The 61,895-nt window shown below is 34.3% G+C and overlaps 3 long non-coding RNA genes across 4 annotated transcripts; 2 read left to right on the forward strand and 1 right to left on the reverse strand.

Annotated features, from left to right (window-relative positions):
- The first annotated feature begins 27,561 nt into the window (after positions 1-27,561).
- On the forward strand, positions 27,562-30,229 carry LOC138140468 (uncharacterized). 2 transcript variants are annotated; one of them, XR_011162506.1, is made up of 3 exons: positions 27,636-27,745; positions 27,907-29,234; positions 29,286-30,229. It is a non-coding gene; the product is annotated as an uncharacterized lncRNA (long non-coding RNA). The 2 variants fall into 2 exon arrangements; XR_011162508.1 differs by lacking the exon at positions 29,286-30,229 and having other exon boundaries at positions 27,562-27,745; positions 27,907-28,303.
- A 60-nt stretch (positions 30,230-30,289) lies between these two features.
- On the forward strand, positions 30,290-36,537 carry LOC138140476 (uncharacterized). Its single transcript, XR_011162510.1, has 7 exons — positions 30,290-34,460; positions 34,698-34,882; positions 34,932-35,446; positions 35,495-35,594; positions 35,640-35,747; positions 35,798-35,953; positions 36,009-36,537. It is a non-coding gene; the product is annotated as an uncharacterized lncRNA (long non-coding RNA).
- A 22,908-nt stretch (positions 36,538-59,445) lies between these two features.
- Positions 59,446-60,627, reverse strand: LOC138141278 (uncharacterized). The gene is made up of 5 exons (XR_011163060.1): positions 60,272-60,627; positions 60,125-60,224; positions 59,972-60,079; positions 59,766-59,921; positions 59,446-59,707 (listed from the first exon to the last, which is right to left on the reverse strand). It is a non-coding gene; the product is annotated as an uncharacterized lncRNA (long non-coding RNA).
- Between the last annotated feature and the right edge of the window lie 1,268 nt (positions 60,628-61,895).

Below are 61,895 nucleotides of genomic sequence, written 5' to 3' on the forward strand. Positions count from 1 at the left end.
ATAAAATAATGATTGACTTTGAGACCACTACAGAGACTTACAAATATAAGAAAATTATTGTTTTACCACACTGTTATCCTCAGTAAGCAGATTCTTCAGGGTCAAGACCTAAGAAGATTTTCTCTTAAGACGCGGATTAGTTCTGCTGCAACAAACTTTGCAAAGTATCTGAATTGTTCAAAATATCATTATTTTTAGGAGTGTGCTGTGTGTTAACACAGCTGTAAAGTCCACTTTTATGAACGAGAATGAATGTGAAATTTTGTTATACGCGAATAGCAAAGTAGCCATCAGCAGTGGAGTTGATATAAAACAGGAAATTGTTGTAAATCCATTGTTTTAATTAGATTGGAAATTCTGGAATTTTTACTGGCCCATGTTGGATTCAAAGTTTACAAGTCTGTCGAAATATTGTCGAACAATCAAAATGTGAGCAAATTTCGAAAATGCTAAAAATTGAGCAGAAAGTACAAAAAAATACAAAATCTGTTGAAAATCAAAAGAGCCGTCCAAATATTCTTGAACAAATCCAGAAAAAGATCCATATTATAAACAAATGTTGAACAGGTGAAGAAATTCCTTTGACTCTTGTCTAGCAGGATTCTTCCCAGGTTGATCCACATTACTGTCCTAATCTAGTACTATTGAAAAACCATGAAATGAAGAAAATACAAAATAAATTTCTGGTGCATACTCGACAGTATTTTATTACCACTTTGACCACCATATTCACTCATCGTCATCGTCGGCGTGAAATTAAAATACTCACTGCCCTCATGTATGTATGCTTCCCACTTATATAAATTATAAATTATTAGTGCTTTCTACACTTGATTTTCTACCCAACAACATTACATGTCTCTGCAATGAATATATTTTTATAGTTTACAGTTTAGAGCTTTTCAAACTGGAAAGCTCTCGTCTAAAAATGTTTTCTCACTGTTTCAATTTTTTTTTGAGATCTTGTTTTGTCATCCCCAAGGGTAATTTCTGATTTGTCACATTATCAGCGGGACATTTTATTAACACCAGACATTTCAATGAATAATCTGCTACAATGGAAGTCGGCTTTTCTTGTTTCATTACATCAGCGAGAATTGTGTGTTTTTTTTTTATTAAATCGCTCACGTAATGGGCAACAACGTTATGAGATACTGAATGGCTTCATCATTTCCCGATCAATTCTTGCTTACGGAATATCTCGTGTCTTGCATAAAACCGCAAGCTTTTAGTAGTTATAATGTAGCAGTTAAGTGGCTCTCCTCACTTGAGAGCTTTTCTCTCCAATAATGATAAATTCTCCCCGATTCTCTTTTTACGCCCTCCTCGTCTCTACATACATAATAATTTTGTAAACCGTTAAACAAAATGTTTTTAAAGCGTATTATTGCGGCGTCTTCGTTAAGAAATAGATTGCAGAGGCGGCATATTCTTCGCCACTTTTCTTATTCCTCCCGTCTTCCCTTTTCTCTTTTATCGATTTCGCGATGACAACAGTCCCTACTTTAAACGAGACTGAACACTACAATGAGGTTCTTGTATTCAATTTACTTAAAATTCTGCTTCGCAGAGGATGTTAGTTCGTCGACGAAAAATTCCCCGTCGATATGATTCCGCCGGATCCGCTTCGTTTCATCGGAAACTTCGACTCTCTGATTTATTATAAAATAAAACAAAATTAAACCGCGCTTTGTTTAGCTCCCACGGCGAGCCTGATTTAATTTGCTTCAACCAAACCGGATCGAGTCGAAACTATCTCGTTTTCCGGATTATTAGTTGCAAAACCAATAAAGCAACAAAAATCCACCAATAAATGTCCCAGATTCGGGGTGCAGTCGTACGCAAGAAAATAAAGCGACTCCGTACGACCGCCCCAGACCGCCACCCCCATCAAATTTCGCCATAATGCGGCTTTATTTGCTTATTTTATTGCACGCGGGGGCCATGATCGCGGCACAGGTGTCGCTTTTTGCTCCCCGATCACTCGAATTTTCTCGGGCGGCGGAAGTCCTCTGAAGGGACATTTCCGGCTTATCTCCTAGATGCCGCAGACGCCGTCCTGTTTATAGATTTGGAAGGGGCCGCTCTAATCCGCATTAGTCCTTTCTAGGACTAGGAGTAGTTTCCCGCGCTTTTTCCACTACTCCTCCTAATGCAAAACGGCGTTATCGACGCGGCGTTCTGCATTATTCACGGTGCGCTGCCCGGGATGTGAGGGAATATTTTATTGGCGGATGTTCATTTTTCTGTTTTATGTCCTGTTCATTCGTTTGTGATGCTAAATATTGTAAACGGATTACGAGGAGCTGCGTTTAACTAAAAGCAACGCTGAGAACCTCCATCTGGAGGCGGGCGATACGCGAATGGATTTTTCTTAACGAGATTAACATAATAAATTGGGGGGATTTTTCGGGTGGACTACCCGCCCGAGGCCTCGTCGTTTTTCATGGACGTCACAAAATCGTATTTGTTCGGTTGGTGTTACTGATTGCAAACAAATTTCTTTTTTTCCGGGGAGGCTGGAAGCGCTGACCCGGCGCCTCCACCATTTCTGCAAATATGTTTTATTTCATTTACAATTACTTTGTTACATAATATGTATGTATATGGTGACAGATCAATTATCGGTTTTGTCGGTTTCGTCGCTAATTTAATAAGCAGATCAACAGAATGCGCCATGGTCAGCGTTCGAAAAAGTGCGTCCGAAAAAGAGTTACTTTTCGTCCGCTTGTGAGTACGTAAAATTACCGATTAAGGGTGCCTAAGAATAAAATTATTACGAAAAATTGTATTCATTCGTAAATCTTCAGAATTTGAATCGGGAAGTAGTAATTTTTTGCTGTTACCATGTTGAAGTGCGAAGAGTTTTTCTTGAATCTCGCTTTTTGAGGAGAAAATAGTTAAGAAAAATCACTACAGACATGACTGTTAGAGATACAAGGTCAGCTGTTGAAGACCTGGTAAAATGATTTGCATAAATCTCTCACTTTCCCTCTTTGGTTTAAATATTTAATTAAACTCAAACTGGGCCACGCTGAACTAACAGAAATTGTATTGCAAATAGTAAATTTCTAGTTTTATTGTCAAACTGATAACAAATACTATAAAAAAATGTTAATACGTATTAATAAAATTATCCATTTGAATTATCTTTTGCTTTGTGGTTCGTGTGGTCGCCTAAAAAATTTAGCCAAACAGTGCCTTTTGTCCTCGCCTGTTCAGCTTCGGCTGCGCCTCGGCCAGAAAACTCGGACAAAAAAGATGCACTTTTTGGGCGTTGATACACAAGTAACTATTTTTACGTAGACGATGGTGTTGCAAAAATTATGTATGCCACTGTATTCTGCTTTTACACGTGTAGTTACAACACTCACTACACTCATGTATGTAAAATTCCCACTTTTACTTCGATAGAAAGTAGGCACTTCTTCTCTACCTTTAAAAAATCTGGAGTTCTGACCCTTTGGAGGGAAAGTTATCAAAATAATTTTGAAGATTTATCAAAGAATCTCTTACAACATTGTAAAAAAAATGATCAAAGTGGACATAATTTTGACGTTTTCGACTTGGTGGGAAAATAAGCAAAAAATTTTTTTTCGTCATTCATTCTTTGATTCAATCACATTCAATTTCGTATTTTCCTAGATCTTTTGGTAATAAATACAATAACATTTCTTCGAGATTATCTTGGAAAATAATTTAATCAGAACTAGGGAGGAATAAAATAAATAAAACACAACTTTGATAACGGCAAGTGTGCTTACTCTGGTGCCCTTACCTTCAGTGTAATTTGGATTTTAGTAATTTTTTCTTTTAGAAAATTAGAAGAAGAGAAGAAAAAAGAGATGTGTATTGTACCTCCGAGCTAGCAGACCGAGAATTGTCTCCAATAATTATTATTATTTTACACGTAAACAAATTTATGTTTCATAATTTATCTCCCAAATTCCTTTGTATTTTTTGCACCTCTTGACCTTTGACTGTTTTTGTGAACTCCTTTCCTGAAATTGGTGAGGTAATTTTTATTAAATATATTTCCAGTAAAACCTCAAGAGACACCATGTTTTGCAGCTAACAGATTTTCCTTTCAGTTGTCTATAAGTCTTTAAAGCTGAAGGTTTCTCTGTTTTTCAAGGTTTATCGATGTAATTTCACAGAATGATTACAGGATAATAATTAAAACTAGTTCACCTGTTAATAAAAAAATTTTATTTCATTTTATTTAATTACAGAAAGGACAACGTATTGTTTTCTCTAGTAAAGCAAATTCTTATGAATCTGTTCATTTTTTGGTCAGTGGAGCAACATAAATTGTTGCGTTTTCTCTATCCAAACACATATAAAATACTTCAAATACCAATTTGTTATCTATGTGATTAAAAGCAGTTGAAATATTTAAAGAAGATAAAGATTACAGCTCAGAAACTGCAATGTTCTGGCACAGCTTTTTTATAAATTTTTTATTTGTATCTTTTTATATAATAAATCTCCACAGCCTTACGCTTTCTCTACACAAACTAGGTTACTTCAACATTCTTTACTGAAACAGCAAATAAATTATATTTATCACAAATTGCACATATTTATATCACTCTTCGTTCTAGCAAGATTATTAGTCTGACGTAAAAATACAGAATAAATGATATTAATTAATATCTCTTTGATACAATTTGATTTGTTGACAGTTTGCAACTTTAGTCGATTGATTCTTTTTGTGTTCAGAATTCTGTTTTGAAATTTATTGCAATGTTATCGTGAAAAATATTAATAAATACAATAATTTTTTATACATACTGCGTGCTTAGATTTCCACGATAACATGATGTATAAAGTTCAGAATTCTTGTTGTCGTTTAATTTGCCAAGTTAGAAAGTTCGATCATCTCTCATACATTTTTCAAACTGGCTGAACATGCAACCATATTGTCTTGTTGTCATAACTACCGTTTGGAAAGTTGTTAAGTCTTCTAGTGAGTTCCTTTGTATGATTCTTACATCAATCAAATAAATTTATGTGAAAGAAATCATTGGAAATAGATATTTACTAATATCGATGTTTTAAAAAAATACTATCCCGGCGCCTCCACCATTTGTGCTAAATTTTTAAAAATAGAAAGCTCTGACACAAGCGCGCGCCCAACCGAATTATGCAGTTTCCTGCAAATGCATAATTTACAATAATCCAGTTATTGTGTACATGTTTACGAACACTTCCACCACCCCGATCGAAAACACTCCAGAAATAAATCCCGCTACATTTCCAGCTTAACAACATAAGCTTGCGAATATTCGCAGAAGAAGCTCGAAAAAAAACCTACTCACCGAAAGTTCTCGTGGCGAATAATGTTGTGGGACGCGATCACCTCGTAAGTTTCAAAAAATATCCACACACATGCAACCACTTCTGGCACACTCGGCACACAACCACTCGGATGATATGTACGGGGTAGTCACAATGGGGGCGAATCTGGATTGTCGCTGGAGTGCTGTGGGGTCGAAGCGCGGCACGCAGCTTGCACGACAGCCCTCAACACAGTGAGGGTGCGAAGAACGGCGTGCGATTTCGCCCTCGTGTGCGCAAGAGTTGCGAGGATGGCCGCGGCGCGATCAGCCTCCAGTCGAACTTTAAAATCGAAATGATTTGATATGCATTGGTTCGGGGTTGCGGGCGGAGGGATTTAATTTGATAATGTGGCGAAATTATTTATTCGGCGGTGAATGAGTGATAATGAAGAGATGACGCGGAAGGATTTGGCAGAAAGTGGGTGGAAGTGATACGTGCAGTCGGAGATGTGTTCCAGATGCTTGATGGAAATAATTGGAAGGATTGATTCCTAACGAAATATCATTTTTATGGATGTATTAACAATTTCATTTTTAACAAATATATAATTTATCAATTTATTTGTTATACTGTAGAATCAACAACAAAAGCTCACTGAGCTATAAAATATTATAATTATACAATCTGTCCTAGAACTGCCTCCCCATAGAAAACAGACTGCAAGACGACTAAAATAAATTTTCCTATAGCTCACATGACCGAATTATAAAGTTTTCAATTTCACCAATCCCAGAAGCTCGACCTCAAATACTCCCTTTTTTCTCTGAGCTGACAGTTCTGGGACAGCCTGTATATTAATATTGTTACAATTTCATTACAAAGGATTGCTCATAAAGTATGTATGTGAATAAATTATGAACTTTGCGATAATTACACTTTTGCCTTGCAGCATATTGTATGAACCTTTAAAGGGAAGCTTTCTTACTTTCAGTGTGCTGCTCAAGTTTCACGAGTAGTATCATCGATAATTAATCATATTACCAGTTTTATTATTGCTGGGATATCCTCTTACTGCCCTATTTCACCTAATAAAAGTCGTTGAAAAAGGATCAAAAGGTTTTTAAGTGTGGATTGCAAAGCCAGTTATAGTTGAAAAAAGTAAAAAATGGACAAAATGCGTTTATAGAAAGCTTGCTTTTCAAATGTACCTTTCAGTAACAATTTAGGGGATATACAACTGATGGTTAGCATAATCGATGTGTTTCAGTTATGTCACAACAGAAGCTATCCAACAAATTGCTTTTGTGATCTGCAATTGTAAACATATCTGTTGAACAATGCTTGAACGTCACAATTTACTCACCGAAGATCCAATCAATAATAAACTGATATTGATTCCATCAAAGTGCATTTTAAATACATTTGGTGCATTCGCCAGGAATATAAGTATATTCGCTGTTGACTGTTTATTTTTAGCATTTAACAAGTGAAATAATCCGCCATTGGAAAATACTACGCTATGTGTAGAATGTTCTTGGATGTTCATTCATTCTTTCATCCCATATAGCATTGCTTCATTAATTTTTCGTGCACAATAACTTTCGCAAAAAAGCAGCGACTAGAATGTCTTTGTGGAAAAGATTTGATTTAGGAAGAATTACATTGGTTCATTAATTCAAGCATTCATTCAGTCGTTCACTCAGTAAATTATTTCGCACAAAAAAGCTTTAGCAAAAAACACCAATCGGGATGTTTTTCTGTGTGTCTGTCTAAGCGCATTCATTTATTCACTCATTCTTTTATTATGACATATGCGTAGTAGAGATTTTTTGCCATCGATGGGTTTCACAAAAAAGTGGATCCAACCACAGCTAAAACCGTATTGACCACAAAAAAACAATTTAAATATAATACTTTTTTATGACCTGGAAGCATTGTGGTCAAGCGTATTGTATCATGCGTTCAAATGAAAACCTGAGTAGACGTTGAAAAAATAAACCGTTTGGAACAGTGTAAACGTATTACGTTGGTAATAGCACGCTGGCGGGCGTCCGGCATCTCTAGCGAGCTCCTGTTAACAATTAAAACATTTGAAATTTGACATAAATTTTACAGAAATGCCACCACAACTCATGCCACACAAAAGTCTCTAGATTATTTCTTAATTAGATTTTTGAGTTTTTATCAAATTAATGCGACCAAAATAGAAAAAATAGTATATTACACTCGTGTTATAAGACGCACTGTGACACTCGTTCTGTTGGAGCACTCCTCATTGCGTTCGTCGTGCCCCAACCAACGATTCGTGTCACAATCAAGCGTCTTATAAAACTCGTACAATAATTTACTATTTTCAAGACTACCCAAACGAACGCGAAAAAAGTATTCAATATTCGACCTGGAATGCATCACTCGGGTAACGCCCCGTGCTTCAAACGTCGCACTCATACCTAAAAAGTGACCTGACACCGCTACTCATATGAAAATGACTATTCCATAGTCACATCATGTCTTTTACAGTTGCAGCTACCTAACTAGTTGTTATCAAAATTGAACGTAAAAAAAGTAGAATCTAGAATTGATTCATTATTTAGTTTTTTGTAAAGCAATACTACTTAATAAGATCCAATATAAAATGCTAACAGGAATATTAGGTCAAAATCGTTAAGTACATCTGTTTATTTCAACACAATTCATGCGACAGTAGTATATTTTTGTACTTTTTAATATTTTACCCTCGGCCTTGATCTTTTCTTTGTATTTTAGCGCCTCATCAAATAATGAAATCATTTCGTCGTGGCTTGTTTTAACATGCGAAAGGACTATTTAATAATAATGCATATATGCTGGCTCTAAAAGAATTATAATCTTAATGGGCATTAATTTGATCACAAAGAATTTGTGGGGATGAATAAATACTTTAAATTGTTTTCAATAGATGAACGAATCAATCAATTTCATATCCAGAATTCGGAGTAATATTTTACGCGGAAATAATTGCAAATTATTCACATTGCAACTAAAGTCAATACAATGGGTTAAAAATTGGAGTCTGAATAGCTTTGTCTCTGACGTGAAACAAAATATCGAACATTGGCTCTACTCACGAAGTCGCAGTTCGCTAGGATTACAACTTACAACTGAATTAAATACTTCAAAGGGTGCAACTCATGAAGTTGTGCGACTATGCACAAATTCAAATATCTACTCCTCAAAATACAGCACAAAATGGGACTTTCCTGACTGGTTAGTGTTACATAATAAATCGTTTAATTTCAATTACTCGTTGTAACTGAAATTAAGCTTGCAACTTCATGGTTTTTTTTCCAAAAATTTTTTGTCGCCGATTCGAACCAAATTCCTGTTAGTTATTGTATAGGATGAGTTGAATTCAGGTATAGCAAAAGTTCCAGCCATTGAACCCATTTTTTGCTGTGGGAGCCAAAAATATGGTTTTTTTGGTTTATTGCGAATTTCTCTAAAACGGAAAAATCCAGGTAAATTTTTTTCGGCGCAGAAGAAGCGCCTTGACAAGAGCAATCCAACGGTGCAAAATTCATTGCCATATGTGGCTTAATAAGGGAGCTATGGGCGTTTAAATGATTTTCCGAAGTGAAAATTAGATAGAAGGGGGGAGTACATGGTTTTTTTCCAAAAAATTTTTGTCGCCGATTCGAACCAAATTGCTGTCAGTCATTGTATAGGATGAGTTGAATTCAGGTATAGCAAAAGTTCCGGCCATTGAACCCATTTTTTGCTGTGGGAGCCAAAAATATGGATTTTTTGGTTTTTTGCGAATTTCTCTAAAACGGAAAAATCCAGGTAAATTTTTTTCGGCTCAGAAGAAGCGCCTTGACAAGAGCAATCCAACGGTGCAAAATTCATTGCCATATGTGGCTTAATAAGGGAGCTATGGGCGTTTAAATGATTTTCCGAAGTGAAAATTAGATAGAAGGGGGGAGTACATGGTTTTTTTCCAAAAATTTTTTGTCGCCGATTCGAACCAAATTGCTGTTAGTTATTGTATAGGATGAGTTGAATTCAGGTATAGCAAAAGTTAAAGCCATTGAACCCATTTTTTGCTGTGGGAGCCAAAAATATGGTTTTTTTGGTTTTTGCGAATTTCTCTAAAACGGAAAAATCCAGGTAAATTTTTTTCGGCGCAGAAGAAGCGCCTTGACAAGAGCAATCCAACGGTGCAAAATTCATTGCCATATGTGGCTTAATAAGGGAGCTATGGGCGTTTAAATGATTTTCCGAAGTGAAAATTAGATAGAAGGGGGGAGTACATGGTTTTTTTCCAAAAATTTTTTGTCGCCGATTCGAACCAAATTGCTGTCAGTCATTGTATAGGATGAGTTGAATTCAGGTATAGTAAAAGTTCCGGCCATTGAACCCATTTTTTGCTGTGGGAGCCAAAAATATGGATTTTTTCGTTTTTTGCGAATTTCTCTAAAACGGAAAAATCCAGGTAAATTTTTTTCGGCTCAGAAGAAGCGCCTTGACAAGAGCAATCCAACGGTGCAAAATTCATTGCCATATGTGACTTAATAAGGGAGCTATGGGCGTTTAAATGATTTTCCGAAGTGAAAATTAGATAGAAGGGGGGAGTACATGGTTTTTTTCCAAAAATTTTTTGTCGCCGATTCGAACCAAATTGCTGTTAGTTATTGTATAGGATGAGTTGAATTCAGGTATAGCAAAAGTTCCAGCCATTGAACCCATTTTTTGCTGTGGGAGCCAAAAATATGTTTTTTTTGGTTTTTGCGAATTTCTCTAAAACGGAAAAATCCAGGTAAATTTTTTTCGGCTCAGAAGAAGCGCCTTGACAAGAGCAATCCAACGGTGCAAAATTCATTGCCATATGTGGCTTAATAAGGGAGCTATGGGCGTTTAAATGATTTTCCGAAGTGAAAATTAGATAGAAGGGATGGTTTTTTTCCAAAAATTTTTTGTCGCCGATTCGAACCAAATTGCTGTCAGTCATTGTATAGGATGAGTTGAATTCAGGTATAGTAAAAGTTCCGGCCATTGAACCCATTTTTTGCTGTGGGAGCCAAAAATATGGATTTTTTGGTTTTTTGCGAATTTCTCTAAAACGGAAAAATCCAGGTAAATTTTTTTCGGCGCAGAAGAAGCGCCTTGACAAGAGCAATCCAACGGTGCAAAATTCATTGCCATATGTGGCTTAATAAGGGAGCTATGGGCGTTTAAATGATTTTCCGAAGTGAAAATTAGATAGAAGGGGGGAGTACATGGTTTTTTTCCAAAAATTTTTTGTCGCCGATTCGAACCAAATTGCTGTCAGTTATTGTATAGGATGAGTTGAATTCAGGTATAGCAAAAGTTCCAGCCATTGAACCCATTTTTTGCTGTGGGAGCCAAAAATATGTTTTTTTTGGTTTTTGCGAATTTCTCTAAAACGGAAAAATCCAGGTAAATTTTTTTCGGCTCAGAAGAAGCGCCTTGACAAGAGCAAAACAACGGTGCAAAATTCATTGCCATATGTGGCTTAATAAGGGAGCTATGGGCGTTTAAATGATTTTCCGAAGTGAAAATTAGATAGAAGGGGGGAGTACATGGTTTTTTTCCAAAAATTTTTTGTCGCCGATTCGAACCAAATTGCTGTCAGTTATTGTATAGGATGAGTTGAATTCAGGTATAGCAAAAGTTCCAGCCATTGAACCCATTTTTTGCTGTGGGAGCCAAAAATATGGATTTTTTCGTTTTTTGCGAATTTCTCTAAAACGGAAAAATCCAGGTAAATTTTTTTCGGCGCAGAAGAAGCGCCTTGACAAGAGCAATCCAACGGTGCAAAATTCATTGCCATATGTGGCTTAATAAGGGAGCTATGGGCGTTTAAATGATTTTCCGAAGTGAAAATTAGATAGAAGGGGGGAGTACATGGTTTTTTTCCAAAAATTTTTTGTCGCCGATTCGAACCAAATTGCTGTTAGTTATTGTATAGGATGAGTTGAATTCAGGTATAGCAAAAGTTCCAGCCATTGAACCCATTTTTTGCTGTGGGAGCCAAAAATATGTTTTTTTTGGTTTTTGCGAATTTCTCTAAAACGGAAAAATCCAGGTAAATTTTTTTCGGCTCAGAACAAGCGCCTTGACAAGAGCAATCCAACGGTGCAAAATTCATTGCCATATGTGGCTTAATAAGGGAGCTATGGGCGTTTAAATGATTTTCCGAAGTGAAAATTAGATAGAAGGGAGTACATGGTTTTTTTCCAAAAATTTTTTGTCGCCGATTCGAACCAAATTGCTGTCAGTCATTGTATAGGATAAGTTGAATTCAGGTATAGTAAAAGTTCCGGCCATTGAACCCATTTTTTGCTGTGGGAGCCAAAAATATGGATTTTTTGGTTTTTTGCGAATTTCTCTAAAACGGAAAAATCCAGGTAAATTTTTTTCGGCGCAGAAGAAGCGCCTTGACAAGAGCAATCCAACGGTGCAAAATTCATTGCCATATGTGGCTTAATAAGGGAGCTATGGGCGTTTAAATGATTTTCCGAAGTGAAAATTAGATAGAAGGGGGGAGTACATGGTTTTTTTCCAAAAATTTTTTGTCGCCGATTCGAACCAAATTGCTGTTAGTTATTGTATAGGATGAGTTGAATTCAGGTATAGCAAAAGTTCCAGCCATTGAACCCATTTTTTGCTGTGGGAGCCAAAAATATGTTTTTTTTCTTTTTGCGAATTTCTCTAAAACGGAAAAATCCAGGTAAATTTTTTTCGGCTCAGAAGAAGCGCCTTGACAAGAGCAATCCAACGGTGCAAAATTCATTGCCATATGTGGCTTAATAAGGGAGCTATGGGCGTTTAAATGATTTTCCGAAGTGAAAATTAGATAGAAGGGGGGAGTACATGGTTTTTTTCCAAAAATTTTTTGTCGCCGATTCGAACCAAATTGCTGTCAGTTATTGTATAGGATGAGTTGAATTCAGGTATAGCAAAAGTTCCAGCCATTGAACCCATTTTTTGCTGTGGGAGCCAAAAATATGTTTTTTTTGGTTTTTGCGAATTTCTCTAAAACGGAAAAATCCAGGTAAATTTTTTTCGGCTCAGAAGAAGCGCCTTGACAAGAGCAATCCAACGGTGCAAAATTCATTGCCATATGTGGCTTAATAAGGGAGCTATGGGCGTTTAAATGATTTTCCGAAGTGAAAATTAGATAGAAGGGAGGAGTACATGGTTTTTTTCCAAAAATTTTTTGTCGCCGATTCGAACCAAATTGCTGTCAGTCATTGTATAGGATGAGTTGAATTCAGGTATAGTAAAAGTTCCGGCCATTGAACCCATTTTTTGCTGTGGGAGCCAAAAATATGGATTTTTTGGTTTTTTGCGAATTTCTCTAAAACGGAAAAATCCAGGTAAATTTTTTTCGGCGCAGAAGAAGCGCCTTGACAAGAGCAATCCAACGGTGCAAAATTCATTGCCATATGTGGCTTAATAAGGGAGCTATGGGCGTTTAAATGATTTTCCGAAGTGAAAATTAGATAGAAGGGGGGAGTACATGGTTTTTTTCCAAAAATTTTTTGTCGCCGATTCGAACCAAATTGCTGTTAGTTATTGTATAGGATGAGTTGAATTCAGGTATAGCAAAAGTTCCAGCCATTGAACCCATTTTTTGCTGTGGGAGCCAAAAATATGTTTTTTTTGGTTTTTGCGAATTTCTCTAAAACGGAAAAATCCAGGTAAATTTTTTTCGGCTCAGAAGAAGCGCCTTGACAAGAGCAATCCAACGGTGCAAAATTCATTGCCATATGTGGCTTAATAAGGGAGCTATGGGCGTTTAAATGATTTTCCGAAGTGAAAATTAGATAGAAGGTACATGGTTTTTTTCCAAAAATTTTTTGTCGCCGATTCGAACCAAATTGCTGTCAGTCATTGTATAGGATGAGTTGAATTCAGGTATAGTAAAAGTTCCGGCCATTGAACCCATTTTTTGCTGTGGGAGCCAAAAATATGGATTTTTTCGTTTTTTGCGAATTTCTCTAAAACGGAAAAATCCAGGTAAATTTTTTTCGGCGCAGAAGAAGCGCCTTGACAAGAGCAATCCAACGGTGCAAAATTCATTGCCATATGTGGCTTAATAAGGAAGCTATGGGCGTTTAAATGATTTTCCGAAGTGAAAATTAGATAGAAGGGGGGAGTACATGGTTTTTTTCCAAAAATGTTTTGTCGCCGATTCGAACCAAATTGCTGTTAGTTATTGTATAGGATGAGTTGAATTCAGGTATAGCAAAAGTTCCAGCCATTGAACCCATTTTTTGCTGTGGGATCCAAAAATATGTTTTTTTTGGTTTTTGCGAATTTCTCTAAAACGGAAAAATCCAGGTAAATTTTTTTCGGCTCAGAAGAAGCGCCTTGACAAGAGCAATCCAACGGTGCAAAATTCATTGCCATATGTGGCTTAATAAGGGAGCTATGGGCGTTTAAATGATTTTCCGAAGTGAAAATTAGATAGAAGGGGGGAGTACATGGTTTTTTTCCAAAAATTTTTTGTCGCCGATTCGAACCAAATTGCTGTCAGTCATTGTATAGGATGAGTTGAATTCAGGTATAGCAAAAGTTCCAGCCATTGAACCCATTTTTTGCTGTGGGATCCAAAAATATGTTTTTTTTGGTTTTTGCGAATTTCTCTAAAACGGAAAAATCCAGGTAAATTTTTTTCGGCTCAGAAGAAGCGCCTTGACAAGAGCAATCCAACGGTGCAAAATTCATTGCCATATGTGGCTTAATAAGGGAGCTATGGGCGTTTAAATGATTTTCCGAAGTGAAAATTAGATAGAAGGGGGGAGTACATGGTTTTTTTCCAAAAATTTTTTGTCGCCGATTCGAACCAAATTGCTGTCAGTCATTGTATAGGATGAGTTGAATTCAGGTATAGTAAAAGTTCCGGCCATGGAACCCATTTTTTGCTGTGGGAGCCAAAAATATGGATTTTTTGGTTTTTTGCGAATTTCTCTAAAACGGAAAAATCCAGGTAAATTTTTTTCGGCGCAGAAGAAGCGCCTTGACAAGAGCAATCCAACGGTGCAAAATTCATTGCCATATGTGGCTTAATAAGGGAGCTATGGGCGTTTAAATGATTTTCCGAAGTGAAAATTAGATAGAAGGGGGGAGTACATGGTTTTTTTCCAAAAAATTTTTGTCGCCGATTCGAACCAAATTGCTGTCAGTCATTGTATAGGATGAGTTGAATTCAGGTATAGCAAAAGTTCCGGCCATTGAACCCATTTTTTGCTGTGGGAGCCAAAAATATGGATTTTTTGGTTTTTTGCGAATTTCTCTAAAACGGAAAAATCCAGGTAAATTTTTTTCGGCTCAGAAGAAGCGCCTTGACAAGAGCAATCCAACGGTGCAAAATTCATTGCCATATGTGGCTTAATAAGGGAGCTATGGGCGTTTAAATGATTTTCCGAAGTGAAAATTAGATAGAAGGGGGGAGTACATGGTTTTTTTCCAAAAATTTTTTGTCGCCGATTCGAACCAAATTGCTGTTAGTTATTGTATAGGATGAGTTGAATTCAGGTATAGCAAAAGTTAAAGCCATTGAACCCATTTTTTGCTGTGGGAGCCAAAAATATGGTTTTTTTGGTTTTTGCGAATTTCTCTAAAACGGAAAAATCCAGGTAAATTTTTTTCGGCGCAGAAGAAGCGCCTTGACAAGAGCAATCCAACGGTGCAAAATTCATTGCCATATGTGGCTTAATAAGGGAGCTATGGGCGTTTAAATGATTTTCCGAAGTGAAAATTAGATAGAAGGGGGGAGTACATGGTTTTTTTCCAAAAATTTTTTGTCGCCGATTCGAACCAAATTGCTGTCAGTCATTGTATAGGATGAGTTGAATTCAGGTATAGTAAAAGTTCCGGCCATTGAACCCATTTTTTGCTGTGGGAGCCAAAAATATGTTTTTTTTGGTTTTTGCGAATTTCTCTAAAACGGAAAAATCCAGGTAAATTTTTTTCGGCTCAGAAGAAGCGCCTTGACAAGAGCAATCCAACGGTGCAAAATTCATTGCCATATGTGGCTTAATAAGGGAGCTATGGGCGTTTAAATGATTTTCCGAAGTGAAAATTAGATAGAAGGGATGGTTTTTTTCCAAAAATTTTTTGTCGCCGATTCGAACCAAATTGCTGTCAGTCATTGTATAGGATGAGTTGAATTCAGGTATAGTAAAAGTTCCGGCCATTGAACCCATTTTTTGCTGTGGGAGCCAAAAATATGGATTTTTTGGTTTTTTGCGAATTTCTCTAAAACGGAAAAATCCAGGTAAATTTTTTTCGGCGCAGAAGAAGCGCCTTGACAAGAGCAATCCAACGGTGCAAAATTCATTGCCATATGTGGCTTAATAAGGGAGCTATGGGCGTTTAAATGATTTTCCGAAGTGAAAATTAGATAGAAGGGGGGAGTACATGGTTTTTTTCCAAAAATTTTTTGTCGCCGATTCGAACCAAATTGCTGTCAGTTATTGTATAGGATGAGTTGAATTCAGGTATAGCAAAAGTTCCAGCCATTGAACCCATTTTTTGCTGTGGGAGCCAAAAATATGTTTTTTTTGGTTTTTGCGAATTTCTCTAAAACGGAAAAATCCAGGTAAATTTTTTTCGGCTCAGAAGAAGCGCCTTGACAAGAGCAAAACAACGGTGCAAAATTCATTGCCATATGTGGCTTAATAAGGGAGCTATGGGCGTTTAAATGATTTTCCGAAGTGAAAATTAGATAGAAGGGGGGAGTACATGGTTTTTTTCCAAAAATTTTTTGTCGCCGATTCGAACCAAATTGCTGTCAGTTATTGTATAGGATGAGTTGAATTCAGGTATAGCAAAAGTTCCAGCCATTGAACCCATTTTTTGCTGTGGGAGCCAAAAATATGGATTTTTTCGTTTTTTGCGAATTTCTCTAAAACGGAAAAATCCAGGTAAATTTTTTTCGGCGCAGAAGAAGCGCCTTGACAAGAGCAATCCAACGGTGCAAAATTCATTGCCATATGTGGCTTAATAAGGGAGCTATGGGCGTTTAAATGATTTTCCGAAGTGAAAATTAGATAGAAGGGGGGAGTACATGGTTTTTTTCCAAAAATTTTTTGTCGCCGATTCGAACCAAATTGCTGTTAGTTATTGTATAGGATGAGTTGAATTCAGGTATAGCAAAAGTTCCAGCCATTGAACCCATTTTTTGCTGTGGGAGCCAAAAATATGTTTTTTTTGGTTTTTGCGAATTTCTCTAAAACGGAAAAATCCAGGTAAATTTTTTTCGGCTCAGAACAAGCGCCTTGACAAGAGCAATCCAACGGTGCAAAATTCATTGCCATATGTGGCTTAATAAGGGAGCTATGGGCGTTTAAATGATTTTCCGAAGTGAAAATTAGATAGAAGGGAGTACATGGTTTTTTTCCAAAAATTTTTTGTCGCCGATTCGAACCAAATTGCTGTCAGTCATTGTATAGGATAAGTTGAATTCAGGTATAGTAAAAGTTCCGGCCATTGAACCCATTTTTTGCTGTGGGAGCCAAAAATATGGATTTTTTGGTTTTTTGCGAATTTCTCTAAAACGGAAAAATCCAGGTAAATTTTTTTCGGCGCAGAAGAAGCGCCTTGACAAGAGCAATCCAACGGTGCAAAATTCATTGCCATATGTGGCTTAATAAGGGAGCTATGGGCGTTTAAATGATTTTCCGAAGTGAAAATTAGATAGAAGGGGGGAGTACATGGTTTTTTTCCAAAAATTTTTTGTCGCCGATTCGAACCAAATTGCTGTTAGTTATTGTATAGGATGAGTTGAATTCAGGTATAGCAAAAGTTCCAGCCATTGAACCCATTTTTTGCTGTGGGAGCCAAAAATATGTTTTTTTTCTTTTTGCGAATTTCTCTAAAACGGAAAAATCCAGGTAAATTTTTTTCGGCTCAGAAGAAGCGCCTTGACAAGAGCAATCCAACGGTGCAAAATTCATTGCCATATGTGGCTTAATAAGGGAGCTATGGGCGTTTAAATGATTTTCCGAAGTGAAAATTAGATAGAAGGGGGGAGTACATGGTTTTTTTCCAAAAATTTTTTGTCGCCGATTCGAACCAAATTGCTGTCAGTTATTGTATAGGATGAGTTGAATTCAGGTATAGCAAAAGTTCCAGCCATTGAACCCATTTTTTGCTGTGGGAGCCAAAAATATGTTTTTTTTGGTTTTTGCGAATTTCTCTAAAACGGAAAAATCCAGGTAAATTTTTTTCGGCTCAGAAGAAGCGCCTTGACAAGAGCAATCCAACGGTGCAAAATTCATTGCCATATGTGGCTTAATAAGGGAGCTATGGGCGTTTAAATGATTTTCCGAAGTGAAAATTAGATAGAAGGGAGGAGTACATGGTTTTTTTCCAAAAATTTTTTGTCGCCGATTCGAACCAAATTGCTGTCAGTCATTGTATAGGATGAGTTGAATTCAGGTATAGTAAAAGTTCCGGCCATTGAACCCATTTTTTGCTGTGGGAGCCAAAAATATGGATTTTTTGGTTTTTTGCGAATTTCTCTAAAACGGAAAAATCCAGGTAAATTTTTTTCGGCGCAGAAGAAGCGCCTTGACAAGAGCAATCCAACGGTGCAAAATTGTTGGAGTTTGGCAATTTTACCCTTTGGTGTTGCCATGTGTTGTATTACATAGTAGGCATATAATAACAAACAATTGTACTTTTGAGTTGTCATAATAAAGAATTTCGTGTTCGCTGATCCTGTATTGCTGATTCATTGAAACTCTCACAGGTTATGGGCCCAGTACAAACAGGTTCACGATTAATTGAAATTTGAAAACTGCTATCGCGCAAAATCTAACGCAATTTAATGGAAATGAGTTTCACAAATTCGACAAGATTTGAAATGTTAAATAAAAGCAATTATGATACATGGAAGATCCAGGTAGAAGCCCTTCTTATCAAGAATGATACTTGGTCGTATGTATCCGGCGAAAAGCCTAAACCCGAAATTACCGGTGAAGGTGAAGCTCGTGCTGTCACGGAAGAGGAGCAAAAGAAATGGATCGCCGCCGATCGCAAGGCAAAATCAGACTTAATCCTCGCCATGAACGCATCGGAACTTAGGCAGATTCGCAGTTGTGAGACTTCGCGGGAGATATGGATGAAACTAGAATCCATATATGAATCCAAAGGACCGGCACGCAAGGCAACGTTATTAAAGCAATTGATACAACACAAGATGCGCGAAGATGACGACGTTCGTGAACACGTAGCCAGATTTATGGACACAGTCGATAAATTACAAGGAATGAACATCGAGATAAATGGTGATCTGTTGTCCATCATGTTGCTATATAGTTTACCTAGTAGTTTTGAGAATTTTCGATGCGCTATCGAGTCCAGAGATAGCTTACCTAACGTGGAAAATCTAAAGGTGAAGATTGTCGAGGAGAATGACGCACGGAATCAGAAACTTGACGGAAGTTCAACCGGCGGTGTCATGTTCTCCAAACACTTCTCAAGGGATTTGAACACATCAAAAGACAACTACAAGAAACAAGACGAAAAATCTTCGAAGCCCAAAATTACCTACAAGTGTAATTACTGCGGTAAACGTGGTCACAAGGCTGCTGATTGCTTCAAAAAGAAGAGAGAAGAAAACCAAAAGGCTGGACTTGTTCATGAAGCTTATTTTTCGGGGAAAACTAACAATAAATGGTGTTTGGACAGCGGATGTACATCACACATTTGCAACGACAAGGAGTTGTTCATCAATTCAGAAAAAGCTCAATGCCAGCTGAAATTGGCAAGTAACGCAACAACTCAGGCAATTGCGAAAGGAAGCGTGAACATACTAACCTCCGTCGGAAATCAAGCAAAGAAGATTGAATTGAAAAATACTCTGTATGCTCCTGATTTCAGAACAAATTTGTTGTCAATTGCGAAGATCGTGGACAAGAATCGTGAAGTTCTTTTTACGAAGAATCGGGCATTCATCCAAGATCGTCGTGGACGTGTCAAGATGATAGCAGATCGAGATGGAGACCTATTCTATCTTCGAGAAAACCACCAAGAAGCGTGTGCTACATCTGTCACTATGACATGTGACATTTTTAGCAATTGGCATCGACGTTTTGGTCATTTAAATTTCAAAGATTTGGAAGTAATGATGAAGGAAAATCTCGTTACTGGTGCGAAATTAAAAGGCGCTGTGAGTACCAATAACCCATGCAAAATTTGTATCGCTGGCAAGTTTGCTACCGCCCCGTTTCCAAGACGCCCTAATCGATCCTCAAACTTGCTGGACATCGTACATACAGATGTATGCGGGCCTATGAGAATTGAGTCTAAGGGTGGTGCTCGTTATTTTGTTACTTTTACAGACGATTACAGTCGCTGGACTCAAACGTATCTGATTCGGAAGAAATCCGAAGTAGCATCAAAATTCAGAGAGTACAAGAACTTTGTGGAAACACAATTGGAAAGAAAAATCAAAGCAGTTCAATCAGATAATGGAAAAGAATATTGCAACAAGGAAATGGACAAGTTTTTCCGAGACTTTGGTATTCAACGTCGTTTGACTACGGTCTACAGTCCTCAACAGAACGGTTTGGCAGAACGGAAGAATAGAACGCTGGTAGAAGCTGCCAGATGTATGTTATTAGAATCTGGTCTTCCTGCATCATTTTGGGGAGAAGCCATAATGACAGCAAATCACGTTCGAAACAGATGCATCTCCAAAAGTATTGACGGAGATATTCCCTATGAACGTTGGACTGGGAAGTCTCCAGATGTTAGTCATCTACAAATATTTGGTTGCAAAGCTTATGTTTTGGATAAATCAACTAATCGAGGGAAGTTTGACTCGAAAACTGTTGAAGGAATATTTGTCGGTTATTCAGATTATCCAAAAGGGTATCGAGTGTGGATACCGTCAGAGCAAAAAATTAGAATTTCGAGAGATGTCAAATTCTTCGAAGAATTCGAAAGCAATGAGTACGAAGATATAATCTCAAGTGAAACTTTAAATGGAAGGTTTAAGCTCTCCGATCTATTGGACAATACGGATCCTAACGGAAGAGTTGATATTGACATTTGTAGGGGGGGAAACAGTCTAGAAGAGACGAAGGCTCCAACTGTCAATATGCAAGAAATTCCATTGATGCAAGAAGATTTCGAAGAAGACGAAATCACAGGTGAGATAGTCACTCCAGACGAAGAGATCGAGAAAATGGATGACGCAATCAAAACCAAGAGGGGTCCGGGAAGACCTCGCAAGATTTTAACTGGAAAAGTTGGAAGACCGAAGAAACAGTATCACATGATCTACAATCAAAATCTTCCTGTTGTAGTCGACAGATCGAACACTGAATCAACTTCGGGAGAAGATCTGCGATACGAAGAGATAGACTTTGTCATGGCAGCATCTGAAATTCCTTTTTCAGAAGCTATCCACGGTGCAGATAAGGACGAATGGAAGGATGCCATCCTATCTGAGATTAAGAGTCTAGTCATCAACGACACATGGGATGTCGTCGACAAGCCAGATCACGCCAAAGTAGTGGGTTGCAGGACAGTTCTCCGCAACAAGTATGCAGCTGATGGAACCTTAGACCGACGTAAGGCGAGAGTAGTGGCTAAGGGATTTACTCAGAGACCCGGGATTGACTTCCATGACACGTTTGCACCAGTTGCTCGTTTAAGCTCATTGAGGTTGTTGGTGGCCCTAGCAGCTAAATACAATTTGAAAATATCGCAGCTAGATGTAACAAGCGCATATTTAAACGGCAAAATAGACACGGAAGTTTTTATGGAAAAACCCGCATTGCTCCAAGAAATGCTCCAACGAATCATCAATGAAGAAGAAGATGATCATACACTTGTAAAAAAAGCTAGAGTTATGTTGAGAGATCTTCAAGGTGAAAATAAAATCTGCAGACTTCGTAAGGCTCTGTACGGGTTGCGACAGGCAGGTCGACAATGGAACTACGAAATAGATAAAACGATGAAAAGAGCAGGACTTGTTCCAACAAATGCAGATCCGTGTGTATACGTTGACAAAAACACGAGAACATTTGTTTTGATCTATGTGGACGATATATTAATTATCTCCGGAAATCAGGAAAGAGAAAGGCAAATCAAAGACGTTCTTTCCAAAACTTTTCGTATCAAAGATTTTGGTTTAGCAAAATACTGTTTGGGCATTCAAATAGAGCAAAATGAAAATGAAATATGCCTGTCTCAAGCAGGATATATCCGGGAAATCTTGAAGAGATATCGCATGGAAGATTGTAAGCCCGTTTTGACACCGCTTGCAGTTGGATCTAAACTTTCTGAACTTCATTCTGAAGATGACAACGAAGATACAAATTTTCCTTTTAGAGAGCTAATAGGAGCGCTTATGTATGTTGCAGTGGGGATTCGTCCAGATGTATCACATGCTGTGAGCGTCCTGAGTCAATTCAGCAATTGTTACCGCAAGAAACATTGCACAGCGGCTAAGAGAGTTCTTAGATATCTGAAAGGAACCATCGACAAGAAACTCATCTACAGGAAGAATCAGGATAATTTAACCTGCTACGTAGACGCAGACTGGGCGAACTGCGAGATTGACAGAAGATCTTACACGGGATCAACTTTCATACTCTCCGGCGCTGCTTTCTCCTGGGAATCCAGAAAGCAACGAACCGTCGCATTATCGTCTACCGAAGCCGAATATATGGCACTCAGTGATGCATCCAAGGAAGCAGTTTTTCTAATTGGTTACCTCAAGGAATTGGGATTTCAATCACTAGCAAACGTTGTGGTTTTTAACGATAATCAAGGTGCTGGAAAATTAACCGAAAATTCCGTCTATCATGCAAGATCGAAACATATTGATGTTAGATACCATTTTATTCGCGACGCAGTGAAGAAACATCCCATCAAGATCCTATACCTACCGACCGAGAAAATGATAGCGGATGTACTAACGAAAGCCTTACCCAAAGAAAATCATGACAGATGTATTCTTGGATTGGGACTTCAATCCGACAACACCTCAGTTGTAACTTGAGGGGGGGTGTTGGAGTTTGGCAATTTTACCCTTTGGTGTTGCCATGTGTTGTATTACATAGTAGGCATATAATAACAAACAATTGTACTTTTGAGTTGTCATAATAAAGAATTTCGTGTTCGCTGATCCTGTATTGCTGATTCATTGAAACTCTCACAAAAATTCATTGCCATATGTGGCTTAATAAGGGAGCTATGGGCGTTTAAATGATTTTCCGAAGTGAAAATTAGATAGAAGGGGGGAGTACATGGTTTTTTTCCAAAAATTTTTTGTCGCCGATTCGAACCAAATTGCTGTTAGTTATTGTATAGGATGAGTTGAATTCAGGTATAGCAAAAGTTCCAGCCATTGAACCCATTTTTTGCTGTGGGAGCCAAAAATATGTTTTTTTTGGTTTTTGCGAATTTCTCTAAAACGGAAAAATCCAGGTAAATTTTTTTCGGCTCAGAAGAAGCGCCTTGACAAGAGCAATCCAACGGTGCAAAATTCATTGCCATATGTGGCTTAATAAGGGAGCTATGGGCGTTTAAATGATTTTCCGAAGTGAAAATTAGATAGAAGGTACATGGTTTTTTTCCAAAAATTTTTTGTCGCCGATTCGAACCAAATTGCTGTCAGTCATTGTATAGGATGAGTTGAATTCAGGTATAGTAAAAGTTCCGGCCATTGAACCCATTTTTTGCTGTGGGAGCCAAAAATATGGATTTTTTCGTTTTTTGCGAATTTCTCTAAAACGGAAAAATCCAGGTAAATTTTTTTCGGCGCAGAAGAAGCGCCTTGACAAGAGCAATCCAACGGTGCAAAATTCATTGCCATATGTGGCTTAATAAGGAAGCTATGGGCGTTTAAATGATTTTCCGAAGTGAAAATTAGATAGAAGGGGGGAGTACATGGTTTTTTTCCAAAAATGTTTTGTCGCCGATTCGAACCAAATTGCTGTTAGTTATTGTATAGGATGAGTTGAATTCAGGTATAGCAAAAGTTCCAGCCATTGAACCCATTTTTTGCTGTGGGATCCAAAAATATGTTTTTTTTGGTTTTTGCGAATTTCTCTAAAACGGAAAAATCCAGGTAAATTTTTTTCGGCTCAGAAGAAGCGCCTTGACAAGAGCAATCCAACGGTGCAAAATTCATTGCCATATGTGGCTTAATAAGGGAGCTATGGGCGTTTAAATGATTTTCCGAAGTGAAAATTAGATAGAAGGGGGGAGTACATGGTTTTTTTCCAAAAATTTTTTGTCGCCGATTCGAACCAAATTGCTGTCAGTCATTGTATAGGATGAGTTGAATTCAGGTATAGTAAAAGTTCCGGCCATGGAACCCATTTTTTGCTGTGGGAGCCAAAAATATGGATTTTTTGGTTTTTTGCGAATTTCTCTAAAACGGAAAAATCCAGGTAAATTTTTTTCGGCGCAGAAGAAGCGCCTTGACAAGAGCAATCCAACGGTGCAAAATTCATTGCCATATGTGGCTTAATAAGGGAGCTATGGGCGTTTAAATGATTTTCCGAAGTGAAAATTAGATAGAAGGGGGGAGTACATGGTTTTTTTCCAAAAAATTTTTGTCGCCGATTCGAACCAAATTGCTGTCAGTCATTGTATAGGATGAGTTGAATTCAGGTATAGCAAAAGTTCCAGCCATTGAACCCATTTTTTGCTGTGGGAGCCAAAAATATGTTTTTTTTGGTTTTTGCGAATTTCTCTAAAACGGAAAAATCCAGGTAAATTTTTTTCGGCTCAGAAGAAGCGCCTTGACAAGAGCAATCCAACGGTGCAAAATTCATTGCCATATGTGGCTTAATAAGGGAACTATGGGCGTTTAAATGATTTTCCGAAGTGAAAATTAGATAGAAGGGGGGAGTACATGGTTTTTTTCCAAAAATTTTTTGTCGCCGATTCGAACCAAATTGCTGTCAGTTATTGTATAGGATGAGTTGAATTCAGGTATAGCAAAAGTTCCAGCCATTGAACCCATTTTTTGCTGTGGGAGCCAAAAATATGGATTTTTTCGTTTTTTGCGAATTTCTCTAAAACGGAAAAATCCAGGTAAATTTTTTTCGGCGCAGAAGAAGCGCCTTGACAAGAGCAATCCAACGGTGCAAAATTCATTGCCATATGTGGCTTAATAAGGGAGCTAGGGGCGTTTAAATGATTTTCCGAAGTGAAAATTAGATAGAAGGGGGGAGTACATGGTTTTTTTCCAAAAATTTTTTGTCGCCGATTCGAACCAAATTGCTGTTAGTTATTGTATAGGATGAGTTGAATTCAGGTATAGCAAAAGTTCCAGCCATTGAACCCATTTTTTGCTGTGGGATCCAAAAATATGTTTTTTTTGGTTTTTGCGAATTTCTCTAAAACGGAAAAATCCAGGTAAATTTTTTTCGGCTCAGAAGAAGCGCCTTGACAAGAGCAATCCAACGGTGCAAAATTCATTGCCATATGTGGCTTAATAAGGGAGCTATGGGCGTTTAAATGATTTTCCGAAGTGAAAATTAGATAGAAGGGGGGAGTACATGGTTTTTTTCCAAAAATTTTTTGTCGCCGATTCGAACCAAATTGCTGTCAGTCATTGTATAGGATGAGTTGAATTCAGGTATAGTAAAAGTTCCGGCCATGGAACCCATTTTTTGCTGTGGGAGCCAAAAATATGGATTTTTTGGTTTTTTGCGAATTTCTCTAAAACGGAAAAATCCAGGTAAATTTTTTTCGGCGCAGAAGAAGCGCCTTGACAAGAGCAATCCAACGGTGCAAAATTCATTGCCATATGTGGCTTAATAAGGGAGCTATGGGCGTTTAAATGATTTTCCGAAGTGAAAATTAGATAGAAGGGGGGAGTACATGGTTTTTTTCCAAAAAATTTTTGTCGCCGATTCGAACCAAATTGCTGTCAGTCATTGTATAGGATGAGTTGAATTCAGGTATAGCAAAAGTTCCAGCCATTGAACCCATTTTTTGCTGTGGGAGCCAAAAATATGTTTTTTTTGGTTTTTGCGAATTTCTCTAAAACGGAAAAATCCAGGTAAATTTTTTTCGGCTCAGAAGAAGCGCCTTGACAAGAGCAATCCAACGGTGCAAAATTCATTGCCATATGTGGCTTAATAAGGAAGCTATGGGCGTTTAAATGATTTTCCGAAGTGAAAATTAGATAGAAGGGGGGAGTACATGGTTTTTTTCCAAAAATTTTTTGTCGCCGATTCGAACCAAATTGCTGTCAGTTATTGTATAGGATGAGTTGAATTCAGGTATAGCAAAAGTTCCAGCCATTGAACCCATTTTTTGCTGTGGGAGCCAAAAATATGGATTTTTTCGTTTTTTGCGAATTTCTCTAAAACGGAAAAATCCAGGTAAATTTTTTTCGGCGCAGAAGAAGCGCCTTGACAAGAGCAATCCAACGGTGCAAAATTCATTGCCATATGTGGCTTAATAAGGGAGCTATGGGCGTTTAAATGATTTTCCGAAGTGAAAATTAGATAGAAGGGGGGAGTACATGGTTTTTTTCCAAAAATTTTTCGTCGCCGATTCGAACCAAATTGCTGTCAGTTATTGTATAGGATGAGTTGAATTCAGGTATAGCAAAAGTTCCAGCCATTGAACCCATTTTTTGCTGTGGGAGCCAAAAATATGGATTTTTTCGTTTTTTGCGAATTTCTCTAAAACGGAAAAATCCAGGTAAATTTTTTTCGGCGCAGAAGAAGCGCCTTGATAAGAGCAATACAACGGTGCAAAATTCATTGCCATATGTGGCTTAATAAGGGAGCTATGGGCGTTTAAATGATTTTCCGAAGTGAAAATTAGATAGAAGGGGGGAGTACATGGTTTTTTTCCAAAAATTTTTTGTCGCCGATTCGAACCAAATTGCTGTCAGTCATTGTATAGGATGAGTTGAATTCAGGTATAGTAAAAGTTCCGGCCATTGAACCCATTTTTTGCTGTGGGAGCCAAAAATATGGATTTTTTCGTTTTTTGCGAATTTCTCTAAAACGGAAAAATCCAGGTAAATTTTTTTCGGCTCAGAAGAAGCGCCTTGACAAGAGCAATCCAACGGTGCAAAATTCATTGCCATATGTGGCTTAATAAGGGAGCTATGGGCGTTTAAATGATTTTCCGAAGTGAAAATTAGATAGAAGGGGGGAGTACATGGTTTTTTTCCAAAAATTTTTTGTCGCCGATTCGAATCAAATTGCTGTTAGTTATTGTATAGGATGAGTTGAATTCAGGTATAGCAAAAGTTCCAGCCATTGAACCCATTTTTTGCTGTGGGAGCCAAAAATATGGTTTTTTTGTTTTTTTGCGAATTTCTCTAAAACGGAAAAATCCAGGTAAATTTTTTTCGGCTCAGAAAAAGCGCCTTGACAAGAGCAATCCAACGGTGCAAAATTCATTGCCATATGTTTAAGGAGCCATGGGCGTTTAAATGATTTTACAGCAAAAAATGGGTTCAATGGCCGGAACATTTACTATACCTGAATTCAACTCATCCCATACAATAACTGACAGCAATTTGGTTCGAATCTATAACCTCTCTTTTTGTTCTTGTCATTTTGATTTATTTACATTAAAAAATAGTGTTTTGCGGCATAATAAGGGGTTGGCAGCAGATGAAAGCGATGATTTAATTGCACTCACTGGAATTAACTCAAAATTGAAAAAGTGACAAAAAAATGCTGCCCGAAATTTCGATTCCGCAACTCTTTTTTATGATCATGGAAAAAATCAGATTCAACACTCATGAGCAAATGTGCATCTAATCACTTGTACTCGTGATTAAATGCACTAGTTTACTCACTTGTATTGAAAGTACGGTGCGATCAATTAAAAAATAAATCGAGTCGCGTGTTACCTATGGCAACCGATGCTATAGCATAGGCTCCAATGCAAACTCGATTTATTTTTTAAATGATCGCTCGGTAGCTATTTATATGGATTTACAAAAAAGAGATGAAGACCTCTTTCTTTTGATAGTTGAAATCTCAACAAATAATAATTTAATACAACAATAGCATGATGACTCTAAGGATGAATTTTACGAAAACACACGTCCAGAAACTTCCTGCTACAATTCCATTGTTTCACTGTTGTAATACATTTACTTTTCACAGCCTTAGAAGCAAACATTTTCCCAATTAATTGTTGCCACATAAAGTTTACTTTATTGCATATCTTAATTCCTCTCTTAAAATAGCTTGGAAAATAAAGAACAGACTCGTAAATACAATCACTAAATAGGTATAAACATTATAAACAAATTTTTTTATCGCTATTTCATTTTAATTTAATTTTTCGCATTAAATTCAAATAACAATTGCTTTTATTTGAGCAAAACTTCTATAAAAGCCGGTTACTGAAATTGATTGCTGAAGTTGCATTTCCGTGAACATGAGACTTTTACCGATCGCATTAATTCTCTGCATTGCCTTTGTATGCGCTGATGCAGGTATTTACCTACTTCATTTTCTAATAGTAATTCAGAATTCTTATTATTTGTCACATTAATATAAACATGAATCTATCATGTCTTCACTCCGTTTAACAGTTGCGTCAAATTTTCTACCTACCACAAATTTCTTCAGATTTACCCGAATTGTGTATTTGCAGGAAGATTTACTACCAACAAATGGACCTTCGATCCACTGTCAAGCCCTGGACATGTTTGGTTTCGCGCAGGAAGAAGAAGAAGAAATAATGCTATGAATCCATTTATGAACCTGCCAGAATATTCTTTGTTGACGTACTCGTAGTTTGCCGATTTGCTTTTGAATTCTGAATAGAAAAAAGAACGCATAGCAATAGTAACATATTATGAATCGTTTTGGGTACCATCTACATCCACCACATTTTCAAAAGGATTCTCCTACACATTTGCGGCTTCAAAAATGACTAAGTTTGCAGAATTATACATTATAACACAAAAAACACAGGTTTCAAGAGTAAATATATCTCATTTGAATTATTTGTGTATGGAAATAAATCAAAATCTCGCTCAAGCATCAAATTGTATTTAAAATACAATATTACATATACAGGGTGTTATTGAAAGTTGTATAGATATTTTAACCACGAGCTACTGGCTTCATGTAGAACTCGGAAAAAATATTTAAAAAATTTTAAATTGCTTTTAGTTTTCTACGTTGTCCAACAACCTCGTAGGTAAAATTTCAGCACATTTTAAAAATACACCCTGTATATAATGTTTTATAAAATGTACGCCAATGCGAAGTAACCTATAGGAAATATTCTTTGTTTGACAACGTAGAAAACTAAAAGCAATTAAAAAAAATTGTAGCTCAAAAAATAAATGTCATTTTATTTTTTGACATAGAATTTTTTAGATATTTTTTCCGAGTTCTACATGAAGCCAGTAGCTCGTGGTTAAAATATCTGTACAACTTTCAATAACACCCTGTATGTCTTTGCTAAAGAACTGGTGCTTTTCAAAAGCTATGTATATGGGTACTGCTTCTTCTATTTGAAAATCTTTTTCGAACATGCTTGTTGTCCTATTTAAACACTTTCTTTTTCTTCTTCATTTATTTATTTTCTGCCACTGTTTCCTTCAATTACTTTGAAGACAAAATTTTTCTTCATGTTTTTCTTCAAAAATTACTCTTTTTTTCATCCATCAATGTTTTGCCAGTGTAATTTACCTAGTGCAGTGGTAGCCATCCAAATTCTACGTTGTTTTTGCTACAATACTTAATTTTTGAGTGAGCATGACAAAAGTAACTTGAAATATTTAAAAAATTATTTATTAGAATAATCGATCTGTTTGAGCTGTGCCATAACAGAAGCCATCGAATAAATTGCTCTCCCTATCTAAAATTGAGATTACTTCTATTAAAAAATATTTTGCTTTTACAGTTTATTCACCGAGACACCCAGCGCGTAGTTAAGTACCATCATTGACTCTGAAAACCGCATGCCAAGTATATTTTGTGCGTTCGCCAAGAATATCAAATATATTTTCTTATTTTCAGAGTTCCAACAGTGCCAGTCAACTTGCTTCAGAATTTCAAAACTTCGAGAAGTCTTAAAAAAACTATTTAACACTATAAGAGATATGAACCAACTTACAACATTCTCGATGGACTGGCCTGTTATTATTACCCAGACAAATGTAATTCCAGCTGTAAGAATCAAAGTTATCAGTCTAGAATATCTGCCTTCGAAGGTTCCACGAAACTAGAGAAAAGTGCAGTAAGATAATTCAACAACAAAATGTGAATGCTAAAATACCGAAAAGAAAAATACTGTGATTGAGACACCCAATATCGCGCTGGTGATAGAGTGTCATAACCGCTGTTCAAATTCTCCAAGAAATTATTCAAAATATAACATTGGAAACGCATGTGGGTAAGAAAATAAATTAAGATATAACACCCTGTCAGCATTAAGAAAGGCATCATAATAAAACCGGCTCTGTACCCCCAAGAAAGCCACGGTTCCCACATGGGGAAGAACTCTTCGAAGATAACAAAAGCGTAGACAATTTCTTTGTCACCTTCGATGGGTTTTATACACAGAATGGCGCAGACCAGAGCTGTGATTGTGTTGATCACTAAAAAACAGTTCGAATAAAGCACTTCCCTTTTGATTCGATTTTCAACTTTAGATCCGCAGCAGGTTGTTTTCCACGGACGCATCTCATCCATGGCGGCTGCTATCGGACCGGGTACTACTAGACTTGCACAGATTGACACCAGAGCCTTAAATTGATCGATTATTTGACTTTATGGAAGACGATGCCCCGTACATAGTACGATCCTGCATACACTGCAAGATATTGAATGAAGTAGTATCCATCGAATTTTTGTAAGAAGAGATATGTTTGAAATAATGTCAAGAAAGTTAAACAGATAAGTGTGGTAATCGAGAGAAATTGCACCAGTTTGTTTTGAAATAGTTGTAGCGATAATTTTCGAAAGAACCATAAATATTCATCTGAAAAATGTTTAGAATAATGTTGTTTTTCTTGTTTTTTTTAATCTCACCCTTAGCCATGATGTTTTCTTCGTAAGCAAACTTCATTGTACCTGTTAGTACCTCGACAAAGATTAAAATGAGTTTCCTTGTTTCTTTCAACATATGAAGGACTAGTGGATCCTAACGTATTTTGTTCTTGATCAAAGCGAATAATAAAATTAATAGACATTTGATGACAAAGAATTTCTGAATTAATCAATATTTAAATAACTTGAGCGGTTTTCCAAATGACATATTCTCTGTGGAATTTTATCGAATTTATCGGAAGTGCTATTTTGGAGAGCACCGAGTGATCAAAAAGAAAACAAATCAAGAGTGCTACTTGATCCTTTGTTTTATCGAAAATTTTGTCTGAGCTTGACTCATACGGATATGTATACTTGCACAGTCGTTTTATTGGTGCCGACTTCTCGAAAAATCTATTAAAAATTAATTAATTATATTAATAATAATTATAGTATTGCTGTTATAACTTTGCCACGTAAAAAAGTTAAGGTTAGAATTTTGCTGTCAAGTCCACAATTATTGTTTTAGGTTCTAAAAAATAAAATGTCATTAAGACAATTCGAATGTCAGAAATTTTTACTGTGTAAATCAGATCGTCTTAACAACCTATTTGATTGGTAACTAAGAAACTGAAATGGGCGGGGCAGATAAAATGTTACGTTGTCCTTAGTATAGCGCTTTATCTCAATGGTAAAACCATTTTACCGCTTATTCTTATCTGCTTGCACTAAACGTCTGTAAACTTTGCCGAAATCGAAAAGTTGTTTCCTAGGTTAACAACAGCGCATCGTTGACATTTCTTTGACATTTGAAGTTAATAAAAAGGGTTGTGAGGATATCAAATTTTATTTTTAGTGCATACATGACATACGTATTTGCTAATGAATTACAACTTATTTACAACATCGGTAGTAAAATTGCAGCTACCTTAACCTCAAGTGAAAGGTAAAGGTGTGTTTACCAGTTAGGAAAATTCAAAAAAAATTTATATTATGTTAACTCACCATTAGCCATTATGTCTTCTTTGTACGTAAGCTTCATTGTAGCAACCTGGCGACTAGTACTCCTACCAAAAAGAAAATGAAAGGAGTACTGAATGTTAACGTATTTTATGATGGATCAAAGCGAATAAAAATGTTAATAGATATTTAATTACAAAGAATTTCTGAATAAATCAATATAAACTCCTTAAGTGAATTTTTAATATATCCATATTCTATGTGGAATTTTACCGAAGTGCTCAGAACTGTTGTTATCGAGAGTACTTTAGACGACAATTTCTTAAATTTGGTGGTCGCGGTACTGCCGTCAGTGTGTAATAATAACTAATAACAAATCATTGAACGAAACATTATTTAATTTCCTGACAAATGTCTTATTCGTTTGACACTAAATTATCAAATAATAATAATAATAAATATAATAATAAATAAATAATAATAATAATTTTTGGAATTTTAGTGTGAAAGGCTAAAACGACCATAACAAGCTGACCAAAAATTCTAGAAAGTTGTTCTATTGGATACCGAATCATAATAAATTATGATTTATCAAAGCGAATAATAAATGCTAGACACTTAGTCACAGAGAATTTCTAATAAAAAAAATGTCTAATGAATCTTCAGTAAATCAATAAACCAGTATACAATATATTTTCAATTTACAAAATTCGACGTGATATCCTATGATGTGCTGTGAAATTTTGTTGAGACCTTCAATCTTCGACAGAAACTTAAATATGTAATGCAGAAAAACGTAAACTAACTGAAGCATCATTGCTTATTGCATTGATCACCGAATTCACAAAAAATACTCTTTATCTTCAAGGGGTCGAAAATCTCGCCTTTGTGTATCTGCATAAAGACGGTTAAAGTGTCTTTTTTTTCTGAGCGGAGTAGAAGTACTTCACGTCCTAAGAGTAGAAGTGTCCCATAGACAGCTCGACCGAGTCAAATCTAAGATCATTTGAAGTATTTGTGACGATTTATTTATCAATAATAACAATTATTATTAATTACACGAAATGTAATGTATGTAATCATTAAAGAAAAGCCTCTAAAAAGCGAAATAACGAAATTCAGATGTCATGATGTGAAAATTAAAAAATAACGCAACCGTTCAGTGTTAAAAAGTAAACAGCTGTAAGTTGCAATCGTTTGCTATTCACGTTTTGATAATTTTTGTTATACATATTTAGCAAATAGTGTTGAAAAAAATGCATTCCGCGCCTCGAGAATAGCATTATAATTGACGCAGATCGTGGCAAACTATGTAAGATTTAGTCCCACCGAAGTCCCGAAAAGTGTATGATTGCTACATAATGCTCATAACATAATGAAAAGTTGGCTACAAAGAATTATAAACTATTGTTGTAGGTTATGTCTGACTGGCACTTGTGATGCGATGAATTCACCAATTTGACAATGAGAGATATCGAAGATTTGGGCTCTGCTATCTTAGTAAAACTTTCGTTTACAAAACAAAAAGATCGATAATTAGACAAATCAAAACAGTCTTCAAACAACAAAAGTATATTAAGTATGTCTTAAGAATGTCTAAACGACCAATATTTTTTATTTGCTGTCGACTACTCTACAAAACTGAAAAAGATCATTATATTAGACATAATCTTTTTTTAATAACAAGCCAAACAGTCTTCAAACAAGGAAAGTAACTTAAATATGTCAAACTTGTATAACTGAGTAGACCCACGGTTGATTTATTTATAAGTGGTAATTAATTAATGAAAAATGTATTATAGTTTTCCAATAGCGATCCTTCATTGTAAGCGGTTAGTAACAGTATCATTCAGTGCAGAAGTGAGTGGCTAGTTGTTACAATAAAAGGTTATAAAGGGGTTTTAATTAAATCAGATATTTTGTAACCAATATGTAGAGTATATCAAACCTATTATTGCTCTTATTTTATAATGAAAATCGTACGACACTCATTAATGACGAATGGAAAAATTAGTAGGTAGACCAACCTAAATGTGATTATTAATTAATAAGTAGAAATTGTTTGCTGTCAAAGATGTGAAACAAAATAATTATTATTGTAATGAACATTTCTTCCGGAAAATACATCAGAATTAGTAGATTAGAATTAACAACACGTAATTCAGAATCATTCTTCATACATTCCACTATCCGTTTATGATGTTCTGCATCTACAGGGTGTTTTAGAAGTTGAAGCGTTCCTTGTAAAAGGAGGTACTATACATTATTCTTAAGAATTTTAGCCTAAATCTTTTTAGTAAAATGTTTGTATTAACGGAGATAATTGATTGTATATTTTTATGGTTTTCTAAAATTTTGAGTCCGGTGCTATTTCTCCGCTGTACTAGATTAATAACTGACGTGGCCCAGGATGGTTTCTTTCTGCAAATCGCTCTGCGTACTTTCTGAACGCCACAGCTGCATTCTGATAACGTGATAACATTGCCCATACATTAGCAACATCTGTGTGAGTTGATTATTTTCGTAATGATAAAGCCATTCCGACTAATCAGATGACAACTCTGACAGTATTTTTGATTATCGTCCATTAGATTTTTTTTGTCAATTCTAATTCCTCACAAATCAGCGCAAATTTGAGCAGGCCAGTTTCAACAATTTCAAAAAAATTAACTTATTTTATCTTCATTGCTACACACATTTTACTAAGGTGATTTTGGCTAAAACTCTTTAGAACAACGCATACTATCACATGTTAAAAGGAACACCTCAACTCCGAAAACACCCTGTATTTTTAGGTTGAGACGCATTGAATGCACATTACTATGCCCTGTAACTTTTATTAGTTGTTCTTCATTAACTTGATGTTGATAAATCAAAATTTAAAACAGAAAAGGTTTGTGTCGTTACGATTTTCTTACCGAATCTTCATTCGAGCATTAATTCATATCTAGAAATTACTTTTCATGCATTCCAACAACGTGCCAATTAATACGACGTTGTGGGACGCACTCAAAAAATTTTCCGAAAAGAATTAATGCTCTTATGAGATTATAAGTGACAATTTTATCTACTTTACTTAAACAGATATTTTTCAAAAGTGAAATAGATTCTGTGTTCTAATGAATTTTTACAGCTTGACCTTCAGGATAACTATTACTTAATTTACCAAAATGTCGTTCTATAGATATAAGCCGCTGATTCCAGGTATGTACCGTGCCTTCAAATAAATTTGGAATTAGAGTAGGCTGTGATTTATATATTTTGTCTATTAACTGTTGGTAGACGATCCAGTCGTATACTGTGCTGTCCAAGGTCACTGCTATGCTGGCTTTAAAAATTGCTTCATAATAAAATCACACCCTACTCTAATTCCGAATTTATTTGAAGGCATTCTATGCACAAATTCGAGAAATTTAATTTCTGATGGTACATACATTGAAGATGACTGTATTTGGTTGCTGCGAATTTATTTGGAAATCTTTTTGAATAGACCGATGAATCTGTTGCTGAAAATCCTATTTATGGGTTGCACCATCCTGACACTGTTTCAAACAATTCTTTTTCTACAAAAATTCGATGCTTACTATTTCATCAAATATCTTCCAATATATGCCGGAACTTACTTCGTAAGTAACACATTTGCAAATTTTCCGTTTCGTTAAACACTTTACCTAGGTTTTGTTATCGTTATATTCGATTCCTCGCATGTTAAACACAATAAAAGTAATCGCAGATGTCATGGACTTGTGGAAAATAAATCGCTGTGGTTCTAAAATAGAAAAATGGATAAAAATAGAAGGATTCTATCTCAACAGTTTTGTGGTACTTATCGCAATAATATCTTACGTTAGTGCCATAACTCACGCTATACCCCTGGACGAAGACGAGGACATTTTCTATCCGCTTGCCATTTTTAAAGAATTCTTTCCTCGATGGCAAAATATACTTTCTTGGATCTACAGGGCTACATTTATTTTGATGCCGCTCATTTTATCGACACCCTGTTATGCCCTAATCTACACCACTAGTCATCTGCGGTTTCAATTTTATATGTTGTTGCATTTTTTGAAAAGGATCAACAGCAGTTATGAAACGTCGGATATAAATCAATTGATCAACAATCGTCAATACCAAAAGGAAGTCAAAAAGAGATTAAAGTTCTGTCTTAAACGACATGCTCATTTGTTTGCGTAAGTGCCTTTTCATGACCGTATCCACTTCTAAATTTTTTCTTCTAGGATATTTCACAATTTGAATCGAGAACTGAACAACCTTATATTTTTGTTTAGTGTGCTGGGTGCCGCGTTGGGTATTAGCTGTATGCTCTTTTTCTTTTCGGTAATGTGTGCTTCTTTGAATAATGTAGAAATTATTTTTTGACAGTTTCAGGGATCATTTGAAGGAAGATATACACGTTTGGTAACCATGATAATACCACTGGTATTAATTCCTGTGCATACCGCTTTGGCTGGTCAACTGTTGGAAAATATAGTAAGTTAATCGACGCTGCATTTTTAAATTTTTGTTAATTTGATCTTCAGTCTTCTCAAACTTTCGAGATTTTGAAACAAGCCGATTGGCACTGTTGGAATTCTGAAAACAAGAAAGTGTATCTGATATTTTTGGGTTTCTCAAAGGACATGTTTAAAATTAAGTTTTCTGATTCAATGTCAGTTAACTTTCAACTGGTACTCGCAGTGAGTATCGATTCAGCTTAAAATTTAAGTACAATAATTATACGTGTCGCTTCAGATGATCAAATGGATGTATTCGGTCGCTTCTGTAATAGTCCAACTGAAATACATCGATTATTCCAATCATCAATTATAACTTACTTAGTATTCAACAAGATTGGTGTTTTGTATTACACACCATATTATATAAAACTGATCACTGGTTTATTGAAATCTACAGTGATACTTCCCTTAAGGGGCACTTCGGAATAGCAGACAATTTATAAGCCCCGCAAGATCATTAATTTTAAGAACCATAAAATTTTACGACCTACAATGAAATTGACAAAACTATACAATAAGTTTATGTCGACAAAAATCTCTCTAAAGCGGACAGCAGCCCTGCGAAAACGAATGTTTTCTGAGTTCTGAATTTCCACTATGAGGTTGGTTTGCCTCGCACTATTGCACCGTGGGTGTCCGTTCTATGGAAGTTTCACTGTATACTATGATCAATTTTCTATAATTGTTGGTAAAGTATTTTAAAATCAAAAACATGTGAATTAGATTTAAGAGTTAAATTTATTAGAAATAGTGTGTCCACAATGTGCTAGCTTGTATACAAATCTTCAATAAATTCAAAATTTCAAAAATTTTGTTTCAATTTATCCAGCATTTTTTACTTTAATTATTAAGAAGAGGCTGCAAAAAATGTGTCTTATAATCTCGATTTACGCCTATTTGTGCGTATGAAGACGCTCTGGAATTCCTCAGAAGCCCGTCCTGCTAGGAGGAAATAAAATTATCAGCTTCGGGAAGTTCCAAAAGTAAATAAAATAAACTAGCCAAAAATGAATAGGGAATTTTTCCATTTTGGAATTTTTTATAAATACAGTTTAAAATTTGTATTTCATTACAAATTTTAAACTGTATTTAAAACAAAAATACAAAATTCTAAAAGTCGCTGTCTTGAAAAATGAAGAGTGACTCTTGTTGTGCTGAGCGCAGAGATTGAAGACCGAGACGAAGTCGAGGTTGTAACTGAATGATATATACTATTTTATCTTCAAGCGGATCACAAAAAAATAGAAAACAAACTCTAAAGAAGTTACGGCTTTAATGCATAAAGTGTATAAATCACCGTGAAGAATGTTCCAGGTTAGGTTAAATCGACGTGAACAAGATATTTAAAAAAATTATATTTGGAGAATACACAGAATATGAAAAACTATGTACATAATAACATAAAAACACGAACTAGAATAATCATTAATCAGTCAGTAATTAATAGACGGTTTTTCGAACTGGATCAAACATCTTCAAGTTAATAAAAAGATTTGTCAGGACATCAAATTTTATTTTTAGTATACATAACATACATTTTTCCTAATGAATTACAACTCATTAAACACTTACAGTTTGAAAACCCATTTACATAAATGACTCTGTAGTTGAGACTATTTTTCAACAATATTACACGTAATTTTGCTTCTTTGTAGAATATTTTACGCCTTCTCCAAATCTCTCTAGGTTTTTACGTTACTACCGCAATTATTTTCCACTTTACACTTTTCTTTTTTATTTCCTTCGTTTGTTTCATAGCATTCGTATTTTTTTAGGAAATTTTATTTTTAAATCAGCCAACTGTTAAGAGTCTCTAAAAACAGTGACAATAATTTTGTTAACACATTTGTAACGTTTTTTCGTAAGTGATGCACCAAAATGTGCAAACCTTAACTCATAACCATTTGAGAGACTTGCCTTTTCAGTGTTTTACTTTACTTGTCGTGTATCACTTGTCGTTGTGACTTAAGTAATGCAATATGAAACAATGAAATTTACTTAGGTTGTTTTTTCTGTGGAAATTAATAATTCGAAACTGCTATAACTAGTGGTTTGAATAATCGATGTGTTTTAGTTGTGCCATCACAGAAGCCATCGAATAAATTCCCCTCGCCATCTAAAATTGGGATTATTTCTATTAAAAAATATCTTACTCTTAGAATTTCCTCACTGAAACACCTAGCTCGTAGTTAACAATTATCGACTCGGAAAACTTCATCTGAAAAATCTGCTGTGCATTCGCGAGGAATATCAAATACATTTTCTGATTTTCAGAATTCCAACAGCACCAGTCAACTTGCGTCAGAGTTTCAAAAATTCGAGAAGTCTTAAAAAAGTTAGCAAACATCAAGTTAAAAGATTTATACTTACCACATTCTCGATTGATTGGCTGGATATTATCACGTTGACAAATGTGAATGATGCAACAAGAATCAAAGTTACCATACGAGGATATCTGCTTTCAAAACATCCTTGAAACTGGAGAAAACTTCAGTAAAATGATTCAACAAAAAAGTGATTATTAATTTACCGAAAAGAAAAATATTATAATTGAGACACCCAGCATCACACTAGTGATGGCGTACAAATATATAAATGGACCCAGTCTCCGATTTAGTTTGCCACAGATCCTAAAATCAAAAGTAAGAATTGAAGTCATACTCAAAGTATGACTCTTACTCGAAAATGTGAGCATGGCGACTTGCACAAAATTTTATCCTGTTCTTTATTTCTTCCTGGTACTGAGCATCCCCAATCAGTTGTTCCGTGTTCGATGTGTCGTAACCGCAGTTTATATTCTCCAAAAAATTATTCACAATGTAAAATTGGAAACGCATGTGGCTAAGCAGGTAAAGTAGGAGATAACACGATGTCGGCATTGCGAAAGGCATTACAAGGAAAAAGGCTCTGTAAAGCCGAGAAAGGCACGGTTCCCACGTAGGAAAAAAATCTTGGAAAATAACAAAAGCGTAGAAGATATCTTCGTCGCCGTCGATGGGTTTCATAAATAAAACGGCGCTGACCAGAGCTATAATTGTGCTGAACACTAAATAGAAGTTTAAATACGACACTTCCCTTTTGACTTGGTTTTCAATTTTAAGTCCGCAGGAATTTATTTTCCAAAATCGCATTTCATCTAGCGCTCCAGTTATGGGACCGGGTATTATCAAAATTGAACAGATTGACAATATAATCTTGAATTGATTGATTATTTGATTTGACTTTATGTAGGAGAATGTTACTTACGTAGTAAGATGTAGCGTAAACTGCAAGATACTGAATGAAATAGTAACCGTCGAATTTTTGTATGAAGAGATATGTTTGAAATATTGTCACTGTTGTTAAGCCGATAAGTGTTACTATCAAGAGACATTGCATCCATTTTTTTTGGAATAATTCTAACGAGAATTTTCGATAAAACGACAGATACTCATCTAAAAAAAAATTATAATATGTACGAGTATAAGGAAGTATTTTTTAATCTATGTTAATTCACCCTTAGCCATTAGGTTTTCTTTGTATGTAAGCTTCATTGTAGCGACTAGTATTTCTACAAAAAAGAATATAAAAGACTACTGGATGTTAACGTATTTTATGGTGGATGAAAGCTGACTCATAAAATTGTTGACACATAATCACAAAAAATTAGTTATTAATAAAAATTAAGTTTAACAAATCTTTAGTAAATGAATTAACCAACACAAAAAAAATATTTACCATTTTCAATATTCAATGTAAAATCCTCTGATATGATGTGGAAAAAAAATTTCTGATGGATATTTTCTACCAATTGAGATCCATCAAACAAAATTAAAATTAACGAAGCCAATCTAGTGAAAAAAAAAATTTAGTGAGAATTATGATAAGCAATAGTAGATGTATATTATACACCAAGGTAGAGAAGTTCATGATTATACCCAGAGCGCCAAGATTAGATCTCGAGGCGCGCAGAGGGACTACTCTACCGTGGTGTATATATCATTCACGATTGTTTCAAATTCGGACTATCTATGAAAATCTGACATTTTAGTTGATAGTATTGTAATTTGTCATAACAAATGTATTTTAGGTTATAATTCAATCGAACACTGCTCCGAGCTTATTACATTTTTTAACAATTGACGCATTAGGAATAATAATCGTAAAATTTTAATTGAAATGAAACATACATATTTGTAGGGCAGTTCTGAGTAAATTATTATTAACTAAATTAATGACGAAATTGACAACAATGCCAATATTTAAAAACGAAACGTCATATGACAGGACCTGACGCCAATCTAACAAAAAAATTTCTTGGCCTGCTGCGTGTTTAAAACAATCGTGAACGGTTTATAGATACAATTTTTTTCACTACTAGATACGTTAGAACCCTTTCTGATAATAATAATTAATAAAATTATTTTGTCGGATGAGACGATCCGAGTTGTCATTTCTTAACGGTTGCTATGTTACCTATGAAATAAACCACAATGTTTCGTTGCTAGGTGACAAACCACGGATTACAACTATCATAAAACCGTTTAAATCTAACCTCACTTTAGGCGTTGTTTGTGGTTTTACTCTGGAAGTTGATGACAGACTGACGAGTCGACTCTACTTTGACGGGAAATTTTAATGAACATCCGATAGCTATTGCCTCTTGAATTGCTTTCAATATACGAACGTGCTAAGTGGCATTTTATCGAATTGTTCATGAGTGCCACTTTGTAGAGTACTTTAGATAAGTTTCAACTAAATTCAAGCTTTATTTAAATGACTTATTTCTTACTTAAATTTTTAACGATTTTCCGAAGTTAAGGCTACCTCTAGAAATTATAGAAATTGTTCACAGTTCTTTAGTTTAAAAAGCAAAATAATGCTTCGGCTTCATTTCGTTATAAATTTAAAATCGCATAAATAATACAAGTGGGTGCATGAAGGAAAAGAATTCCTCGTAAAATAAAAGCGTACTTTAGTAATGACTTTCGATAAACCAAATATGTACGAGTACATGCTCTACTTAATGTTGCTTTATGATGCTAAATTGTAAATCCATCAAAAGGTAATAAGAAGTGAGGATCATTGAGAGCTGTTTCTTTTACATTCTGTTAACTTACGAATGGCGTTCAATTTGTACAATCGGAGAGTCCCGCGCAGGTATTTATCGGCTTAGAAATAATGACAACAAATAAATTGATAAATCTGATGCATTAACAAACTGCAAAATTAGTTTGAACAGTTAATGCCAGGAGCAGAAAATAACGAAGACATAGCTTTGGCGCCATCTGTCTTGTAGAGGTAAAAACGTGTGAATGAGAGACAATCTCCAACTTCATTCGTAGAAATTTGGGAAAGACAAACAAAGACGTAGTCACAAATTTGCAGAAAAAAATGAATTCTTTAGCGTTGACTCAGTTCACCCCATTTAAATAACTTGGAACCGTTCAATTTCTATTCTTTATATTTTATTTATTAATTGAACAATTATCATCCCAAGTCCCAAGAAATTTTGTTAAAAGAACAATCATACAAAGTATGCGATAGTCTGCTCCTTAGAAAAATTAAATTTCAATTGACATTCATTGACCTTGATATTCATTAGGCTGACGTTAAAAGCTGTCTATGTTTTATGTGCATTATGATAATGCCAGATTATGTAAAAGCGATCGAGATAGCTTTGTGAATTGTATTTTGGGTTGCATTTTTACCTGGTCAGGCTCGTCATTGTGAATCATCCTGTATATGGTTAGTGTCAGTTTCTTAAATGAAAAAAAATATGTTGTCAATTACGCCATACAAACCATACAAAAGTTTAAAATTATTCATGTTTTTGAATCAAGTTATGAATGAAAAACGTATTACTGGCTGCATTAAAAATTCGTCAGGGTCGGAAAGTTATGTGAATCAGTCTGTATGACATTTGGTGGCGTAAAGGGAAATAGCTCGACAATAAGACAATACATTAATTGAATATTAAAAAAAAAAAATTTTATATTTCTCTTACAATTATATTTATAACAAAAATATAGCAAAAAATCGAGTGGTGCGATCATATAGAACAGGCGTTTATATTCTGTTCCATTACATTTTGTCAATAATGTCAAAGTATATATTTTATCCACGATAATAAATCTTTTAAGCATTATGGACCACAATTATAATAACTAGGTAGGAATAAGAGAAGCATGTAAATTCTAAATGTTTCATATTTCTTACGTTATTTATTACAACTACTTACGTACATATTGTAACATAAAAGAAAATAGTTTTATTTTATTTATTTTAGCTAAAATTGATTTTTTTTTCCTCAGGCTCTTCTTACTGTATGTGTTTTTGTACACCTTTCATATTTATTCTAGATGGACTCTGTAACTACACCATTAAGTTTGTAAACTGCTTTTTTCAAGTTCTCAAAATATTCTGCCCAGAATATTGTTTGTCGCTTCTCTAAGATCTTAAATAGAAAATGTATACAGGGGGTACTCGAAATGCATGTCAAAATAGAAGTTAAATACAAAAAAAATTTCTAAAGTATTTTCAATACTTTATATCTCAACAACAAAAAGACTTACTAGAAACATTTCTTGTATTTAACTTCTATTCATCGTCACCAACTACTCATATTTTTTGACCAGCATTTTGAGGACATCCAGTATATTAAAAGCTATATGTATATTTTTGCAATTCTGTGATTAGAAAAATTAAGTGATACAAAAGTCAATAACAACAATTTGCTACTAATCATATACATAAGATATGAATTAAAATGCGTTGTAGAAAACATCGAACAAAGCTTACTAATACATCAAGTACATATTGTAGATTTTCTGGTGATGTCAGACATGTTTGTGAAACACTCATCAGCAATTTCGTGCAAGACACCCTAAGATAATAAATATGATAGGGTTTAATGTATTTTGTAACAAATAAACAGGAATGTTTTCAGACATTAATCTTTCGTATAGTCGATGTGTTTGAGTTGGGCCATTACAGAAACCATAGAATAAATGGTTTTGGCTATCTGAAGAAAAAAATCATTTAATAAGAAACATTCTACGACAGCGATACCAACCGAAACACCCAGTTCGTAATTAATTGATACTGATTCAGAAAACTCCATTTTGAAGATCTTCTGTGCGTTGGTGAGAAATATCAAATATATTTTCTTGTTCTCAGAATTCCAACAGTGCCAATCAAGTTCTTTTAAAATTTCAAAAATTTGAGAAGTCTCAAAAAAAATTGCAGTAAAAAAAAAGATAAATGGAAACAAACTCACTACATCTTCAACTGACTGACCAGTTACTACTGCAAGAACAAATGTGATTCCAGCTGTAATAACCAAACTTATCATACGTGTATATCTGCCTTCAAAAGATCCTTGGAACTAGAAACAAACCGTTGTAAAGCATTTGAGCAGAAAATGCGAAATGTAAAACACCGAAAAATAGAAAACCAAAACAGCGACACCTAGTATTGCACCCATAATGCTATACAAAAAAAAAAATTTTTTTCATTCTCTGATGGAGGTCAGAACAGACTCTGAAAAATACAATTTAATCAACAATCAACAATTATATTATTGGTGGTGAAACTACGGTCCTTACTTAAAAATATGAGCGTGCCGTTTAATGCAAAATATTATTCTTTCTTTGATTTCCTTCTGATATTGGCAATTGTTGATCAGTCGCTCGGGGATCGAGGACTTGTAATCGCCATTTATGTTCTCCAAGAAATGAATTAAAATGTAAATCTGAAATTTCATGTGGGTGCCAAAGTAAACGATTGCGTAGCATGTGGTCTGCATCGCAGCAGGCATTAAAAGAAATCCCGTTCTATACATCGCAGACAGCCACTTTTCCCAATGTGGAAAGAACTCTTCGAAAATAGCAAACGGAAAAAACAGTTCTTTATCATCTTCGAGCGGAATCATGTGAGTGATCACGCTATACATAGCTATAATCGTGTTAATCACCAAGACGCAGTTCAACCAAAACACTTCTCTTTTGATTCTATTTTCTAATTGTATACCACAACAGTTGATTTCCCATATTTGAAATTTGTCCAAATATGTACCTACCAGAACGCTGAACTTCAAATTTGCACAAATCGCCACCAAAATCTTGAATTGATTCAGTATTTACCGTTACTTAAAGCAGTGCTACTTACATAGTAGGATGCAGCGTAAACTGCAAGATATTTGATAAAATAGTAACCATCGAACCTTTGTAGAAACAGGACTGTTTGGAACAATGTCAAGAACGTTAGAGCTACAAGTATTCCTACTTGAGAGAAGGACATCAATTTGTTTTTCAATACATTTGCAGACATTTTTCTCAGCAACCATAAACAATCATCTGGAAAATATTGGGACAATTTTTCTTTTTTAATTATTTCACAATTTACTTTTGGCCACAGGTTTTTCTTCATATACGAGTTTCATTGCGTTGCTAACTCAATAACAGGGAATCGAATAATAAGTTTTTATTCTGCAAGTTGATGACAGACTGACTAGTCGACTCTACTTTGATAAGAAATTTTAATGAATATCCGATAGATAGATATTGCCTCTTGAATTGCTTTCAATATAAGAAATGTCCCAAGTGGCATTTTATCGAATTGTTTATGAGTGCCACTTTACAGAGTACTTTAGTTAAGTTTCAACTAAATTAAAGCTTTATTTAAATGACTTACTTCTTACTTAAATTTTTCATGATTTTCCAAAGCTCAGGCTACCTCTAGAAATTATAGAAATTGTATTCTTCAAATTTCCATTAAATGTTTGTTTTCTATGATAGGGACAATTGAATTTTGACATATCTATTGAAATCGTGTTATTTAGATTTACGACAAAAAATATTAATATTTAATTTTTGTTATACTGAGTAAAGAAACAGTTGTTATTCATTAGGCAAATATTGCATTTACCCAAATGAACCCTCACAGTTCTTTAGTTTACCTTTTCCCATGGACTTTTCTTCGTTCACGAGTGTAGTTGTTGAGGAGTAACATTGCAAAAACTAAATAATGCGCTGCTTTCATTTCGTTATAAATTTAAAATTGCATAAATAATACAAGTGGGTGCATGATGGAAAAGAATTTCGAATAAAATGAAAGCCTACCTTCTTTAGTAATGACTTTCGAGAAACCAAATACAATCATGCTCTACTTAATGTTGCTGTATGATGCTAAATTGTAAATCCATCAAAAGATAATGAGAATTGAAGGTCATTAGGGGCTATTCTGTATCGAGTACGTTAAAAGTAACGGACGGTTAAAATTTTAAGGGTCTCTCAAAACGAAAAGTTATTCTATATCTGCGCATCCTGTAAATATTTTAACCTTAAGTAAGTTAAATTTAAGAAGAATTACGTTATTTTTATCGGTCGACGATTTCCAACCCTTAAATTTTAGCAGACTGTTGTTTTGATAAGTCTATCATCATTTTTGTGTTATGTTGTTGAGTTCTGTGAGTTTTTACTACAATTATAAACTTTTTTAACATTGCAATGGGTTTTGGAACAGTTAATGCCAGAAGCAGAAAATGACGAAGACGTAGCTTTGCCACCATCTGGCTTGAAGAGGTAAAAACGTGTGAATGAAATACAAATTCCAACATCATTCGCAGAAGTTTGGGAAAGACAAACAGAAGCGTAGTCACAGATTTGCAGAAAAAAATGAATTCTTTAGCGTTGGCTCAGTTCACTCCATTTAAACAACTTGAAACTGTTCAATTTCTATTCTTTATATTTTATTTATTAATTGAACAATTATCATCCCAAGTCAGAAATTTTGTTAAAAAAACAATCATACAAATTATGCGATAGTCTGCTCCATAGAAAAATTAAAATTTCAATTCAGTTTTATTAAATTTGTGAATGTTAACACTTGAGATTCAGAAATCAATATGACGTCCGTTATCAATTTCATATTAAAATTACACACAAATAAACGGGCTTTCAAAGCGTTATTATCAACTTAATTCTGCTCAAATGAATATGAAATAGCAGTGGTTTAGATTATTATTAGTCTGAATCATGTAGTATTTACCACATGAATTCATAAAATGAATGCAATAATAATTTGATAGTCTATGGCATCAATATTCAAATTACATCATCAAAATGAAATCCTTGATTAGCTTTATGAGCTCTTCAAACCATAATGCTTTGGACAGAGGACATAAAAACTATGCATAATGCCAAGTTCCCGGGTGTGATTATACTTTTTACAAACAAGTGGGATATAGATATTTTTTAGCGCGCGTGTGAAGTGTGCACAACGAGACATTTCATGTAAAAATAACAAAAACAATAAGTTTTTTTTTATTGATTTAGCTTAGTGAGGATATGTCTTCGGTTTGTTGAACAAATAAATATACCTAAAAAAGAAAATTGTTTTTTTTTATTATTATTATATACAGGCTGTTTGATGAAAAACGCCTCAACCCATAACTTTTTTATTTATTACCCGATTTCAATGAGCGAAAAAATCAAAGATATGGTTTTTCAAGCGCTACAAAACAGCGACAAAATATTTTTTTTGCGTTATCTTCAATAGCTAACGATAGTCAACTTTTTTTTTTTTAATGGACAAATGTAGTTTTTTAGGCTTAGTCTGGTAAGGTATCATTTGGTTCATAGCAAACCGAAAAAAAAAATAAAAAAAATATTGTGGTTCAGCTTATTATAATTTTTTTAAGAGTGCCGTGAAAAACAATCAGAATACAAAGTACGATAAATGTCATCTAAACGTCAACTTAGGAATTTTCATTTGCTTTTTTAAACTTTTTTTATTTAAGTATAAAATAACAACATTGTCAGTCATGCAGAATAGCAGTCATTTGACTATTATTTTATGTTCGAGTGTAATAAAAATCGTAATTAGTCAAAAACAAAAATTTAATAGAATAAATTATTATTATTATTATTATTATTATTCATGTTTTCCAAGAAAATAATAATAAAACTCTTCAAGATTGCACCTGAAATTTTTCAAACTCACACTTGACATTTGTTGCTATTTGTATTCCAATTGTTTTTCACGGCACACTCGAAAATTTCATAATAAGCTGAACCACAATTAAAAATTGTTTTATTTTTTTTCAGTCAGCTATGGACCAAACGATAACTTTTAATACATCATTAGATTTAGAAAAAAATACTTTACCAGACTAAGCCTAAAAAACTATATGTCCATTTAAAAAAAAAAAGTTGACTATCGTTAGCTACTGAAAATAACGCAAAAAAAAAATATTTTATGGCTGCTTCGTAGCGCATGAAAAACCATATCTTTGTTTTTTTTTGTTCATTGAAATCGGATAATAAATAAAAAAGTTATGGGTTGAGGCGTTTTTTATCAAACAGCCTGTATTGTATCTTGTAACTTATGTAAAACATATCGCCAGAGTACAATAATTATCAAGTTAAATTTAAACACTTAATTAAAGTTTGACTGAATGGTTTCACTACAGTAAATTTAATTATTTTATTAAAAATACAGGGTGTTTTCGAAATGCGTGACCAAATTTTAACCACGAGTTACTCGCTTCATGTAGAATTCGAAAAAAATATTTAAAAAATTCTATGTCAAAAAATAAAATGACATTTATTTTTTGAGCTACAATTTTTTTAATCGCTTTTAGTCTTCTACGTTGTCCCACAACCTCGTAGGTAAAATTTCGGCACATTTTAAAAATACACCCTGTATATCTTATTTTATAAAATGAACCACTGGTGTTAAAAACACTGATTTTTCAAACTGCAGATTAAAAACACAAATAACCGAAAAAATGAGGTTAGATTTAAACCACTGATGAACCACTCGTCTGAAAAAAGATTGATTTTTCACAATAGGTGAGATATACAGTATGTCCCCGGATTGAGTTTACAAGAGGGAAAAAAATTTTATTTTTGATTTTAGGCAAAAACTTCAGATGAATAACATTTTTTGCTTCATCTGAAACCCCCATTTCTGTTATTAAAAAGTCTTTTTCAACACAGAGGAAGACTTAACATTAAAATCAAAGAAAATGTAGAAAAAATATTTTCTTTTTTTTTGAAAAAATCAAATGATAATTGAATATAAAACTATTTTATTAACTATACGCCGTTTTCTGTACATCATTCAACCCTGTATCGAAGTTTAAGCTTCTGAACACCCATGCCTGATACATAACTGTTGGGAAATTTTTCATTAAATTTTGTAATTATGTGACAAAAACCGGTCCAACATTGGATTAAATAAATTCTTTGTTCTAAAGACAACATTTTGCAACAGTAATAAGTTGTTTGTTAAAAAACCAGGCCAATTGTAATAAAATTTATAACATAAAAATTAATTCTAAGTCCAAATTTGAACAAAAAATGTTAATTTAAGAATACAGTGTATCAATAATGAGATTTTAATAACGGAAATGGGGGTTTCAGATGAAGCAAAAAATGTTATTCCTCTGAAGTTTTTACGTAAAATCAAAAATAAAAATTTTTTTCCTCTTGTAAACTCAATCCGGGGACATACTGTAGACATTATTGTGAAGAACTGCCCCACGAGACCGTAGGTCGATTTGGGGTAATCACAGTGTTTTTTTACTCTATCACCGCTAAAATTGTCTTAAAACAGCCTCAATTTGATAGAATAATAAATTAGTCGAGGTGACGATAGAATCTAATTTTTTTCAAAATGATAGCAACGCGTAATGGTCTACACCTACAGTTACCGAATAACAACAAACAGGAATTGTAAATTTTTTGGAGGTGAAACTATTGTTTTGTGGTGTAATTTACTTGTTGTTGCCTTGAATTTATGAATTATTAATTTTATTACCGCACTAGTGCGTAATAATTTTATTACCGCAATAATTGCTAAAGAAGACTACATATTACACTTCTAAAATGAGTGCGGTGCTAGTATAATAAGTGACAGGCCCTACGAATCTAAATTGCATTGTGGTAACCAGTGAGCAAATTCTTTTTTGTACAATTTCATAGAAACACCAAGTCAGCAGTCAATTCAGACAACTCCTACAACTAGAATAAAATTCCAAAATGTATATATGCAAAACAGATCTGAGTGACTTTATAGTGCAAACCGTACATTGAAAAATGGCGAAAATTGCTTCAAAATGGTACAATAGTCTTTCTATCCATGCTAAAGGACTGTGCCAAATTTAAAAAAAATTGATCGAGGAATTTTAAAGTTATTATTACCTTTTAAAATTTCGGGATATTTTACACGCGTTCTTATGAGAAATCGATCAATGCTCGTATATAAATTGATAAAAAACATATTTCAAAATGGCCAATTTCTCTTAAATTTTTCACACATAAAGTATCGATATCGTAGAATTTTATAATGAATTTAAAAAAAAAGTTAGTCGAGGATTTTCCATGTAATCGCTAATTATATGTGGAAAAACACGGTTTTTAAGGTTATGTACCTGTTTTAATATCAATAAAAAGTGAACAAAATGCATATAATTGACGTCGGTATGCACTCATATCGCATGTTTTACTACAGTTACGTTAAGAACTTTAACAGAAATCTAATGAAAATTGAATTCAGTGTGCTTCTGTTTACTTTTATGTACAGTCAAAAGATTGTAAAATCACATGTAAGTAATTATCTAAATATCAAGAAAATAAACACAAAATTTACTTGCAACTGATTACAATTCGTTTCCAAAAATTAAAAACTTTTTTTTCAAATATTGATTCCTCGTAATAAACGTTTCATAGCATTATAAGAATTCAGCAACTTTTTGCTGAGATTGTTACTCCAGTTCATCCTTAATACATTCTACACCGTGCGATCAACAATTATTTAGATCAAAGAAGCCTTTGGAATTTTGGACGCATATCGAAATCTAGACGTTCAGATGCCCTGAATGCTTGAAAGAATTTTTGGTTGCATATACCTATTTCAATTTAAATTTGGAGTCATAGTCACCCGTTATCTAAATAATTGTTGATCACAGGGTAGTATTTGAACAAAAATGTTGTCTAACACTAATGCTTCGTATAATCGATGTGTTTCAGCTGTGCCATTACACATGCCATCGAATAAATCGTTTTGAATGTCTGAATACAAAATCATTTAGTAAAAACATTCAATTATACCACGCTGATTACTAACCGAAACACCTAATTCGTAATTAATTGATAGTGATTCAGAAAACTTCATTTTGAAAATCTTCTGTGCATTCGTAAGAAATGTCAAATATATTTTCTTGTTCTCAGAATTCCAACAGTACCAGTCAAGCTCTTTTAAAATTTCAAACATCTTAGAAGTCTTAAACAAAGCAACAATAAAAAAAATACAAAGTGGAAGCAAACTCACGACATCTTCAACTGACTGACCAGTTGCTACTACAAGGACAAATGTGATTCCAGCTGTAATAACCAAACTTATCATACGAGTATATCTGCCTTCAAAAGATCCTTGGAACTAGAAAAATTGTTGTTGTAAAATGTCTGAGTAGAAAAATGTGAAATATAAAATACCGAAAAATAAAAAACTATTATAGCGACACCTAGCACTGCACCGGTGACACTGTACAGAAAAATAAATTCTTTCACGCTTGAATTAATACCAGAACAGACTCTGAAAACAATTATTGCATTGTTGTTGGTGGAAGTGCGAGCCTTACCTAAAAATATGAGTGTGTCGCTTAATACAAAATATGATTCTTTTTTTGATTTCCTTCTGGGATTGAGGATCGAGGATTAGTTGCTTGGGGTTTGTCGTGTTATAATCGGAATTTATGTTTTCCAAAAAATGAATTAAAATATAAAACTGAAATCTCATTTGGCTGCCAATGTAAGTCATTACGTAACATGAGGTTTGCATCGCTGCAGGCATTAAGAGAAATCCCGCTCTATACACCGCAGACAGCCACTTTTCCCAACGTGGAAAGAACTCTTCGAAAATAGCTAAAGGAAAGAACAGTTCTTTATCATCCTCGAGCGGAATCATGTGAGTGATCACGCTATACATAGCTATAATGGTATTAACCACCAACACGCAGTTCAACCAGAATACTTCTCTTTTGATTCTATTTTCTACTTCTAGATCACAACAGCTGACTTCCCATATTTGAAATTTCTCCAAACGTGTAGCTACCACAACGCTTAACTTCAAATTTGAAGAGATCGCCACCAGCATCTTGAATTGATTCAGTATTTACTTTTACTTATAAATCAATGCTACTTACATAGTAGGATGTAGCGTAAACTGCAAGATATTTGATAAAATAGTAACCATCGAACCTTTGTAGAAACAGGACTGTTTGGAACAATGTCAAGAACGTTAGAGCGACAAGGATTCCTACTTGAGAGAAGAACATCAATTTGTTTTTCAATAAATTTACAGACATGTTTCGCAACAACCATAAACAATCATCTGGAAAATATTGGGACAAATTTTTCTTTTTTAATTATTTCAAAATTTACTTTTGGCTACTGGTTTTTCTTCATATGCGAGTTTCATTGTGTTGCTAATTCTGAAGCAGGGAGTCGAATAATAGATCCACGTCGGTTGTTCTAATACTCGAAAGGACCATTCAGTCAAAGGAAGTGGGTCACGAAGATGAATAATAAAACTAACGGATTTCTGATCACATGGAATTTATGTTTTATTTTATTCATTTCAGCTTAAATCAACTGTTTTATTTGCTTCTTCATACTCCTCTTGCTGTATGTGTTTTTGTACACCCTTCACTTTTATTTTATTCTAGATTAGTTTTGCATCTACACCGTAAAGTTTTTTATTTCCACCTTCTAAAGTTGACTCAAGTTGCAAAAAACCACTTGTCATTTGCAACAGCACTTTTATGGCATTAGTCATTTATTTTGTGCCTTTATTTGGTTCAAAAATATTGAAAAAATGCTGTTGCAAATGACTTGAGTCAACTATAAGTAAATGACACTTTATAGGCATTTGTGGTAACTAAGTAAATGGGTAATTACAGGCAGAGCCCTGTAATATTTAACAGGCACGTAGAAGAGACCTGTAAAGACTTTACAAGGCTTATCAAAAAATAAATAATCAAAACTAATTAAATGATTTTTTATTAAAGTTTATTACAAACAAACAAATTTAACTATCAATTGTTGCAATTACATACGTTAATAATGCATTTTGATCCGTTTCAAAAATCATTTTCATATCGCTCCTGGGATCGAATCAGTAGAGAACCGCACTTGCAGCGTTGGCAATTCCGTAGTTACTTTCTTGCATTTCAAGAAAATTGCCTTCAAAGTCTTCATCGGGCATTAAAGCCATTCTTTCTTTTCTTTCTTTTTGCAACAAATTTCACAAAACTTCTGACAGTATTTTTGTTGTTTATCTCAACACTATGACGACGTAGGTATAATTGCCCCACCGTCTTTCATTACAAAATTTTTATAAACATAAATAACAATTAAAAAACGAAATTTAAAGACTGAAGGTGGAAATAAAAGTTTGTATGCAACTCGCTTAGCAATTAATCTTTACTGGGCTTACTGGCTTATGGAGACTCGTTCCTTACGTCACTCGTCCAACAAGTGCCATGCGCGCCCGTAAAGATTAATTTACTAAGCTCGTCACATAAATAGCTATAACCTAAGTAAGTTGAATTTAAAGCATTACGTTATTTTTATCAGTCGACGATTTCCGACCCTTAAATTTTAACAGACTGTTGTTTTGCCAAGTCTATCATCATGTTATGTTGTTGAGTTCTGTGAGTTTTTACTACAATTATAAACTTTTTTTAACATTGCCATGGCTTTTAGAACAGTTAATACCAGAAGCAGAAAACGACGAAGACGTAGCTTTGGCACCATCTGGCTTGTAGAGGTAAAAGTGTGAATGAAAGACAAATTCCAACATGATTCGCAAAAGTTTGGGAAAGACAAACAGAAGGGTAGTCACAGATTTGCAGAAAAAAATGAATTCTTTAGCATTGGCTCAGTTCACTCCATTTAAACAATTTGAAACCGTTCAATTTCTATTCTTTATATGTATTTTATTTATTAATTGAACAATTTTCATCCCGTCAGAAATTTTGTTAAAAAACAATCATACAAATTATGCGATAGTCTGCTCCTTAGAAAAATTTAATTTCAGTTCAGTTTTATTAAATTTGTGAATGTTAACACTTGAGATTCAGAATTAATCATTTTGAAATCAATATGACGTCCGTTATCCATTTTATATTAAAATTACACACAAATAAACTTAATTCTGCTCAAATGCAGCAGTGGTTTAGATTGTTATTAGTCTGAATCATATACTCGTAGTATTTACCACATGAATACATAAAATGAATGCAATAATAATTTGATAGTCGGTAATTACCTATGGCATCAATATTCAAATTACATCATCAAAATTAAATCCTTGATTAGCTTTATAAGCACTTCAAACCGTAATGCTTTGGACAGAGGACATAAAAACTATGCATAATGCCAAGTTCCCGGGTGTGATTATACTCTTTACGAACAAGTGGGATATAGATATTTTTATAGCACGCGTGTTAAGTGTGCACAACGAGACATTTTCATGTAAAAATAACAAAAACATTTTATTTTAATTTTTATTGATTTAGTTTAGTGATGATATGTCCCTATGTGTGTATTTATTTTTATTCTGTGTAGTCTTCGGTTTGTTGAACAAATAAATATACCTATTATTATTACATATTGTATCTTGTAACTTATGTAAAACATATCGACAGAGTACAATAATTATTATCAAGTTAAATTTAAACACTTAATTAAAGTTTGACTGAATGTTTTCACTACGGCAAATTTAATTATTTTATTCAATATACAATTTAAACAACTAATTCTACAGTGATTAATTCGGCTTAACAAGGGCTGAATTGTATAAAATTCTGCTGTAATATATTTGAAATAACACTCACAGGAGCTTCAAAGTTATGTTGAGTTCAACATTGCCATTGACATAATTATATGTATAATAATTAAATATGTAATATGTAAATTAATATGGGAATTGACTGAAATTTGTAGCTATTAACGGAAAATAAAATCATTCAAAAATCGTTTATTTGGTCAAATAAACATGCTGCAGACCAGGCTCACTAAATTATTATATCAATCAGGAGACCTAGAAAGAGAGCGAGAGAGAAAAATTAATTTTTAAATGAATAAAACATTCGCAAATTTTTGCAATTTTGCATCTTGAAATAATTCCTACGAAACTACAGTGTGAGAATATTTTTACAAACATTTATTAGTGAACATTATAGTATATTATGCAACAAGATTTATAAACGGCACTTTAGGCACGAGTTTTATTAGGCACGAGCGGAGTGATTTTTCACAATAGGTGAAATATAAACATTATTAACGCCAGGTATTGTGAAGAATTGCCCTACGAGGCCGCAAGCCGATTTGGGGTAATCACATGGTGTTTTTTTACTCCATCATCGCTAAAATTATCTTAAAATAGCCTCACTTTGATAGAATAATTAATTAATCGAGGTGACGATAGGATCTATTTTTTTTTTCAAAATGATAGCAACGCGTAATGTTCTACACTGGCGTCTTAGTTACCGAATAACAAACAGGAATTTTAAATTTTTCGGAGGTGAAACTATTGTTTTGTGATGTAATTTACTTGTTGTTGCCTTGGATTTATGAGTTATTAATTTTATTACCGCACTAGTGCGTAATAATTTCATTACCGCACTAATTGCTAAAGGAGACTATTACACTTCTAAAATGAGTGCGGAGCTAGATAAAAACAAGCTATTGATGTGTGTTCAATAAATAATTATGTGAGTTATGAGACTTTAATAAATAAAATAACTCACATGCGTGTATTATTAAACACTTTTGCTTCTATAAGTTACCCTAACAAATAACTATGGACAAATTTAATAAGAAACTGATCATACTCGTATAAGATCTAAGTGCACTTCGCAACAGAGCCACACCAGTAGTTACAATATTTCTCTGGTAGAAAGATGTCCTCAGCTTGGATTAAACATCTGCACATTCTAAAATAAACCACTAAAAATTAACACTCCATCGATTTATGTAATTAAATTTGCCTTAATTGCCTACAATGACTACAATAGTATATTGTTACGTGTACGAGTTGCATAAGACGACAGGGTTTAGAGCACGATGAGCATAGCGAGGAGTGCAATCAAGCAGTCGACCAATTCGACAACTTGTCTTGTAAAACGAGTGTAACATGCTATCCATTTTGCCTTCGTTAATTCATTTTTTTTTTTAATTAAGAAAACAAAGAACGATTCATCGCCAACCTTAAGTGAATTTAAATAGTCACCCGTTATAGTGTAATAAGTGACACGCCCTACGAATCTAAATTGCATTGTGGTAACCAGTGTGCAAATTCTTTTTTGTACAATTTCATAGAAACACCAAATGTGCAGTCAATTCAGACAACTCCTACAACTAGAATAAAATTCCAAAATGTTACACATTCTGCCCGTATATATCAGACATGTTTGCAAAACACATCTGAGCGAGTTTATAATGCAAACCGCACAATTATAAATATAACAAAGTTTAATATGTTCTATATCGTGCGATCAACAATTATTTAGATCAAAGAAGCCTTTGGAATTTTGGACGCATATCAAAATCTAGACGTTCAGATGCCCTGGATGCATGGAAGTATTTTTGGTTGCATATACTTGTTTCAATTTAAATTTGCAGTCATAATCACCTGTTATCTAAATAATTGTTGATCACAGGGTAGTATTTGAACAAAAATGTTGTCTAACACTAATGCTTTGTATAATCGATGTGTTTCAGCTGGGCCATTACACACGCCATCGAATAAATCGTTTTGGATATCTGAATACAAAATCATTTAGTAAAAATCATTCTATGACTCTGATTACTAACCGAAACACCTAATTCGTAATTAATTGATAGTGATTCAGAAAACTCCATTTTGAAAATCTTCTGTGCATTCGTGAGAAATGTCAAATATATTTTCTTGTTCTCAGAATTCCAACAGTACCAGTCAAGCTCTTTTAAAATTTCAAACATCTTAGAAGTCTTAAACAAAGCAACAGTAAAAAAAATACAAAGTGAAAGCAAACTCACGACATCTTCAACTGACTGACCAGTTGCTATTACAAGGACAAATGTGATTCCAGCTGTAATAACCAAACTTATCATACGAGTATATCTGCCTTCAAAAGATCCTTGGAACTAGAAAAATTGTTGTTGTAAAATGTCTGAGTAGAAAAATGTAAAATATAAAATACCGAAAAATAAAAAACTATTATAGCGACACCTAGCACTGCACTGGTGACACTGTACAGAAAAATAAATTCTTTCATGCTTGAATTAATACCAGAACAGACTCTGAAAACCACCATTTACCAAGGTGCAACAATTATTGCATTGTTGTTGGTGAAAGTGCGAGCCTTACCTAAAAATATGAGTGTGTCGCTTAATACAAAATATGATTCTTTTTTTTATTTCGTCCTGGCATTGAGGATCGAGAATTAGTCGCTCGGGGTTTGTCGTGTTATAATCGGAATTTATGTTTTCCAAAAAATGAATTAAAATATAAAACTGAAATCTCATTTGGCTGCCAATGTAAGTTATTACGTAACATGTGGTTTGCATCGCTGCAGGCATTAAGAGAAATCCCGCTCTATACAATGCAGAGAGCCACTTTTCCCAACGTGGAAAGAACTCTTCGAAAATAGCTAAAGGAAAGAACAGTTCTTTATCATCCTCGAGCGGAATCATGTGAGTGATCACGCTATACATAGCTACAATGGTATTAACCACCAACACGCAGTTCAACCAGAATACTTCTCTTTTGATTCTATTTTCTACTACTAGACCACAACAGCTGACTTCCCATATTTGAAATTTGTCCAAACGTGTAGCTAACACAACGCTGAACTTCAAATTTGAAGAGATCGCCACTAGCATCTTGAATTGATTCAGTATTTACTGTTACTTATAAATCAACGCTACTTACATAGAAGCATGTAGCGTAAACTGCAAGATATTTGATAAAATAGTAACCATCGAACCTTTGTAGAAACAGGACTGTTTGGAACAATGTCAAGAACGTTAGAGCGACAAGGATTCCTACTTGAGAGAAGAACATCAATTTGTTTTTCAATAAATTTACAGACATGTTTCGCAACAACCATAAACAATCATCTGGAAAATATTGGGACAAATTTTTCTTTTTTAATTATTTCAAAATTTACTTTTGGCTACTGGTTTTTCTTCATATGCGAGTTTCATTGTGTTGCTAATTCTGAAGCAGGGAGTCGAATAATAGATCCACGTCGTTTGTTCTAATACTCGAAAGGACCATTCAGTCAAAGGAAGTGGGTCACGAAGATGAATAATAAAACTAACGGATTTCTGATCACATGGAATTTATGTTCTATTTTATTCATTTCAGCTTAAATCAATTGTTTTTTTTTTTTTGCTTCTTCATACTCTTCTTGCTGTATGTGTTTTTGTACACCCTTCACTTTCATTTTATTCTAGATGAGTTCTGCATCTACAACGTAAAGTTTTTAAACTTCTTCTTTTAAGTTCTCGTATTTTTCTTTTCAGCATATTATTTGTCCTTTCCCTACGATCTTAAATAAAAAATTTATACATATTTTATATTAAATTATACATTTTTTACATATCTAGGTATTAAATTTGATTAATATTTTTGCAATTCTGAGATTAAAAAAATTAAGTGATATATTGGGTGATTCAAAATGATTGTGGATAAGTATGGCAACCATGTACGAAAATGTATGTGGCAACTGTGGCAACCATCATCTGGAAAATATTGGGACAATTTTTCTTTTTTAATTATTTTACAATTTACTTTTGGCCACAGGTTTTTCTTCATATCCGAGTGTTGCTAACGCTGTAACAGGAAATGGAATGAATAATGATTTCCACGTCATTTTTCTAGCGTTCAAAGGGATCGTTCAGTCAAAGAAAGTGCCTTCTTAAAATATAGTTATTTACATAAAAGTCATGAAAATCTCACATTACTGAAGAGGAGCTAAATTGAAATACGAGGCACTTTGTGCCGAGTATTTTAAAGCTCGGAGTCAAGTAAGAGATTTTACTGACGTGTTTCGTATTAAATTTTTCCGGAAATCGTAAAAAAGACGAAATTTACAAATTTTAGAAAAAAAAATTTACAAATTCCACAAAAATCAAGTTTGTCAATTTTGTTGGCAACTATAGTTACAAAGTAAAAAACATCGAAAAAATTTATTTTGCGTCTTGTAAAGTCTTTGCAGTACTAAAATATTGTTTCCAAGACTATTTCCGGAAAAATAATTAAACTAAAGTTTGGTTGATCGCAAAAATGTGTAAAATAGTAATGAAAAAATGTACTCCACGTAATATTGTTTTTTTTTAATGTGCTAACTGCAAACTTGTTTTTGTATTTTAAAAATATGTGAAATCTTTTAATTAATTAAGAGGAAGAGGTGACAATTAGTTAACCTTTCAACAACAAAAAAAATTGTACTGGTCCGGTGAAAAATGTTAGATAGACAAGGTTTTAACGTTCAAAAACTCTAAAAGTTCATAATTTTATATAATGTTAGATACATATTTTTATTGATATTTTTTTTGGGCATGCTTTGTATGAATTTTTGACACACTCATTTAGACATCTTGAACAGAATAAGTCTTCATTGTAGAGAGTGGAAATTGCGTCACTAAATACGTATTTTTGATGAAATAATAATTTTAATGTAAAACCACACAAATGAAAAATCATTCTCCTAACTGAGACACAAACATTTAAAAAATACACAGTTAAAGTAGATTATATTTATTGAGAAACTGTTGTCTATAATTAATTATATACAGAGTGTCCCTAAAAAAGAAGACGAGGCCATAGCTCCCTTATTTATCGGACGATAAATATATTATCTATACACCAAACTAAATGGTGGCCTACTAAATTCATGTATAGCCCTAAGGGCTTCAAGGTTAAACTGTCAAATGGGAACACATACTTTTTTTAGAAATTAATAAAAAAAAGTAAACATACAAACAAGTTAAAAATTAGTCGCTTCTTGACCCGACCACATATTTTAATGAATTGTACTAGTATGTGTTTGAAAAATAGAACTCTGTTGAACTAATCGAAGAAGAATGACTTTTAATCAGTTTCTCTTCATGAATAACAAATGAAATGTAATTAGTTCCAAAACATCAAAATCTATTGGTACACGTACTCGTGAAATAGAATATAATAAGGACGTAATGGTTATTGTTTTGAAGAATAGTCATTTTTATATTAAGTGCGTGAAAAGGTCTTTTACGCCGAGACACAGGCCAAGGCAGTAAAAACTTTTGAATGTACGAAAAACATCTTCACGCACGAAATATAAACAATATTTTTCGTACAATTGCTTTCAAAATTTAAAATTCAAATTTTTGAAGGAAATTTGAAGTATCAACGCAGTGACCACGTTGCTAGGTAACTAATAGAAAACAGTGCGTGAAGTGAAAAACAGAAACTCTTATGTGTGTGAAATCACATCTCGCCGCTTTTGTTCACTTGAATTGCATCGTCCACGACGCGTGAACGAAAGCTTTACCTTCCTGTCTCGTAGTGTAAATAACCATAACTAGATTACCAAAAAGTATTAATTCTAATAGAAAGGTCTCTTTAAAATAATGTGCTCATCATTTGAGGACAAAGGTTTTATTTTGTTTTACAAGTGGTATTGATAAGTAAGATATTATGTGAACTGGCCACTAATAGACCAACAATAAACCTTGATCAAACTTGCAACAGTCAAAGTGATTATATCAAAGATTACGAGTATATCAAAGCTCTGCAATGGTGTGTTTGATAGGATAAACTACCATTACTGAATTTGTGTAACTATTAGGCCGAATAATCAATGTCTTTCAGTTGTACCATTACAGAAGCGAACGAATAAATCCATTTAAATATCTGGAATAAAACGCATATTTATTACGCCCACAGATCATTTTAAGTGGAATCTACTCACCGAAACCACGAGTTCATAATTGAGTGACATTGAATCAGAGAACTTTACTTTAAAAGTGTTCCTCGCGAAACCCAGAAATATGAGATAAACTTTCTTGTTTTCAGAATTCCAACAGTGCCAATCGGCTTGTTTCAAAGCCTCGAAAGCTTCAGAAGACTGAAAGACAAATTAACAAAAATTTAAAAATGAGGCCTTAATCTACTTACTATGTTCTCCACTAGTTGACCAGCCAAAGCGGTATGCATAACAATTGACACCATTGATATTATCATGGTTACTAAACGTGTATATCTACCTTCGAATGATCCCTGAAACTGTCAAAAAATAATTGATACGTTATTCAAAGAAGAAGAAATTACCGAAAAGAAAAAAAGCATACAGCTAATCCCCAAAACTGCCCCCATCACACTGAACAAAAAAATAAATCTGTTTAGTTGTCGATTCCTGCTGTGAAAAATCCTAGAAGCCAATATTAGAAATTAATATTAATGTGACAAGATGGTTACTCGTAAAGTTGAGTATGCCATTTAACACAGAACTTCAGTCTCTTTTTGATTTCTTCTTGGTACTGGCGATCGTTGATCAATTGATTTATATCCGACGTTTCGTAACCGCTGTTGATTCTCTTCAAGAAATGCAACAGCATATAAAATTGAAACCGCATTTTACTAGTGATGTAGATTACGAGATAACAGGGTGTCGACATTATGAGCGGCACCAAGAAAAATGTTGCCCTGTACAACGAAGAAAGTACATTTTGACACTGAGGAAAAAACTCTTCGAAAATGGCAAGCGGATAGAAAATATCGTTGTCGTCCTCAATGGGTATAGCGTGAGTTACTGCACTAATATAAGATAAAACTGTGGTAAACAGTACAAAACTGTTTAAATATAGTGCTTCCATTTTTATCCACTTTTCTATTTTAGGACCGGCGCGGTTTATTTTCGACCAATCGAGGATCTCTTCGATTGACAGTATTGCTTTTATCATGTGAGGAATCGAATACAGCGACAACAAAATCTACAACTAATTAGTCAAACCGAAAATTAGAAAATGTGTTACTTACGAAGTAAGATCCAGCATACATTGGAAGAAATTTGATAAAATAATAAGCGTCGATTTTTTGCAAAAAGAGAATTGTTTGAAATAGTGATAAGATAGTGTAACTTATGAATGTTATTAGGAGTAATAATTTAAACGGTGTTTTCAAAAAAAGTTCAAAAAACAGAAAACGCATCAACCATATGCAGTCGTCTAGAAAATGTTGTGAGAAATTAAAAATTTTCTGATTTTTGAAATACCTGATGCCACTGAGCCGAGTCGGAGGGAAATCATGGCGAGTAGGTTATTTTAAATTTGAATTGAAAACCACCAGAGCGACTAGATTACAAACATTCAAACATTCGTTTATATATGGTGCTGAAAAATTTAATCGATTCGAATTTATTTATAATTCCCTTTATTATATTAAATACACAGAAAATATTTTAAATATTCAATCACAAGTTCACGATCGTCAAGCATTTACCAAATCTGGCACGTGTTTAAAACTTTTTAATTCATACAGAGTAGATAACTAACGTATTTCAAAAATACCCAAAAATACTATTTATCTTCAAGCGGCCGAAAATCTCGCCTTTGTGTAGATTAAATAGTATATATCATTCAGAGTAGAAGGTCTTTTTGTGCTTCGCCCAGTTGTCGACCTCAACTTCGTCTCGGTCTTCAATCTCTGGTCTTACCGCTAAAAGACTCACTTCTACTCTTTATGATATAATATATTATTTTTCAATGTGTTAATTGTTCTATTTTTTTAATACAAATGTGGAAGAGAGAAAAATCTGAGTTTTACTCCCCGTTAATCCTCCTTAACTACCTTCCCCTTGAATAAAAAAAAAAGAAAAAAAGACACCTTTTTTTTTCTTTTCTTTTCCGGGACCAGTGCAGTTTGTAGACGAAGTCTGATTCTCTCAAAGAGTGTTGCAATTATCACTTTGACGATACGAGAAATAAGCACAGGTTTTGGTTTGAAAAACTGTTAGTTACCAGCTGTTTTGAAATTTAAAGATTTAAAAAGTGCATCGTCATTCTCTCTCAAAATACATCGTCATCGTCTCTCCATTGCATTA

This window comes from Tenebrio molitor, chromosome 1, assembly GCF_963966145.1.
Source record: "Tenebrio molitor chromosome 1, icTenMoli1.1, whole genome shotgun sequence".
Taxonomy (NCBI): Eukaryota; Metazoa; Arthropoda; class Insecta; order Coleoptera; family Tenebrionidae; genus Tenebrio; species Tenebrio molitor.